A 72,089-nucleotide genomic window follows, 5' to 3' on the forward strand; every position below is an offset into this window, starting at 1 on the left:
GACCCACTGTGTTCCTTCCAACCTGAACAATCCTGTGATTCTGTGACCACATTAGCAATCAGGGTTTTCAGGAAACGAGAAAAAGTACATGCGCATTTCAGGCACAAGCTGGTAAAATACAATGGATTTTTATGGTTCTTTTGCCAGTGGAGCACCGTTCCGTCCAACCGCAGACCCACAAACAGCTCATCTCGGAAGACGCCGACGCCGTCCCCCTTCCCAGCCTCTCTCCTCGGCCCGGCCCCGCCTCCCGGCAGACCCCGCGCGCCGCCCGCCCTCGCGAGATTCCTGGTTCTCGCGACAGCGCGGCGCCGCCATCTTACCCGTTCGCTCGGCGCTCGCTCTGTCGGGCGCTGCGGCTCCGGCAGCGCGGGGGCCGCTCTGTCTCGTCCCGCTCCGTCCCGTCCCGCTCCGCACCCGCACCGCGCTCTCGGCCGCGCCGCCTTCCGGCAGGGGACGCCCACGCAGCGGCCGGGCCGCGCTCCCTGGCCGAGGAGCCGCGAGCGCGGGGCCCGCGGGGAGCAGCCGCTGCTGGGCTGGTTCCGCCCCCTCCCTGTCGCTGGGCCTCCGGCCCCTGCCAGGCGGCTCTGCCGAACCGGGAGGCGACCGCGGCCTCGGCGGGGGGTGCGGGGAGGCGCGGCGGGAGCCAGGGTGCCGGGCGGCGGGGCGGCGCGGACCCCGCCGCCGGTGCTGGTGCTGCTGCTGGCGGGGAGGCGGGGGGCCCGGGCCGCTCTGGATGGTGGTTAAAATGATCATAGAAAACTTCGAGGCGCTGAAATCCTGGCTCAGCAAAACCTTGGAGCCCATGTGAGTAGCCGCGACCCTTCCTCCCCCTCCCGCCCCCTCGAAATAAACCTGCCTCTTGCAAAAGGTGGGAACCCGCAGGGAAGGGGAACGCAGTGCCAGAGAGGCCCGTGGCGACACCCGGGAGGTGCCCTCCCAGCGCCCTTCTCCCCCGGCCGCTTTCCGTGAGGGGCTGCGCCGCTCTCCCGCTCTCCCGTCGCCGTCCTCGGCCGGGAGGTAGGACCGTCTCCCTCCGGAGGATGCAGCTTCCCCCCCTAGCGACCGCGTTCTTGTTTCCCTTTGTAGCCTAGGGGAAGCGGGAGACGCTCGTTGTGCCCCCTCAGCCCCCGCAGAGGCGACGGTAATAACCACGCCCCCCCCCTTGGCCGGGGACCTGCACCGAGACAGCTCAGGTGCCACTGGGACGTCCTCCAAGATCCTAGGATGTTCCCGGTACCATTTGATGTAGACTCCTCGCACATCGTTCTCGGTTGTTTTGAGTATTTGGCGCTCTCGTTTCCATGCCCTCAAATAAAAATTGCATCATAAGAGAGCTTGGGAGTAAGAGCTCAAGAGAATAATTTGCCTGTTTGTGAATATCTCCGTGGCCTCTAAGCATAATATTCATGTGAGTAAGTGGGGCTCCTCTGCAAATAATCTACGTCTTCCTTCTCTGGATGATATTTTAGTGGAACTGAGGTGTGAACTTAGTTTTAAAGGTTTCTTCTTCTGCAAGTATGGTGTCTGTAGACATTTCAGATTAAAGCATACAATTGTTTTGTCATTTTAACTACTACTTTAACATGTCTGAATTAAATTGCTGGAGTTGGTTTAAATCAAATGAATTAGAACTTTTAAATTCATTCTGGTGTTAACTTTTGCTCTGAAATGTTAGCCCACGATCGGTTTTACTCTCTTAAGTTTAAATGGGGGGAGGGGGGAAGTCTGCTTTATGCCACAGGTGTTAGTTAAGTGTATGTATGTACAGGCATAGTTTGTATGGTTTATGCTGAAATAACTTGAAAAAGTTGTAAAATGTAAAATATTTTTAGGAGAGTTGGGCTGGGTTGGTTTTTTTGTCTGTTTGGGTATTTTTTGGGTGCTGGTGTTCTTTTTTCCATAGTACCGCATCCAGACCACACTGAAATGGATGAATCTTAAAACTTAATTTCAGTGGACTTTGAATCTGGCCTGCAACAAATTGCACTGAGTGTCTTTGTAATAAAAGGTTTAACTGTTGAGATATTTATTTTGGGAGAATAAAAGAGCATCATCCTGTAAAGGATGGTGAATTACTCTTCCTCTTGGGTCAATGTAATGTAGTATTCGAATAACACAGCACGTTGTGTTCTGGGATAGTAGATCCATCTAGTTCTTTGCTGCATTATACTGACTATTAGTCTCTGGATACTTTCCTGCATGATTATTCTGTTAATGGCAATCACCAGTTTGATGTCGGTATTTTAGAGTGTACTGGTTAAGAGGCTTGGAACAGACTTGGGCTGTTCCATGATTCTCTGTTTGAATATGGAACCATGAGATTTGCTAGCAATAGTCAGCAGTTAGGGGGTGAGATTGGAATTTTCAGCTTTACTGATCAGTGCAATTTTCTGTTTTGTTTTGTTTTTGTTTTGTTTTTTTTTGTCCTAAAAGGACCAACATGTTTCTGTTAAGTTAAATGTGGTTTATAAGCAGATCAAATGTGGTTCCTGGTCTGGTGGATTTGGAGTTGTCTGAATTTTTAGGTTTTAGGAGGAAACAAACCAGCAGGGACTATTAAATTCAACTGCCATTCAGTTTTCTGCAGTGTCCTGTGTAACTGCATTATTGAATAAATGTTGGAATTGGTGGAGATGTACTGTCGTTTCCTAGCAGTCAACCACTCTTGGAGGTGTTCCTGATCTCGGTTATCTGATGTCTGAAATGTGCCTACAGCCATAGCTTCTGGCTGTATGTAAAGTTACTTCTAAAGAAGCAGCTGCTGTTGGTGCAGTAGTGATACAGTGAGGCCCTAAGTGCTCATCCTCTGGAGGTATTGCCGTAGCCTAAAAATGATTTTTGGCTTGTCTTTTCCTGTTAATGAAACAAAAACAGGTGCCAGCTGTTTTTGTCTAGTGACTCTTTCTGTAACCTTTAGCTGCAAGATATGCTGCCTGATTTCCTAGCTAGACTAAGGAAGACACTACTGTGTTAGATCATTATGGAGGTGCTGTCTGTGTAGTTTTAAGGGGAGAAGTGCAGTTAAGAAGAAACGTAACTAAATTCTCTACACACAGATATAGACCTGTAACTATGTGCCAGTTATGTAGAACTGAGTAGTTAGAACATGATATACTTTCCAAGTTGCCCTTTTCAAGCAGCTATCATTTTTAAATCAGGATATATAGCTTATTCCAAAGACCATAACATATGTACATCTGAAACATAATGGTTCAGATTAGAGTACAGAAGTAGCCATAAAAATTGTTTCATTTTATTATTTAAACTGTCTTAAAAATGCTGGCTTTTTAGTGTAATGAAACAAGTGTGTTACATAATTGTGTGGACTGGACGTCATTTGATTGTTGGATTGCTTGCATGTGGAGCCTCTGGGAAATTGTCCATAGACAAGAAGGGAGGAGAGAAGGGTGATGGAGGGTTTAAGATTTGGAATTTTTTGTTAATGGTGGGTTGTTGGGTTTGTTTGTTTGTTTTGGACTGCTCTAATGCCTGTGGCAAAGCTTGGTGATCATCCATACAAAGAGGCCTTATCTGAGTTTTGTCTTGTTGCAGTGAGGCAGAAACTGCAAAAGCTACCATGCTGGAGCATTTGCAGTCCAGCTCTGCTTGAGGGGTGATGGGTCTCTAGTAACTTGCTACAGCTCTCCAAGGAGAGGCTTCTTTTTTAGTTTTGGAAATAACTCTTTGAGCAGCTCCGTGTAGTGCCCAGAGAATTACTAAATATACATCCAGAACCATTGCAGATACAGCTATGTAAATACAGTACCAGCGTAAACAAAGCAGGAAGAGGCTTTTTTTTTGTGCTGTGGCTACTCTGTGTTTTACTAGAACTATCTTGCATGTTCAACTCCAGTCAGCTCCGTAAAGAAGGCATTTGTCACCAGTTGTCCTCATTGCTTGCAGACAGCAGCACGCTTAGTTTCTAGTGTTACACACCTTCTTGTCCATGGCATGGTTTCTGTCAAGCGTTGGAAAATAATGTTAGACTTGGAATATAACCATATGCCTGTCACCTCTTATTTCTGTACTAACAAGGCACTCACTGAGCCATATCTACTGTGATGGGTTTCTTTTTTCCAAGTCCATTCCAGATACTATATAAACAGTGTACATAGTCCTTGCTGGAATGTCAGGTTCTGGCTTGGCAAAGTTCCAAGGAGAGGTCTCTTCAGGTTTTTTTTTTTCCTGAATTTGTTTGAATCTCTACTTGTGAAAAACCTACTTCTTTTGTACTAATGCTGCACTCACCCATTTTGCTTTTAAGACATTGCAATGTTCTCCCCCTTGCCCTAATTCTCTACAATGGAAAATTCTCTTGGTTTTAATTACTTTGTGTAAAATAAATTTAATAAAAATCTTTCTGTGGCCCACTGAATTTTACTTTCAACTTGATTAAGGCTCCCATATCTAATTTTTTTTCACTTCACTGTATTTACAGGCTTGTTCCTCTGCTAAATCAAACTTGCAAGGAAGATGAAATAATATCTACAACAACTCTTATGCAGTATTTAGGCATACCTCATTGAAATGGAAAGGTTTTGTGCATTAGTTAATTCTGGAGGTGAACATGATGTTGTAACTACTTATGTCAGATGGAATAAAATCAAAATTGTTTAAAGACTATTTTGAATATAGTTATCATTGGAATATTTTATGGCAAACGATCAGTGTTCTCTGATCAGTGTTCAGTTATGGCTTCACTATTCTATTTTTGTTTGTCATGCTTTTCAACCCTTATTTTTTGGCTTCACGCAGGTGCTGAAGAAAGGTAGCAAATAAAAAAGGTTTAATAGTGGTGTAAGGAATATGCTAATAATCCGAGACATGGAAAGAATAGAAAAAAGTTAAAATGAAAACCCTGTCATTCCTTTCTACAAACATGTGGCACACCATCCTCCCAGTAACACTCATTGGCCCATCAGGAAGTTTCTCTCATTTCCTGTGAAACTTCCCAAGAAATTCAAAAGCAGTAGATGTTTCTCTTCATTTCACTTCCTTTGTTAACACTTTGCATGAAGCTATTTATAACTAAGATAAATAAAGCATAAATACCCGTCACTGGTATGTCACTTTTAACACTGGTTATTTTTCTACATGTGTTATGAAACTTGATAGTCTGTTCACCTCATTTATGTAGAGCTACTGTGTTTGAGAAATCGAGATTCCTGGCTTAAAGTGTTGGTACTGCTAAGCTTCTGTGTAAAAATACTGTGTCAGAAGTAAAATACTGGTATTTCAAGGTATAGTTGAAAGCAGAAAATACAATGGAGAAAATTATTCCTGTTACAGGAACTCCTTCTTGTTCTTACAGTGAACATCAGCAGTGGAGTGGAACCCCTTGACTGCATTGCAAGTCATGAGATACTGTGATGAGTTTTGTGTTCTGCATTGAATGTGTGTTGGGCAGCCAGCAAGCTGACAGCTGTTCTGCCTCTCAAGAGCTGTCTTGAATCTGGGGGTGGCATTTTAGGCTGCAGCTGTATGAACGTGTCAGATCTGATTATAATGTAATTTAGAGCTGTTTTAACGACATCTGTAATTTACGTAGCAGCATTGGAGGCTGTTGCATTCCTCGATGTATTTCTATTACATTAAGTACCATTAGAGGGTTAATGAAAGTGAGCATCCTAAGAGTGGTCCTTCTCAGCCGCAGTAGTGCTTCAAGATAAAAGATGGATCTTGCTGAATGAGCCTGTCATTCATTTTACTTACTGAACGCTGTAACTTTTTATAGATTTTTTTTAGTAGCAACACAACAGAATGGTACAGCTGCCTAAATCAGACAAACTGCACTGCCCAATACGCAGTGTACATCTTTCTGCACCCACTCGGTCCTGAAAGTACAAGGCATTTCTCTCAGCCTTTAAACAGAGCCGTGTCCACTTTGACTGATATCAAGAACTGAGCAGTATTTTAGTAATTAATCTTCAGGCAACAAAACCAGACTCTGAAATTTAGATTATTAATTCTCTGGGTCAGAGTATGATAAATAACATGCTTCTACATGTAATTTCTTTTACAGCAAGACCATTCACTGTCTGGAGGACTTCAGACATGGTCTTGGGGTTTCAGTGTATTGTGGTAGTTTAAATTTGTCAGGGAACTAGTTTCAGGACTTGCAACACCTCTTTGTTTTGTACATTAATTTTAAAACTGAAGAAAAAAAATCCCCATAGTTTTTTACTGTCTTAAAGTTGTGTGTGCATACTAGCTGTGTCCAGAATGAAGTCTCACTTGAGAGTCTTTGCATTAGCTTGAAATAAAGAGGATGAAATATACCCGAAATGTACAAGTAGTGTTTTCACTACAAGGAAACTTTTTGAAAGTTTCTTTTCTGTCTTCAGTCTTCTTCTTCCAAGCAGCTTTTATCACCTAAGTGAGTAACTGTGTTCATTTTGTGGAAACTATCAGGTTTACAATTTAACAGCTACAGCATGGGAATTCTTTTTCCTTAGTGCTTCCTTTTCCCTACCCTAGTCCCCCCCCCAAATTGTAAAAAGGTTACATAATGTATAGTTAAATACTGCTTTTGTATATTTCCCTTGGGGAATTTGTATACATTTTCCAGATATTTTCACCAGAGGGTAGACCTTGAAATACTAGATTTTTTTCATAGAAGAGACATGTAGAAAATTGGGAATTAGCTTAAAAATATCAAATTCATTTTCTGTGTAATGGTTGAGTTGTTGTCTAATAACTGTAAAATTTAATCAGCAGTTTGTTTTGTGATGCCACTGAAATTTTTAGCAAAATAAAGGATTATCCTACTGTTCAACTGGCTTCTCTAGTGTTTGCTACAGCTCCATAGTACCAGACCTGTACCAAATACTGTAGATACCACTTTTTAAAAAATGACCAGAAGTAATTACTCTTGTAAGGCTCCAATTCAAAGTGGCCAGTTCACTTATTAAGAGCAGACTTAAAGGTTAAATTGCAGCATGAGAAACTTTATAGCACTGGAAATGTGTTTTTTCTGAGAGGAAAATATTTGGACTTAGATATATCAGATGTTTCCTCAAGCTGATTATTTAATACATTAGAAGACTTCAGCTTTGTATGTACGTAGGAAACCTAGAGACATGCCCAAATGTCTCACTTGATAGTGGAATATTTAATCCACCAGGCTTTCAGATCACTCTTCCCTTTTCGTACCTTTTACATTAAAATTACTTGAACAGCATGCTTTGTCTTTCATTTCAATAAGTTTTTGTACTGATGCTGAAACATTCTTGGGCACTAACCTGACAAGATACGTCCTCAGAATACTGTATTAAAAGTTTGTCTTTATTCTCTCTTAAGGAGTGAGAGATGCTTCTTTTCACTGTCTTTTAAAATTGTTCTTCTGCAATATTTATGTGCAAAGGTATTTTTTTAGTTTAGCTTATCTGCCTTTTAAAATTACTTTTAGGAAAGTCTTTCAGTGTAAGCTCTGTGCTAATAAGGGCTTTTGTATGTACAGCTACACCAGTAACATGTTTTTGCAAACACCTTTAGTTTGTATTCCACGTACACTACATTTCTAAGTTAAGACTGATGTCTGTAATTGTGTGGTGATTATAAAAGTCAAAGTGTGTTGTCAGAAAATATTTTATATTTTAAAATATGTAAATCTGAGTATTGGAAATGGATAGATTGAGAAGTGTTTAATGAATTGTGAAGTATTTAAATGAGAAGAAAAGACTGTACAGAGGTGACTTCTCTTCAGCCAAATTACTTTCCCCTTCTCAAATATTCATTATTAAAATATTTAAGGCTTAAAGTTACTTTGACAGTTACAACTTTTCTTTTCTGGTTTATCTTCTTCATTTGAAATGGTAATTTCATATAATGACTGCAAAACTGGATGAGATCAGAAAAAAAGGATTTTGAACTTTTCTGTGAGCTTTGTTGCAGTTGTGAACTCTTTGTCCTGTGATTGAGCAAGATATTTGATTGGGTATTACTTTCCATTTTGAAGCTTTTATCTACTGCATAGCAGTTTGAGGTATCCATATAATTCTCTGAAGAACATGTAGAGATCTAGCAGGAGAATTCTTCTGTCTTAAATATTGTTTATTAAAGCAGGATTACATGAGCAATCTCCCTTGTTTAATAGACACTATGTATTCTCTGAGAGAGTACAGACTGGGAAAAAGCATTACCAGAGATAAAAACATTTAACTCTAACGTACTAGTTACAATCGTATATATTCAGAAGAAAACGTGTAAGAAAACATGTTATGGTGTTTAATTGTAGCACACACTGGGATGTACTTGCTGCAGTGGAAATTAATTCAGATTACTTGTGCCAGCTGGTGTTTGTTTGTTTGTTTGTTAAAGAAAACATGAAAGTGAAAACAGGAGGAGAAATATGATTACAGGTGCTTATTAGTGCTTGCAGCACATGGCTACAAAATGTTGAGGGAATGGAGAATTGGGAGTCAAGGTTGGGAAGTATTGTCATTTCAGTGCATGTGAATGTTTTCCTAGTAGCCAGATTTTAGCATAAGAATGAAGTTATGTATCAACTTCTGCAACACTTTAAATGCATAGATTGCATTTCTGCTCAGGACTGTGATGTACCACACGATGTTCAAGTTCAGCTATGGATTCAAACCTGTATTTAACAATTGAAATATGTATCATTCAGTGAGCACTAGAATCAAAATATAAATTTACTTTTAGTTTTGAATGCAACTTAAAGTATTTGAAATGCGTTGGTGGTATTCTGATTTTTCTGAGTGGTCAATTAAGGACTTTATTAATCTTATAATATGCAAAAATATAGTAAGATATATACTGTATGATAAATCCTTGTGCTACACAGTATATTTTGCTGCCATCAGCATGGGTGCCTTTCCTGTTTTCTTTAATCTCACATTACTTGTTAGAAAACAATGTCAACTATAGGAGCATAAAATGCAAGACAAAGAGGTTTAGAATAACTGATACAGCTAGCTCAAAAGGAGTGAAAAATCCACATATGCACAACACAGATAAAGCAAGCATATTGCATATTATTCACATACAAAGGCTGCTATTCTGTAAGAAAATACTGTCAACTAGAGAACATAAGAACTTGTTTATCAGAAAAACTCAAAGCCTCTGTAATCCAAACCAGCAGATTTTTCACTAAACCAGTGGATGGAGAATTTATACACCATACTTAAGAATTCAGTTTGAATGAAAAAATAGAAAGGAATTGCGTTTAAAAAAAGCAACTATCCCCCAAACAAAATCATCAAAGATCCAGAACTCTAATAGCTATAAAAACCAGAAATTTTCAGGCAGACCTCCTGTATTCACATTTTAAATTTCTTTTTTACTTCATGAGACCAGTTACTCCTCTCTTCCACCGCTTGAAGTTTCTAGCAATTTAATTTTAGCATCATCTGGAAAAAGGGCATTTTATGAGAGTTTGAAAAGGAGTGAAGGTCAGATTATACCTTTGCTAGATCTATCTAAAATACTATTTCCAGAAACAGGCATGGCCTTCACAGAAGTGTGGAGAAGACAGATCAATTGTGGTTTTTTTCAAGCTTTGAACAACATATATGGAAGAGGAGACTTCTGTTTCAAGTCAGTACTTAAAAAAGAAAGTCAGCCTATGTCTGTGTAAAGATCATTTGCAGTTTAATTTTAAAAAGTAATAAGAAAGCACATTAAATCATACTGTTGATCTAGAAAAGCATCTTCTCCATCTCAGTCTACCACAAAATGCATTGTACTCATTATTGCTTAATTAGTATCAATTTAAGTAATTCATCTGTTAGTATTTAAAAAGAAGGTATTTGTTGAATAGCCAAAATAAATATACAATTTTAACTTGAAAGCATGTAAGTTCTTCCTGTTGTAGAAATTCCCCTGTACACATTGAAGAATAATAGTAGAATTCAGGACAGTTATTTTTAGCTGTTCATATGTGGTTGTCTTGCATACAGAGTGACAAATGCTAAGACACTGCCACGGGAGAAAGTGATCATGTATTTTGGTAATGAAAAGTACATTTTTAGTGAGGATATTTTCTTGAGACTATCTTGGAGTTGGGTGGATGGAATTCAAGTCCTGGGATGGACAGTATTGCTAAGGTTTTCAAAGTCATCATGGCAGGGAGGGTTGAAAGCACTAATTGTTCATTATTTTTAAAGTTTTTGTTTGTTTGTGTTTTGGAGTTTTGTTTGTTGGTTTTGTTTGGGTTTGGGGTTTTTTTTGGGAGACTGGGGGTATTGCAGGTTTTGTTCGTCTGTCCTTGGGGGTGGGGGTGGTGATTTGTGGTTTGGGGATTTTTGTTACCTGTTTTGGGGAGTCTAGGTGGCTTTCCAGAGAAGATTTTCCATTTTCTATCCTGCTCATGAGAGAGGAATTGCTTTAAGCTGAATATGAGGTTGTCATATAGTCAACTGTAGGAGCTGGAGTATTAAAGTACATTGCAGTAACTAAAAGCAGGGTGTTTTTACTTTCTGGACTGACTCTTGGTTTTTTTCTTGTTTGGTTTTTTTTTTTTCAGTCTTTTCCCCCCACTAAATTTTGAGTGTATGTGTCATTTAAATAAGTTTAGCACATTTTTTAGAGTGACAGCTGACTGTTTGTATTATCAGATGAGAACTAAATTTGTGAAAATTGAAATTAAAAAAAAATCAGCTTATAATGTTTTATCTGATTTTTGTGAAGAATAGAAAGGTGAAGAAAAACTGAGCATAATCACATGAAAAAATTGTTTTCCTGTTATGATGAAAACAGCACACTAATTTTCCAAGGCATGATTCAACTTGAAACTGGGAGAGTACTGAAAGTCTCCTGAAGTGCCATTGAAGTTGCATGAAAGAACGGTAAAAAAAGTTAATAATTTTGCAAATTCAAGGATTAAAAAGTTATGAAACGCTGGTCTTAGGGCCTACTGGGGGCTGTACTGAATGAGAACCCTCATTGTGGCCTGTGGTGAAAACTTTTCAGCATTGGGCTTTTGGATAATCTGCTTGTCTGGTGTGCTCAGGTGTTGTAGCATTAAAGAGTCTCTGCAGTCGTTCTGCTCTCACTGTGGAAGGTTATGTGCCTGCTTCCAAAATGACTTGTGAGTGCTTGGACAGCATTTTCTTCTGGATAAAGAATTGTTAAATCTGAGTGGGGCAAACCAGATGTAAAAAATTTCTGAAGAATTTTCAGTCAGTGTGCAGTCTGTTTTTTTATTAACAGTATATATTTTCATTTTGTTCGTTCAGTGTGCGTGGGTTCTTTTGGAATGTAGACTGTGAACTCCCATGTCCTGTATCTATAAATAATGCAGACTAATACAGAATACTGTGGTACATCCCCTAGCATCTCAAGTATCTTTTACAGCATGAAATTCTACTACTGCCTGCTTTCTAGAGGATGCTGAATTACCTTTGAAACTCTGACCTTTAACTTCAGGGCACTGTGCTGGGCCCAGGCTATCCATAAGATCTCCTGAGAATGGATGCTGACAGATCAGCTTCCTTTGCTTAGTGGATATGTTTGCAGGGGGATGTTGCTTGCTGTGCAGGAGATAAGTGTCTTTGGGGAGGGGTGTTAGGTGGTGCAGTATGGTGATGGATCTGATTTCTTCCAATGTCCGAAATACATGTAATTTCAATGATCAACATTTGGATTGATAATTAAGATCCAGCATTTAAATTTTGTTTATTGTGGAAGGGATTTGGAACTTCTGTTCTATACCTTCATTGTGACTGTTGGACTTCTATGCTAGAACAGTATTTGTGTAATATTCATATTCAGTGCAACTCCCTGACCATGGATTAATTTTGCCTCTTTCTCGGTTATTTTTGCTAGAGAGAATGTACAGTTAGGATACATCATTCCATTTTTTTTCCTCTAGTAGTTCTTTAAAATATTAGTACTAATTTTGATTATCACCCAGATAAGCTAGCTGTCTGTCTCACACAACTGATGTGCATCCCTTAAATCCTGCCTGATATTGTGGGGCCCGAAGTCTTCCTTTGGTTTATACTAAATAACGGTATTACAGACCAGTGTCTCACCCTTTCATTAGTTACTGTCTTTGAATTATGAAACATGAAATGGTTTTCTGCAGTAGTCTCACTTGCTTTGGCAGGTTTTACTCTAAAGCACCACTACGAAGTTCATTGTAGATTACTATTTGTGAAACAATATAAAAAATACGCCAGTTATATTAAATAATGTTCTACTGAATGTGAATGTACGGCCTACTCCGTTGTAAGTTCTTTGTTCATGTGCACGAATCCATCAGCTTCAGCACTGAAGTGCTCCGTACTTAATTTTAGATTGAATTCGGATGCCAAATAGATAATGAACCCTTAATTTCCCTTTATTTTCAGAAACCTCTTAGGGAGGTTTCTGTGATAATATATGACTTTGGAATTTTGAAACTGAGTTTTTTCAGTTAATCTGCTCTTTATGGTGTTCACATGTAACTAATAAGATTCTCTAGAAGTATATTTGAGTCTCTCTTGAGAGACTGATTTCCCCCCCCCCATTAATGGTCACTCAGTATTACATTTGGGATTAGTGATTCCATCTTTGGGAAATTATGAAAGTATTTGTTGTCTTTGTAATTGTTTTTAATACTATTAGGCAGTTGATACTGTTTCACTCTAAATAGTTCATTCTAGTTTGCTCTTCTGTTTTCTGTGCAGTATTGTTAGGAAATATTCTAGGCAGTTGTTCTCTTGAAAAGTGATACTTAGCAATCTTACGTATCTGGATTCTGTTTTGAAAAACACCCCTGAGTATTTTTCAGTTACTTTACTAGGAAGTGTTTTTGCCCTGTGTATGTATTGGTCATACCAGTTTCAGATATTATTTTTGTAATTAATTGCCTTTTTTTCTTCTAATTAATCTGTTTGCAGATGTGATGCAGATCCATCTGCCCTGGCCAAATATGTACTGGCTTTGGTAAAGAAGGATAAAAGTGAAAAGGAACTGAAGGCATTATGTGTTGATCAGCTGGATGTATTTCTTCAGAAAGGTATGGGCTTTGTCTTAACAATTAAGTTAAAATTCTGTCTTATTCAGTTCATTCAAACAATCTTTTACGATGGAATTGTGCATTGACCTCTTTATTACCTTTGTTACGTTGAAGAATGTAATTCAGTTTTCATGAAGCAATTACAAAAAAACTCAGGTGTATGGCTCATTATGCATAGATCATGCAATTCCAACCCTCCTGCCATGGGCAGAGGTGGCACCCACTAGACCAGGTTGCTCAGGGCCTTGTCTAACCAGGCTTTGAATGCTTCCAGGAATGGGGCATTCACAACTTCTTTGGGCAAGTGTTGAAATTCTGTATATATATTCCGGAAATATTCTTCCAAATGTTTTATTAAGAAACATTAAATAATTCAAGAATTGAAAACTTTTGTGAAACATTGTCATTGTTGACATGTTTCTTGACTTGGTAAATGTCCTTTTTAAATATAACATTAGGAACAGAGTATTTAAGGAAAATACTCTTCATTGTTTTAACTTTTTGCTGAATGCTGGTTTTGGTTGGTTGGGTTTTTTGTTTTTTTTTTTTTATTTATTTATTAATTGTTAGAGCAAGTGTTATTCATGGTTTTCGATAATGGCTATTTGTTTGCTCCTTACTTGTAGAAACTCAGATATTTGTGGAAAAACTGTTTGATGCTGTGAATACAAAAAGCTACCTACCTCCACCAGAACAGCCATCGTCAGGAAGCCTGAAAGTAGAATTTTTTCAGCACCAAGAAAAAGAGACAAAAAAAGAAGAGGTGGGCATAAATGTACATAATTTTTTCCTCATTCATGTAATTTGCTTATGTGTTTCAGCTTCATAATGTGTACTTAGTTATTACTAATAGTTTCACAAATTACATGACAGCATTAAAATCTGTCAGAAGATTTGTGTTTGGCACATTGAACACTGCTACATAGTTTTTCTCAACAGAAGTGGGTGCTTCAAAGGTAAATCAAAGTGGTTTCAACTAGCAAAGGTGAATGAAGTTACTGAGTAGTGTAGGAGTTGCAGTACAACCTAGATTAGTTCTCTGCTCAAGATTACTGTTGTAGTTATGGTGCCCTTTAATTCACTATAAATCCAGGTTGCCACTCTGAATGGCAATCCTCATTCCTTCAGCTGCTTGATCCTGGTAGCATCCTTCTGTCGCAGGTGTGTATGTTGTTCACTGAGCCAGAAGAGTAGGTTTGTGCTTTTCAGCAGCAGCCTAGGTTTGCCTACATGGAAGTGTGTGGGTATGAACTAAACCAGATAACCTGATGGTGAAGAAAAGACTTTGGTGTCAATTTTTGGATATCCCATCCCAAAACATTAATAACGTTTTTTGTCCACCTGTAGCAAAAGCAGGTGTATTTTCATTGCAACACTATAAGGATGGATTATTCTACCTTATTTTCTCCCAAGCAGTACTTTGAATATTCCTAGAAATTGAAATCTAATACATTATGAAGATTCTTTAATTATATTAAATGGTAAATGTTCCATTTCAGTGTTACTGCTGAATTTGTTCAACATTTTGAGTTTTTGGTTTTAGTAGGCTGTGCAGAACTCTGGGTTTTAGTATACTTGTGTTTTGATCTAATGTATATGCTTTGAATTCAGATAGTTAAAGAGGAAGAGCGAGAGAAAAAGTTCTCTAGAAGATTAAATCACAGCCCTCCTCAGTCAAGTTCTCGTTACAGAGATACCAGGTAATAAATTTTGCTTAATCCTTTGTATGATATTAGTAGTCAGATGGGTTTGGATTTTTATGATGTTACTAAATTAAATGTTTTCTTTCTCTATTGTCACCTAATAAGCCCAAAAAGAAGACTTTTATTGCTCTTATGCATAGGTAGTTAAATGGCGAGTATATAAGTGGCAATGTAACCTGTCTCTCTTGAGTTGTGCACAGCTGTCACGTTTGAGTTTTATAATTCATTTTGATGTTAGATTTGTGGTTTATGTTACAGTACTTACTCTGCTTGGTACTGAGCTTGAATTTTAATTTAGAAGCCTTCCCTTTGATAACTCTTGGTGTTTTCAATTTGGGGAAGATGCAGTATTGGGCAGAAACAGAAATTTATATGTGTTTTAAAAATCTTATGGGTGGTAAAATGAATAAACCAAATTAATTTTAAAATTCTTCTGAGAAGAAGGGAATAACCATAGTTAGATACAATTTATAGCTTTTCTCTAATTTTGCACTGCCATTTCTTGAAACTTTTAATGGTAGTTAAGATGTAAAATTACAGCTTCATAATTCTCATAATTAATTTCATGTTTAGAAGCCGTGATGAAAGGAAAAAAGATGAACGTTCTCGGAAGAGAGATTATGACAGAAATCCTCCCAGAAGAGATTCCTATAGGGATCGATATAACAGACGAAGAGGGAGGAGTCGGAGCTACAGCAGGAGTAGAAGTAGAAGTTGGAGCAAAGAGAGATTGCGGGACCGTGATCGAGACCGGAGCAGAAGCCGGAGCAGAACACGAAGCAGAGGTACCAACAGTTGGTCTCTAAAATACGGTGAATGTTTCCTACAAAATTTAGATACTAAGCTTAAAAACTATGTTGAAGATGTAGTAGAATTTCCTCTATTGTTCTTGTTTCTTTATTCAAATTTAGCTGAAGAAATGAGGCTTATGAGATAAGTGTTCTCAGGGCTTGTTTTCCTCTCTTTCTCTCCATTCTTCCTTAATACCTTTGTATTGAGATGACTATCTGGACATTTTTAAGCATTGTCATAAGAGAGGCAGAAAAATCCAATGTAATTCCATTTCATTTAATTTTAGGGAGGGGCTGAAATCATTACAGTAAATATTTGCATTTACGCATATATCTGTAGGACTTAAGGCTTCAGTACAGTAGTTTTTAGAATTAAACTTAGTTAAAAACAGAGCCATTTTTTCAGCTGAAAAGGATGCTTTTTCCCCTCAATAGTTTTTAATGATAAATTGGAAAAGAGCACCGAGAGTCATTTTTTATCTTTGTCCTGTCTTAGACATAACTGTTCTGTTTTAATCAGGACGATTACTGTTTATTTGGTGGTAATATTAGGAAATTAAGAGAATAGTTTGTATGTATTCAGAATAAAAGGTCATTTTCCTTGCTGTATACCCAGGAGTGTTCCACATCTGTCAAGCACCATTATTTCCCCTATTGTGACAAAACTTTGCATGCAATAAATATATGCATTTGAGTGCAACATAAAATGAAGATAAAATTAAGATACAGCAATAACAGTGACTTGAAACATTAAAGATTTGTAACTTTTATAGTGTTTTCAAGTGATGGTTACCCTTTCCTGGTCATTGCTTTCCTTTATTCAGAAAAACTTTCTGTCTGAAGTTTGTAGAATACGTACATCACTAAAGAAGGTGTACTCTGCCTGAAGTTAAACAGGGTATCTGCTCTACTGTGGATATAACTGTTATTAAAATACCCCCCGTGTCTGACTAGGTACTTCTCAGGTTATTATTTTTCTGATTAAACCTTTGGAATGTAGAATCATGGAATAATTGAGGTTAAAGGAGACCTCTGAAAGTCATGCAGTTCAACACCCTTTCTCAAAGCAAATAAACTGGAGCAGGTTGCTTAGGACCAGTTGGGTTATAAATAACTCCAAGGATGGAGACTCCACAGGCACTTTGGGCAACCTGTAAAACATTTCAAGTATCATGGGTTTTGAGTTGATATGGAGTAAAAATACTTACACAGGTTAGTGGCTACTTCTACTGAAAATGTGCAGAAGGAATCATCCAATATAATTTTTATTTTTATTTTTTTGTTACAGAGAGAGATTTGGGAAAGCCAAAATATGACATGGATAGAACAGATCCATTAGAGAACAATTATACTCCAGTTTCTTCTGTGACAAATATTTCATCTGGCCACTACCCTGTCCCTACACTGAGCAGTACTATTACTGTTATTGCTCCTGCTCATCATGGAAACAACACTACTGAAAGCTGGTCGGAGTTCCATGAAGAGCAGCTGGACCACAACTCCTACGGAAGACCTCCGCTGCCAAAGAAACGCTGCAGAGATTATGACGGTATGTCTGTAGTTTCTTAATTGTTTCCTATAGCTATGATTAGCCCCTTTCTGAAAAGATTGAGGTAATGTGCCTTTCTTTTCCTTATCCTCTCTATTGCACTGGTTTTTTTCTATTATACAATTTTCGAATGCAAATTTTGTCCCACTCCTTATTAAATTTAGACAGCTTGCTTTGTTGGTTGAATATTTTTTTTAGTTGCTAGAATTCTTTGAGATGAAAAATACTATATTTATATTGAAAAGTTATTAAAAAAATCTGGTTTTACATAGGTTTTCTGTTTTATGTCATGTTCCAGCCAAATACTGTATTTGATAGTTTTGACCTTACTGATTTCATTGTTTTTTATTCCATTTTATCTAAGAGACAATTTTCAACCAGGAAGTTCTAGAGCTGAAACTTCCTAGGCTCATGTTAGCCCACTATTTTTTTCTGTGTAGATGTTTCTTAAGACTGGCTTGGGATTTTTTTTTTTTTTTTTTGCTTATCTGTGCCTTACACTTTCATTTTGAATGTCTTGTGCCAAACTCCACACTAAAGGCTGCTGCAGTTGGCAGTGCTTTAGCTAAATTCAACCAGTCAACCTGTTAGCTTAGGAGAGTTTAAATTTCCCCATAGAGATTTTTCTGAAGGTTTTGTTGTTGTTGTTGTTGTTGTACCACAATGAGAAGTTTAAGATCTGGGCCAGTTTACATTCAGAACTCTGATCAGAATTTTTTTTTAAGTAAAGAAAATGGGAGGCTGAAGTCTCAAGTGTTGGCAGAGTTGTACTTGTGAAGAGTAGCTTTGCCAGTGTACAGTACGGCAATGCTGTGGAACGAGTCGAGTTGTAAGAGTGTAGTTTTGTTTTGAAATTTTCTCTCTTCAGTAGCTAACTGGTTCAGTCATACTGCTCTTCCTACCTGCACTTTCACATTTTGAGCTTGACCCTTTGCAGAACTTCTGTTTTTCTTTAACATTTCAATTTATGTGTTCTATAACTCTTACTGAAACTGCTTTTCCACATCATATTTTGAGTAAGTGGACACTCAGCTTTCTTCCTATTTTACCAGAAAGTGTTTTGACCTTTTCCCCTGTATTGCATTGACTTGTATTGTGGTGTTTGTTAGTTTGTTTTTGGGGGGGTTGTTACTAAACAGGTAATCTAGACCAGTTTGGGTTAGAAGGACCCTTTAAAGGTCATCTAGTCTAGCACCCCTGCAGTGAGCATGGTTGTCTTCAGCTAGTTCCTGTTCCTAAGAGTCCTGTCCAACCTGACCTTGAGTGTTTCCAGGTATAGGACATCTACCACTTCTCTGGACAAGCTATTCTGGTGTTTCTCCACCCTCGTCATCATTATTTTTTTCTTATATTGAGTCTGAATCTACCCTCCTTTAATTTAAAATGACTACCCTTGTCCTATCACTACAGGCCCTACTAAAAAATTTCTTGTAGTCCCCTTTTAAGTATTTGAAGGCTGCAATGAGGTCTCTCCTGAACCTTTTCTTTTACAGGCTGAACAACCCCAGCTCTTTCAGCCTTTCTTTGTAGGGAGAGGTGCTTCAGCCCCTCTGATCATTTTTGTGGCCCTTCTCTGGACTTGCTTCAATGTTTTACTTGTGTGTAAAAGAAAAGAAGTCAATGTATATTTATTTTAATCATATATGTGTTTAATATTTACATATATATGCATATATTCACGTAATACATACATATGTTAATAACAAATTTTTTTCCTCTTACATAATTGTATTAAACTATAGCAAAATATTCTAATTCTAATTGCAAAAGAGAAAAAAAATTAATTTTGTTATGTTGGAATTTTATAACATTAACTTTACAGAGGTTTCTCAATCCCAGTGTCTGTGCTTATTACTTAGAAACAATGTGATTTTGTTAATGTGATGACATTTAGATTTCATTCTTTGCTTTTACCATTTGTTAGAATTCAGTGCAAAATTATTTCTTCAAGAAAAATTGAACTGCTGTATTTATTCTGCTGGAATGTCGCTGCAATCTCCCCGAGTGCTGACTCTTAACAATAAAGTTAAATGGTCAATTTCATTTTCTAATCTAAGTTTCTGCTGGTATGGAAAGCTCTTAATTTACAAACTGCCGCATTTTACATGGAATGTCTCGTATCAACTCTGAATCAAGCTACAGCTGTTGAATACTAACAGCAATTCTTTTTGATGTTTCAGAAAAGGGTTTCTGTATGAGAGGAGACATGTGCCCTTTTGATCATGGAAGCGATCCCGTAGTGGTAGAAGATGTGAATCTTCCTGGCATTCTGCCTTTTCCAGCACAACCCCCTGTTGTCGAAGGACCACCTCCTCCTGGACTTCCTCCCCCTCCACCAATTCTGAGTCCTCCTCCTGTTAACCTTAGACCTCCAGTACCACCACCAGGCCCCTTACCACCTAGCCTTCCACCTGTAACAGGTAATTTAAAAAGATTAAACCTCATTTTTTAGTAGAAAAGCCTGGATGTTACTTGAGTTGTATACAGTGCAAAACACTGTTTTCAAGAATACAAACTGTACTTTAGAAGGTTGTACTATGCTCTATTATAGTATAGCTTACCTCTAAGTGATTCTTTTTGATGGTAGTTGTTGCAGAGTTGGTTGTTGTAAAATTTGCATGCTAAATGTGAATCCCGAATATGGAGTAATATTGTAATTGTATTTAAGCAAAACCATGGCATGGCAAAACTCAGTTCCTTGAGTGTTATAGGAGAAGTTGTCTGAAATTGACTGCTGCCACAGAAGGAGGGAAAATCCTGGAAACAACAGATATTGTTTCATTCGTACTAATAAATTTAAAGATAATTCGTGACCACATCAAATTTACACCTGAAAATGTCATTTGAGATTAATTTTGAAACTAAACTTGTAAAGTAACTAAGAAAAATTCTCCAGCTTGTTTACTCTTTCATTGGAAAGTACTTTAGCTGGAGCACTAAAAATTATGTGAAGACTTATGTGCCTGACTTTCATTTATAAAATAGCAGTTTAGTATTCGGTTCCCTTGGGTGGTTTAAAAGCTGCTATGTTACTTTTATGTGATTATTCCTTTCTCTCTTTTTTTATTAGCTCAGATGTCCCACTTGGTAAAATTATTCAAGAATAATTGATATTTGATATTGCTTGGAGGTTTCTTAAACTCTTTTAATTTCCTGCTGATAGTATATTTAAGTAAGCTCTGAATGTATTTATTTCACTTAGTATAGGGTGTAACTTTTTGGGGTGATCAGTTCTACCTTGCATGCTATTTTCAGGTCTACTTGGGAAGTCCAAATATATGACTGTATATCTTTTTCCAAAACCTGATTTTGCCAATGAATAAACTGAAGGTCAGGCTTGACTACTTAGCTTTGAAAGTATTGCATTCCCCGTTGTCAAAAAAGTCAAACCAACCAAACAAAAAATCACCCTCCATTTAAAGAAGAGTTCCACCAGAGTTGAAGGTTTCTTTTTTGGGTGTTTGGAAGAATAATTTCAATCAAGTCAGTTATTGATTATTTTTGTTATATTAAAAATATTGATTTTATATTAAAAATAAGAATTGTTTCTTTGACAAGTTTTATAGAGCTTTAAAATTCTTCTATTGGTAAAGCTAAATACTGGGTTAGCAATTCAATTTTGCTTGTAGAAAGAAGATGTTTGGAGAAATGTTAAACAATTCAAATGCTTTTCTCTGTAATCCAAGTTCCGAGTCATTTGCTGTTGGGAGTGGTTTCATGTGAATTTCTGGTACAGCATCATGTCTGCACTTGTGCCCTTTTTTCTTAAATAGCCTTAAAAACATTTCACTTGAGTGTAGTGAAAGTGTAGTGGATAGTAAATGAATGCAGTGTTTTGCTTTGTTTTTCACAGGACCACCCCCTCCACTTCCACCCTTACAGCCTGCTGGCATGGATGCCCCCCCAAATTCAGCAACTAGCTCAGTTCCTACTGTTGTTACAACGGGTATTCATCACCAGCCGCCTCCTGCTCCACCCTCTCTTTTTACAGCAGGTGTAGTACTGAGGCTTTGCCCACAAGGTTTGCTAAATAGAATAACATTGATTCATATTATACTGTACTTTATAGAGATTATATAGTTTGGGAGAATAAGTTTGTATTGTTTAAACTGTGACAGTAACTTAACGTTCTTTTTTTCAGACTTAGTTAAGGATGAAAGTAAAATTTACATATAAAATGTGAATCTTGACTGTAGAGTAGTATTTTCATTGTGTTTAAGCAGAAAACTTGGCACGACAGTTTTTTATGATAGTAGTTATACAGCTTTTTATTGTAACTGTATCTTGTAATTAAATGAAATATTATATTTGAAACCTTAGGGGTTTTAACTGCAATTTATTTTAATTAGACAATTTCTTTGTTACCAGAAACGTATGACACAGATGGCTATAATCCAGAGGCTCCAAGTATAACAAATACTTCAAGACCTATGTATAGACATAGAGTACATGCCCAAAGACCAAATTTGATAGGACTCACATCAGGTGATATGGATCTACCACCCAGAGGTATGCTCTTAAAGCTATACTTACTTAGTTTAGCTGGTTTCCTTATATTAAAGAAGATCGAGGGAGTTTTCAGAGAATGTAATACTGGAAAACATTGCATTTTTAAAAAAATCTTCTGGAGTTGAGACATTTAATTGAATAGGGAAGTATGTTTATAGTTGCTTTGTGTGTGCATTTTCACAGGTAAAATTAAATCTCTTGCTAGAGTATTGCACAGTTTACACTGAGCTGTAATAACTAGTCACTTTGTATATCTTTTGTACAGAAAATGTTAAGGTTTCTGTAACAGAATCTTAATGTGATTTTTGCTGCAGAGAGGAAGGAGTTTTTTATGTGGTAGCAGACAGTTTTATGCATGAATAATCTTAACCTCACAGTTCCTGTGGCCCTGTGAAGAAGCAGCAGCATGCAGAATGGGAAAGGAAGAGGGATAAAACCATTTTTAATGTGGTTTTTATTTGCATTTGTATGTATTTCTGTTTAATCTTACTATGTTTCTGTTGGTGTATTTTCAGTGAGGAGTCCCCCAGTATGATTCCTGTTCTTCAGCAAAAGTGACTCCTTTCCCACTCCATCCATAAATCTTGCTCCTAGGTCTTATGCCCCAGAGTACTGTGCATTTCCTATCATGACTGTTTTTGTGTGTGCCATCTAACAGTAGAATGGAGGTGTTAGCAGAAGTGGTGTGAGCCTCAGAGTATTGCATGGGACGTTGTGAATCATTGTGAATCAGAGTGCAGTCATCTTGAGGCAGATGCCTTCTGTCACACCTCTTTTGTTTTCCTTATGTGGGATGTTACTGTGACAAAATGAGTGCTATTAGCTCTTTGGATCTGTCACAGGATCTGTTGATAGTTAAGAAAAAAAGTCTGTGACCAAGATTTGATTCAGTTAGAACAAGGATCATAGTAATTTCAAAATGAGCAGTTGTGCTTTTCAGTGCAAATTCAATGTGAGCAGAATACTTTTTTGCAATTAAATACACAGAAAATTCAAAAAAAGAGTAAAATCTTCTCATCTATTTACAGAAAAACCTCCTAATAAAAGTAGTATGAGAATAGTGGTAGATGCTGAATCCAGGAAAAGAACAATTGGTGCAGGGGATGGTGGAATTCCTGCAAAGAAGACTTGGTTTGACAAGTGAGTGATCGTTAACACAAGGTTGGCTTAATAGTAGAAATTTTGTGAACCTCTTTACTGTAATCTGAAACATATGTATATCTCTATAAATGGCAAGCAAGTTAAACTGTGAGTATGCTGATAGTACTAAAATAAATCACACTGTAGTGTGATCTGTATTTGACTGTCTTTTCTCAAAGGCAGTATACAGATAGATGAAGTTGCTTTGGATTATACTAAGATCTCTCCTTGAAAGCTGTAATGATCTAAGAAACAGGAAAGCTGAAGTTAGACATGACTGATTTTAGTTGTGAAATGTGAATTTTATCATTGCTATTTTGGTTTGAATTGCCAGGTATGTTACTGAGAAAAAACACAAGGTGCAGTGCTTAGTGACCAGATGTCACCTGACGTGGCAAAAGTTTGGAAGAATTTTTAAGAGATTGTTGGGACTGAGGAGAACCTTGAAGTAATAGTTATTTGAAATGATTGTGGGGAGATTTCATGGAATAGTTAAGAAATAGTTTTTGGAGAGAAGCAATGTGAAAGTCAGGAATTACTGACATGAGCAAATAAATGTGAATTATCTCTCAGATTTATGTGCTGAGGTATGCTGAGAATATCAGTGGGGAAGACAGCAGGTGTATGGACCTATGTGCTGTACTCTTCTACACTTTTCTAAAATTGCATGTTTTTTAAGTCTGCAGATCTTTGTGGTTCATACACATGTACTCCTGTGTAAGTGTATACAATTTAACATGTGTTTGCTAGCTTGCTATGGATTTCTGGCTTGATTTTTATTTGTTGCAGGCAAAATTTTAACAGAACAAATAGTCCAGGTTTTCAGAAGAAAGTCCAGTTTGGAAATGAAAATACAAAGCTTGAATTGAGAAAAGTTCCCCCAGAACTTAACAATATCAGCAAACTTAACGAGCACTTCAGTAAGTTTGGAAACTTAGTCAACCTGCAGGTAAGAGTCAACAAAGAGAAAGCAGTATGTTTTGATTTAAAGATAGCAGTAGCTGCTAAAAGGAGAATGCCAGTTGTTTTTTTCCAAGTTCCCTAAAAGTTTTCATTATTTTCCTAACTTGTTTCTTAAAGATTATCTCATTGTTTTTAATGGAATTGCCATTGAAGAAGCAGAAATTATTTTGAACAGCTGTGTTTCTCACAGATAAGACTTTTAAGATACATTGTTTAAAACATTGAAAATTGATTGCATTTTTTTTCTTGACCCATTTTCTCAAGTTTGACTCCGATATTGTAAACCCTCTGTAAATATGGAAAACCTTTATTTCTCCTCCAGAAAGCAGTCCCTGTGATACAATTGCTTTCTAGTCCCATAGTAATGATGGTTTTTCCTTTATAAGTACTTTGTGGTTTATTGGAGTCACCCACAGAAATAAGCAAACAATTAAAGAAAGATAGGAAAGAGATGAAAAAACTAGGGCCTGACTTAGGCTGATGTTACATATTGCTGGCTGCATGTGTAATGCCAGTATTTCATACCCAGTCTCTAAGCTACTCAGTCTGATCTTCTGCTGTGCTTCATTATCAACAAGTTTCAGATGGTAGCTTGTGTTTTTCTGTACGCTTTCCTGTTTGCAGTGAGAGCTGGAATGAAGAATGGTTTTGTGTGTACTGATACAGTACAGAGTAAACCTTCTATGCCTGTCCGAACACTGAGGGATATTAAATCTCACTTAATTGCTGCTAAATATTTCTTAAGCCTTTCTGTGGATTTACCTAAATATGTGGGTGTATTAGCAGGAGTATTATTCAGTAAGGCAGGTAAAATAGTGTTGTGCATGTGTATAGAGAGACAAGATATTCATGAAGATATCACAAGCTCTGCTCTTCTGCAAAGGGTATAATCTTGGCCTTAGAAGCTAAAAAATGTGCTAATGGTCAAAGGAGGCAAACCAAAATGAACTTTGCTGTCTAGCTCTGACAGTAGCTAGGACATTTTTACTAACTGACTCCTATATGTTTTTGTAGCAATTTTCTTTACTTCAGGGATGCTTCCTTTTGTCTTTCAAAAAGCTACTTATGTTTGCAATTAGAAATACTGGTTGACTGTTTGGGTTTGCTTTACTTTGTTTGTTTAGTTTTTTAACTGTTCCTGAAGTTTATTAACATAATGTCATAAAGTTTATTAACATAATGACACTAGACTTTTCAAACAGAATCATGAATGGGAAGTATTTATCTAATGACCTGTATTGGGCTTAAATTGTAAGCTTCTAAGCTTAGAAACTAGTGATTTTATGATAATCTAGACACAAATGAAAATCCTACATGTGGTAAGTTTTGTTCTTCTGTTTTAAATCTTAGGTTGCATATCAAGGTGATCCAGAAGGTGCCCTTATTCAGTTTGCCACACATGAGGAAGCAAAGAAAGCTATATCAAGTACAGAAGCAGTATTAAATAATCGTTTTATAAAAGTTTATTGGCATCGAGAAGGCAGTGTACCGCAAATCCAAACTACCACACAGAAGGTGGAGGATCTAAGTCTGTTCTATGTAGAATATTATGTAAAAAAGAATATTCTAAACTTTTTAAAAAGTCCTTTTGAAATAATGACTACTTCATGTAATTCATTTCCAAATGTTATTCTTTAATTGTAGATTCTTTGACCTCAAATGCAAGGTTCAAGAGTTGATTAGCAAGATAAGACCAAAGGCATTTAAAGAAAGCCTTTGGTGACTTATGGAGAATTTCACTTTGTTGTCGTCTGATGTGAAACAAGATTTGATGCATCTTTCTGCTGAATAACATCTATTTTGCTTTAATTAGTATAGACTTTTTTATTTCTTTTGGTGAGCGTAAGAAAGTTACATATCTTCTCTTGGAAGATGATCTCCTTTTTCCTCCAAGGTGCTATTTTTTACTCTTTTTCATAAAGAGACTAATTTTGTGGGAGTGGACCCAGGGATATTTTTAAGTAGGGAGGTAGTTGCTGATCTCCCTGATATACAGTGACAGAATGTGTAGGAATGGATCGGAGATCTATCAGAGGAGGTCCACACTGGACATGAGGAAGCACGTCTTTACCAAGAGAGTGATCAACCAGGGGAACAGGCTTCCTAGAGAGGTGGCTGATAGCCCTAAGCCTGCCAACAGTTTAAGAGGTATTTGGACAGTGCCAGATAGCAACCTGCTTTAACTTTTGGTCAGCCACAAAGTGACCAGACAGTTGGACTAGATGATCATTGCAGGTTCCTTCCAACTGAAATACTCCATTCTACATTTTTTAGTTGAATCACAGTGGAACGCTTATTGGTAGTTGTCATGTTTGTGGTAGCGTTGGGAACACTTTAAAAAATAAAACAGCAGTCACTGTTGTGAAGTGTAGATTTGTAACCTGTAGCAAGCCAAATCAGATTTGTCAGCAGGGATAGTGACTCTACTCAAACAGAAGAGGAACCTCGGGTTCTCCCAGGCTGTGTAGGTTGTTGCATGAGAGTCTTGTCAGCATCTGGTGTAGCAAGTCTTTGGAAATACTTGTGTATCCTGCTTTATTGGATTTGCTGTCAGTGTGGAACAACACATTCTGCATTTTTAAAATATGAGGCAGACTCTGTAGAAGAAATGTTCACTTATTTATGTATGCTGATATAATGTATGAATGAGTTGTTAGAGGATTCTTTCAGTTGCTGCTCTAAGTTGAGAATTCCCTCTTTCTCTTGATGGTGTATGTCATTCAGAATCAGTGACCCAATTTTCCATAGCAGTCCTGCTGTACAGCATTTTAAGTTTCCTTTCTCTCCTTTTGTAATAAGTGCCCTGATGTTTTCCTAAAAAAATGCAGTTTTAATGACACTTGTCTTCTTAGTTATAATTGTTTAGATTTTATAAATATCCTTGATGCTTGGTCAAAAAAACTGCTTGCTACTCAAAATGGTATTTTCTAAGCTTGATTTCCATCTCCTCAACCAGAAGAGGGCAGTGGAGTACATCGTTTGCATTCCTACAGATATTCCCTCTTGCTCGAAGGATAGCTCGGACTATGCTGTCATCTTATTTGCTGATTATGCTATCCAGCTTGGACTATTAACTATGTATTTCCAAACACATATCTGATTTATATATTTGTTATTTTAAATAGTGCCATCACTTTTAGTGGTGTTACTAACTTCCCAGCACACCACCTTTAGCCAGTTAACCTTGATGGTTTGAAAATTAATTTCTCCTTAGTAGCAGGGAAGTGTTCCTGCCTCACAAAGAACAACCATTCAGCATGTGTCAACAGACTACAGTTTGAAGTCTGTTATCGGCAATAGAAGGCACACAGTGACAAGAAAAACTTGTTACAGGAAATTAAAGTTCTAAGTCCAATACTTCTACCCCAAAATGTAACAGCTATCAAATTGTTGAATCAGTAAAGAGGTATTTTTACTTCATAAGCCTTTCAGGAGCATTTCATTGAAATTAATATCTGGTGTCATACCTACAAGTAGTATGAAAACTCTTCTTACAATTCTTCACATACTATAAGTATTTGAATTTTTGTCAAGATTTCTATTTCTTAATTAATTTCACCTATATTTATAATGGTTTCAACCAGATTTTGTCTGTCAGGTACCAAAGACAGGCTTTTGAATTTTCTTCAGTGTAAAGTCAGTTGACTTTTAAGTTGTCCCTTCAGTAGTATATGGTCCAGCACGATTGCTTGAGCACTGCTATTTCATCAGCAGGAGTACTTTGGAAAATATTTATTGTAGAGTTTCTGAAAGAGTGGAAATACTTAGATAAAGATGATGGGAGTCAAACATAATAAATCATCAAATAAAAGGCTTCTGCCAAGAAGCTGAAATAATGTACTCTCCTCATCTGAAGTAGATAAAACAGGAAGTTCTGGGCTTAAAAGGCAGCACAAAGAGATTTAGGTTAGATATTAAAAAAACATTTTCTAATGCCAAAGGATACTGAAACACTTTTGCCTAAAGAGGTGACAGGACCTCTTTCATCAGAAATCTGTAAGAACTAGATAGATAGATACTGTCAGTAGTGGCATAACTGACTTTGCCCTACAGTGGAGAAATGGATTAGGTGACCTCCTGAGGGTCATAAATATGACAATAAGTTTGCTTGGAAGCATATTTTTTCAGTCTTAAGTGTTTAATGTTTTTGTCAAAGAAAAAAAAAAGGAAAAATGTTAGCTGTCAGAGTATATCCATGGAAGGTTCAAAGATTAGCTGCTTTTCTTTTTCCTGTGACTGCATGTTTCTATATCTTTTTTTTTTCCTATTTTGTCCACATTAAACACATGGGAGATGAAAAGTGATATATCACTGTAAAAAGTGGGAGGCTTTGTAATACAAGTTTGTATTCTGCCTTTTCATAACTAAATGGTTGATGATAAAAGAGTTGTAAGAGGAATCAGAAGACTGCTTCTTGCTTTTTATTCAGTTCTAACAGGTAGGATCTAAGTTAGTTTGAGTAGATGAGATAAATCAGAGTTGTTTCATCACCTTTGTGAGCTGCAAGTGCAAAATAGATGTTATGGCTGTTTGCGCTACACAAATATTCAGTATAACATAATAAATCTCATGAAGCTTTTATTTTTCCTATGAGGTGAAAAAACCATTGAATGATAGAAAGGAAGACATGTAAATGTAAATGCCATTGCAGTAATTTCATTGTGTACTTATTGAATGATAAATGTAGCAGTCTTTTGTTGTTAATATGGTGATGTGCTTTCTCGGGGATGGGGGTGGTGTTACAGGTAATACAGCCCTTAGTTCAGCAACCTAGTTTACCAGCAGTGAAGCAATCGGTGAAGGAGCGACTGGGCCCGGTACCTGCAAGTAATATTGAACCTGCAGAAGCACAGAGTGCCAATACAGAAGTCACTCAGGTGTGTATTATAGTAAGAAATTCAGTTGCCTGTTTTTCTTTCTGTGATAGGTTCCATAATGTATGAATGTATCAGTTACAGTTACTCACATAGTGCAAGTACACATTGACTACTTCTAAGTGCATCTAATTGTATTATGAATGGTGTTTTCATATTAAAGTTTTCCTCAGTGCATGATACTTGGCTTTTTTACTTGAGCACGGTACTTAATTTTTAAGTATTCTAGCTTTTTGCTTTGTTGAAAAACTGAAAGGCTCTGAATATATTTCAGTATTGTTGTGTTTAATTGCTCGTTTCAGATTTCAAAATAAAGTGGACTTCTATCCAAAGAACTAAAAGCTGTCTTTTTTTTTTAATATATTTTATCTGTTAAGCAGCTAAAACCATTAGAGACCGATGGTCACCATCTAGAAATGTTTTCAGAATTTGTACATCAACCCTAATACAAGGAAGAATGTAGCTGCAATACCAGCGCGAATAATGACAGACTCTTGACATGTCACTCCCATTAGAAATAGCCTTTAATTTTTTATTCTGTTAGAAATATTTCATTATTAGCATTGTGCCACTGCTGTAGTTTTACTTCTGGAAAGTAAGACCACCACATTTCAGAACACATTTGTAGTTTGAATTCAAACAACAGATTTCTGCAGTTGATGCCTGCAAATAGCAGGTTATAAAATACAAGAACTGTAGTGTATTTAAAAGAGCCCATGCATATAATCCAATTCTAGCTGGCACGTTTTTGACTTCTTGCAAACAATATGTAGTATAATCTTTGATTCCAAATTTGGCTTTATCTTTGTCTTATCCAATCTGTAGACTTCTGTTAACTGCAAAATCAAATATCTAAAATAAATTTTATCAACTGCTTAAATGTTTTCCTTGTATTTTTGCTTAAAAGTCTGTGGTTTTATTAGTTAATTTTTTTTTCTAAATTGCTAATATTTGTAGTTACAAAGGAAACAGTAAAATATTCATAAAGTACATTTGAACTATAATTTTGCTTTGTTTTCTTAGAATGTGACTAAATTATCTGTGAAGGATAGACTGGGTTTTGTGTCAAAGCCAGTTACTCCAGCAACTGAAAAGGTAAGAGAATGTCTCATATTCTCTCATATTTAATTTCAGTAGAATTAATTTTTTTTATTGTGTCAATATTAAGTTTGTTTCATAACTATGAATAAGTTCATTTGTTCAAGATTAGTTTTAGGAAGTATAATATATCAGAGCTCAGTGGATAGCTAAATGATTATAAGAAGAAGAAAACATGCTAGGACAGAAAGCTATTCTGTGGGTTTTGTTTTAATATAGTAGGTTCCTTTTATTCAGTCATGAAAATAACTAGATATGTTCCATAATCCTGAGTTGTTTAGAAGTATACAGAAATAATTTTTAAAAATAAATAAATTTTGACACTATATATGAAGCTATAGAAAGCAGTTCTATAAAAATGTTTCTGGACTTCTGTGCCCCTTAAAAGGTGATGCTGTAAACATTTATCCTCTTATTTGGTTTTACAATTTGCAGTACTTGTGGAAAGATAAAAGTGGAAATTTATCAGTCTAGAAAGGACAAAGAGAGATAAAGTGGGAAAGGTGTACCTGAGTTGTGCTTATGAGTTATTTATTTTGCCCAGTGGTTCCAATTTTCAGAATACAAAGTTGCGGACATGTTTACTTTAGTAGCAAAGTTTGTAATGCTTGTTTCCAGATCTGTTTAGCACTTTAGGGGACAAGCTTCCACAGTGTTTATAACATTCATTTGAGAAGAGTTGTAGTAGAAGGACAGCAAGTCTTACTCTGTAAAAGGATTCCTCTGCCTAGGTACATATCTTTTCTATTGGGAGTTGCCTTGATCTGAAATAAATGAAGCATCTGCTGCATTTACCCCTACACACATCCCCACCCCTTTTCAGAATGGTAGTTGATAAGATTAAGTGTAATCTAACGAGTAAAATTCACTCCAGAGATACTATGCTGTACTTAGCTACTAAGCTAAAAGTTGAGTTGTAATGTTAGAGGAGGTCTCTTTGATTCATTTCAAGCCGAGCAGTCTGCCTAAATACAGTGATCTAGGCTTCTTGCCTGTATTTTGTTGTTGGTTTGATTAGTTCCATTCTTGTCGCCCAAAATTAGTTGCAGATAAATACCTTGCTGTGTATTCCTGAACTACATTTTACATACATACTATATGCTAACTTTAGAAATAGGAGGTCTGCTTCGCTTTGCAGTTTGAGTGGAAATACTTCTATTTTTTTTCGCATTCTGTAAGAGTTGAGTTATCCTGAAAACACTTTTCTACAAAGAGTAAATTCATGCTAGAACGGTTTTATGCTTTGTTGTCTTGCAGTATTTTGTTGTCTTATAATATTTTGATGAGCTCATAGATTTTGATGAACTACTGGGCTGTAACTGGATTGGTTGTAAAACAACAGTTTCCTTTGACATTTTTAGTAGGGTTCTGAAGCTTGAATTGACCTGGGTTTACCTACTACTGTTCCTTTACAAGGAAATAACTTGGTTAGTTTGCAGTGATTACATTCTACAACCATTAGAAATTAAATTATTTACAGCTGTCAGAAAACATAGATGTCATGTCCTAGATCGTTTTTTGTTTCTGATGGAATGCAGGGTTTAACAAGAACTTTCTAGTAAGAAAGGAGGTAGCTATGCTTCCCAAAGAACAGGAGGAAAAGGAGATAATGTGATGCCTTTTAGGATCTGTATAGGGACTTAAAATTTGTGAACTTGTGAAGAGATTCACGCTGTTCTTTCTCTTGAATAGTATTAAGAGATTTAGAAGACGTGAGTCTTGCTTTTTACTTGTCTGTGTTAGTTGATGCAAGTACATCTGCTGTGGCATCTCTCCTTATATTAAAAGAGATGCCGAAATGTGGTTCACTCTGCCATGAAGACAGTTCATGGCAAAAGGAGTGCGTCAGTATTTTTGTCTTTACTTCCTTTTGTTTGTTTGTGATGTAGCCTGTCCTAAAGCTACTTCGTAATAGAAACTGTATGATTGGGACATGCATACTTTACTGTGCTTTAGTAAGTTTAGAAAAAATCCTTCATCTTTGTAATGGCCTTCTTAGAGCATTTTATATCACCTTATATAATACCCCTTAACATGCATTGGTTTTTTGTGGTTTTTTTTGCTTTTGTTTTCTCTGCAATGCCTCCTCTAGAAAACACTTGAATGTGGGAAGAAATAGTATAAATAGCACACTGAAGTGAAAAGGGTTTATATGAAGCATTCTTGTTGTAAATTCTTCTGATCTCTTAGTCTTCTCTGTCTTTCTGTTTCTCAGCTGTCTCTTTTTTTTTCTTCTGTTGGTGGGCATTGTATCTATTTTATGGAGTGCATGGTGACCAGTAGAATCTGCATGCATCTTTTAATTTTCCACATATATAGAAAATATTTTTAAACTTGTGGAAACGATACCAATTGCATAATTTCTGTGTTTTGCTAAAAAGTGGACAAGATCATGCCTATATTATCTCTAGGACTTAGCCATGGATTTTTCAATACTAGCATGGCCAAAATGTTCTTTAAGGAATGTGCTAAGAAAATAAAATAGTCCAAATCTTCAGGTGGTGTTGCGATGTACATAGTATACTTTACAGAGATTGTAAAGCAGGCAACTATTTTCTCAGTAAGTCATGGAGAAATTTCATACCTCACTACAAATGTAGGAAAAAGAACAGAGAGATATAGGAGTCTCTTCCTTTGCTGTATGATGTTGAAGACTTCCCTGTACTTGAGTTACTTCTCAAAAATTGTGCAAACTCTACTTTCCACAAACTGCATATGAAAAGGAAATGTTGTATTTACTTTGGACCTTATTGTCTAAAATTATGTTGACTTCTTGCTTGGAAAATTCATGCAGCCATGAAATACTGTATTTTAGACTTCAAAACAGAAAAGAAAAACAAGTTATTCTTGTGACAATCTCAATCTTCTCTTTCCTATATTATGGTCAAATACGTAAATTTTTATGTATTTGAAGCTTGGAAGTACATATGAAATCTCAATGGAGAGGATTCATAATCTGATGTTTATAACTTACATCTCTGATGTTGTGCTTCCTCTTCAAAAATTGTTTAACTTCAGCAATTCCAAATTGTTACACCAGATTTTTATATTCCATATCATCAAAACAGACAAAAGAAAAGACGCTTACATATTTTTCAGCACTCATGTGGGTTTTTTAAAAGATTGAAATTCACTGGCAAAAAAATAAAATGATTTCCTCCTATAGGTTTTATCCACTTCTACTGGCTTGACAAAAACTGTGTACAACCCTGCTGCTTTGAAGGCAGCACAGAAATCTTTGCCTGTTGTTTCCACTTCCGTGCTAGACTCTAATGAAGCACAGAAGAAAAAACAGGTAAATTAAATATGCTTCTTTATAAAATGGACCTAGGTTGGGAACTTGTGACTTAGAGATAGAGCACTATGTATATTCATCTCAAGAGCATAGATGAAACTAGTTGTAAGTTTAAATTCACTATGTTTTTTTTCCTGCAAAGGACAAGGAAATTCAGCATTGTTTTGTTATTTTTCGGTGTATGTTCAGGCAGCATAAGCAGGTTTAAAACTGTAGAAATTCAAAATGTGAAACACTTTTTCCTGGAATCAGAGTCTCCATGTTGAGGTATGAATTGTCTGCTTTAAGTGAAAGGGAGTGTAGTGTAGTCACTGTTCTTCTCTCTTAAGCCTTTTTGGAACTGGCCTCTCTTCTCAGTGTATTCTGTACTTGTGACCAAAATTGCTTCTTCACTTGAGAGAACTGAGAATTGTATGACTTTGCATTTTGTTGTTTCCAAGCTATAATTCTTCTGCACCCATTTTTATTTTTACATACTAGACTTCCTCTTTTTTATTTGTGTTAGAGAGGAAATGCTACAAAAAAAATAGGCCTTGAATTAGGTCGTCCAGTTGTAGTTTAGCTTGCTTAGAACTTTCAAAAGAGCCCAGCAAATCTCGTTTTTCAGGTTTATTCTGAAAATTTATTCTATCATTTAGAAAAACTAAATATAGGACAATGTTTTATCTTTCTATTTTTAAACCATAAATTGAGAGTTCAATACTAAGTTAGATACAAACATAAGTATTAGAAGCAATACACTTGTTAAAGGTTTTGGTCTGTTGGTAAATTTCTATAATTCATATCTAACATAATTTGAACAAGCAGTTTGTTAGCTGCATGTCAGTTATGGCATTGGTCCAGATTTAAAAGAAAATCAGTTCTAATTTTGGGAATTCATTTCATATTTGTCCCCTAACACATGTTTTTCAGAATTAGAACCTTCATCTTTCAAGTTAAAATGCTAAATGCCTGTTAAATGGGAGAAAAATTTTAATAAATTAACTTGACATAACAGCTGTAGAGGTTTTTTGAGAGAAGACACTGAAGATGTGCTAAGTGATTGGCTCATTTTTCACTTGGTCTTGTGCTCCTACCTGCCTTCAGAAATTTCTGGTACAATATACTAGTACTTGTGGAAAAACATGATTTTGTGGGACTCACTCCCTTCCTTTCCTTCTGTCTCCCTGGTTTTTCTTAGCATTCATCCCCTTGTCATATCTTCCCTTTCCCTTCAGAAAAATTATTTGCACGCTGTATTGCAAAACTAACGTTTCATGCAGCAGAATTTGTCAGTATTTGGGTAGACATACAGAAACTTTACTATTTCTTTTTCTACATCTTTTGTGCGTTTACACTCTTTGTATAAGATATTCCACTTGCAGTGATTCCAGTTCATCATCTTCTGCCTCTCCTCTTTCATTCCATTAAATATGTTGATATCAAAGCTCTTAATGGTTTTCTGCAAGTATGCTGCTGTTTAAGACTTCTTCATTCTGTATTTGAGAGCAAGAAGTAATTGCTTTCTCACAAGCAACGTTAGTAGGTGCTGAGCACAGCAGTGGCATCTCCTCCTGCTTCTCATTCCAACTGCAATGTCACATCCTGATGGGTTTCAGTTCATTGTGAGTTGCCCATTGCAATGCCAAGGTTCTCTTGTTGGCAGATTGAGTATTTGTCACTTCCCAGTTAAAGCAGTCAGATGCAAAAGAGGTGGTTTTCTTTGGGTAACACTTTAGAAGAGTGTTTAGAAAATAGAATGTGTTTTCTTTTTGCTTGTAAGAGTTTTGGAGAATGTGTTTTAATTGATGGACTTGATTTACATTTGCTTTCAAGATAATTGTCCTTGCACTTTAAACTCTTGCATGCTGTATGTCTTGAAGTAGTGTAATACGTTGCCTTTCATCTTTCATTGGAGTTGTGTAAGGTGTTACTTTGTATGTAAGCAATAGTGAAATATCCCCAGCATAGATCTAACTGAGAAGGATAATTAGAACTTTCAGTAAGTTGGTGACATGTTGTTTTCCAAAACATAATTGGAAATACTGCCTATTAGTATCTTGAGTTTCTGTTACTATTTTTTCCCTATAATTGTAAGTTACTACTGTATAGTTGCCAAGTATAATACATTATTCTTCTGACATTATGTTTCAAAGTCTAGAAATGTTCTGTAATCTTTTTATGCTTCTAGGAGGCATTACGACTTCAACAAGAGATGAGAAAAAAGAAGCAAGAAATCTTAGAGAAGCACATTGAAACACAGAAGGTAAAGTGTTAGCATTAAAGACAGTCAGAAATTCAGTTGTATAATCTCAGTTCACTTCAAAATATTTCAGATTTTGTAAACACAAACTAAAAAAAAGACCTATAAAATAAGCATTCTCTTAGAATGGCATTATTTTAATTATTTTTAAACATTATTTTAAGTTTAGAGTTTTAATCTAACTTGTCTTGTTAGTTCATATCAAAAAAACCTTACGAGCTTATGCAATTTAGGTGCAATTTTAGTTAAAATTGCCTAATTTGGGTGCAACGTGCATATATTTGTTGGGAGAAGGGAAAGCCTCAGTTCTGTTTGACAAGAGCAGGAGAGGGTGATGTAGAAATGTATGTATGACTGCACTTAGGCTTAGGAAGAGGAAATAGGCCAAAATGTCAGTTAGTTGAATAAAAATTTTGAAATAATTCAAATGTGTCTCATTGAAATGGAAATATCAGATGTTCATTAGGCAACAAATAAGAAATTCAGACAAAGATTTTAATTTAATGTAAGCTGCTAAAAGCCCTATATGTTGAGTTTGTGGGTCGCAACAAAAGAAATGCAATATTCAGTTTACCTATTAGTTGTAATGAGTACTGGAAAACAGATCTGTAATAGTAGTTGCTGAGTAAAAAGATTTTTTTTTTTAAATTGGACAGATGCTGATTTCAAAGCTGGAGAAGAATAAAACCATGAAGTCAGAAGACAAAGCAGAAATCATGAAAACACTGGAAATTTTGACTAATAGCATTACCAAGTTAAAGGATGAATTAAAAGGTGTATCACCAGGAGGAGGGACTCCTTTAAAGAGCATGAAAACTAAGACTCAGGTACTCAAGTTTTGATCAGCTTTTAATAAGATGAGTTGACTTGTTTGTGTCAGCAGAATAAAAATATGCAATCACATCAGCAGTATTTAGAACCATTACCAGTTTAATTTTCAAGTCCTCTTTGAAGTGAGATTGGTTTTGCCTTCTGTTTAAGGGAACATAGTTAATTTTAAAACCATGCTGTTTCTAAAAGATTTATCTTTTGTTACACAGATACTGCATCATTTGGAAAATCAAAAAACCAAATCAAAAGTCTTATGATATTTTTCTTTTGCCTTATTTAATTCTTTGTGTTTGGTCAATTGCTTTCTTAAATTTTAAATAGAAATTAAATAGTATTTCTAATGTAAAAGGATTATAGTTAGGCCACACAAATATCTTCTCAGGTTTAATACACAAAATGTACTGGACTGATATATCATTTTCTGGGACTTTTTATGTCAGTGAAATTTATCTATATATTAACCTTTTTAGAAGGAGGATTATACTGCTCAGTTTTCTTTTGATAGAGCTGCCCATGTTTGGGTTTTACATGTGAAAAGAGTTTTTCCTCTATTATCATTCTTGTTGCTATATGATTTGTAACCAGTTTCCTGACTGCTTAAAGATGCAATTATATTACCTTTTTAAAATGCAGTATTTTGCTTTTTGTAGAAGTATTTGTTCCTGAAAAAATCATAACATGGTTAAGAATTAAGCAAGTCTTGGAGAAATAACATTTTAAGAAAGTGTTCTTTTAAATATATTACAAGCTTTCTTGCTTTATCAAGTGAAGAAGTGCATACTAATAAAATAGCAAATTTTTGTACAGTGTATTTTCCCATTAAGAAAAAAAGTCTTTTTTAGCCCTTTTCATTCAGTTTTTAAATGTTTAGAATGCTTAGTCTTCTTTTGGGATGTGTGGGATACTGTTTTACAAAACTGGTGTAATGTTACAGCCCAGATATAGTTTAAATGAGTTATTAGTTTTCACTTTGAAACAGTATTTCTACTGCTTTATTTTTTGTAGAAATATAGGCATTAAAAGTAAGTGCAGTATCAATTACAATGATGTACAGTTTTGAAAAGAAATACCAACAAGAAATACTGAAATTACGTGTACATGATCACTGTACCTTCCTATATAATTTGTCAGGAAAAAGTTGAAGTAGCATATATTTGTCCTGAAAATGGGCATGGATTGTAGTTTTTGGAAATCAGTTTATGCCTCTTAAAACAACTTCAACTGCAGTGGAATATTCTACTGTGTTTTAGAGAGGGAACTGAATGTAATAATCTCAGAATTCAGGCAATGCCATAATGAGATAAAACTATTCGATTTTTTGGAGATGAGAGAACTTTTTTATGTCTCTGAGAGTGTGGACATTGTCAGGTGAGAAGATATTTCTAGGAGGCCTGAAGGATGTTACCTGTCTGTAGAGTGAATTTGAACTACAAAAGTCCTAGAAATTGGCAATATTTTTAAAGCTACATTTGATTGTTAAAAGCATCATGTTTTTGACAAATATTCTTCTGCTGGTGGTGAACATTGCTTCATACATTTGATCCGAGAATAAGTTGTTTGTGGATTTTGTTACATGGAAGGAAATGAATCTAGGCCCATAGAAATGAAGAAGCAAGTTGAATCATGAAATCTTGGTAAATTCTTTACTTCAATGCAACATTTTAACCCATCACAATCATTTTACGCTGAGAGTGGTCCAGTAGCTGAAATGTACAAGAAAATAGTTTGGTAATACAAAATTGTTCAAAATGGTTATGATTGAAAGGGATCTCTGGGGGTTGCTTTATTCCATCACCAGGTGTCACTATGAAGAGTCTAGATGGTGTCATTGCTCATCCATACTAAGTATTTATATACATGGGTAAGATTCCCCCCTCCCACCTTCTCTTCCTGAAGTTAAACAATTGCAGCTCTATTAACCTCTGTTAGCTCATACAGGGGATGCTCCAACCCCTTAATCATCTTTGTGGGCTTATTCTGCACTCTCTCCAGTGTGTCTCTTTCATGCTCAGGAGCCTAGAGTTGGGCATCGCGCTCCGTATGTGGCCTTACCACAGCAAAGCAGAGGAGAAGGATCACTTCCCTTAACCTGCTGGTGGTGCTCTTCCTAATGCAGCCCAGGAGGCTGTCAGCCTTCTTTGCCACACGGGCGCATTGCTGGCTCACGTTCAACTTCTTTTCTGCTACCAGGACCCCTCAGATTCTCTTGATCTGGGCAGCCCCCAATCTACTGGTAGCTGGGGTTATTCCTCGGCAGGTGGAGGACTTGACATTTCTCTGTGTTGAAGTGCAAGAGGTTCCCCCTGCCCCATTTCTCCATGAGGTCAAGATCCTTCTGAATGGAAACACAACCAGCTGATGTACCAACTGCTTATTCAGATTTTGTATTTTCCACAAACTTGCCGAGAGCACACTCTGTCTTACCATCCAGGTAACTAATGAAGATGTTAATGTTGGGATACACCACTAACAACTGGTCTTCAGCTGGACTTGGTCACTGGTCGGAACCCTTCAAAGCCAGCAGTTCAGCCGGTTTTCAGTTCATCTCACTGTTTACCTGTCTAGTCAGCACCTCATCCTTTTGACTGTGAGGATGTTGTTTTGAAACTCAACTGAATCTTTACTGAAGTCAGGATAACAACTTGGACTACTCTCTGCTTTTTGTCCACCAAGCCAGTCATCTCACTGTAGATGGTTGTTAAGGTCAAGTATGATTTCTCCTTCCCTTTCCCCAGTCACCTTCTTGTTCTTAATATGCTTGGAAATGGTGTCCAGGATTATTTGCTCCTTCATCTTCCCAGGTATTGTGGTGAGGTTGGCAAGCACATAGTTCCCCAGATCTTCTTGCCTTTCTTGAAGATGTAAATGATATTTACTTTTTCTCAGTACCCAGGAACCTCCGACAAATGTCATCATTTGTCAGAGATAGCTGAGACTGGCTTTACGGGGTTGTCACCAAGCTCCCTCAGTACTTAATATTTGCATCCCACTGGGTCCCAGGTTTTTGTTTACATACAGTTTGCTTCCTAACTTGGTTTTCTTTCAGCAAGTCTTCTTGACTTGACCTTGACAGGTCACTTTGGCCACAACAACCCCATACAGCACTACAGGCTGGGGGGCAGAGTGACTGGAAAGCTGAACAAAGGAGAAGGACTTGGGGATGCTGGTCAACTGTCAGCTGAACATGAGTCAGCAGTGTGCCCAGGTGGCCAAGAAGGCCAATGGCATTGTGGCTTTTATCAAAAATAGTGTGACCAGCAGGACTAGGGCAGTACTGTATTTGGCACTGGTGAGGCCACACCTCGATTGCTGTGTCCAGTTCTGGGCCCCTCACTTTAAAGAGCACATGGAGATGCTGGAGCATGTCCAGCAAAGGGCAACAAGGCTCATGAAAGGTCTAGAAAACATGTCTTATGAGGAATGGCTGAGGGAGCTAGTTTTGTTTATTTTTGAGAAGAGGAGGCTCGGGAAGGACCTCATTGCTCTCTATGACTACCTGAAAGGAGGTCATGGTGAGGTGGGGACCAGTCTCTTCTACTATTCCTGCAATGAGAGGACAAGAGGAATTGGCCTTAAGCTGAGACAAGGGAGATTCAGATTAGATATTAGAAAAAAATTTCTCACTGTTAGGGTGGTCAGGCATTTGGAATAGGTTGCCCAGGGAGGTGGTAGAGTCACCATCCCTGGAAGTGTTTAAGCATTGTCTGGATCTGGTGCTGGGTGACGTGGTTTAGTGGTTTTGGGGTTACAGAGGTAGTGCTGGATTGACAGTTGGACTTGATGATCTTAAAGGTCTTTCCCAACCTTGATGATTCTATGAATCTTGCGCCAGGCTTTTCCAGTCTCAGGATATGGGATTGATGAATCAAATCATTCCAGTAAAGACTGAGGAGTAGGAGGTATCGAGTACCTCCTCTGTTCTAGTGTCCTTTGTTGCCAGGTGCTCTTTCACATTCAGCACTCAGACCACATTTTTCACAGCACAGTGTTTGTCTCGCTGCTGAGAGATGTACTGAAACCCTTCTTCTTGAATCTGGCAAGGGGGGTGAGAAACAGCTCTAGGTGGGCTTTGGCTTTCCAAACCAATGCCTGCACGCTCAGACAATTTCTCTTATGTTCCCTTTGCACTCTCCCTGCTTCCAACTCTTGTACAAGCTTGTTTTTGGATTTAAGTTTTGCTAGGATCTCGCTGTTCATCCAGGCAGGCATCTTGCTGCCTTTATTTCCTACATGCTCTGGAACTTGGAGGATGCAATTCTTGAAAATCATCCTACCTTTTCAGCAGATGCCCAGACCCAGGGTATTCAAACAGGAGGCTTCTTCCAGTTGTCTGAAGAAGGCCTCATCTACATCTTTTACCTGATTAGACAGTGCGCAGTACACAGCCACTGCAGCGTCACTCACGTTGGTCTGCCATCTTAATCCTGACTCATAAACTTCCAGCTGGCTCATTGTCTGTCCCTAGGCAGAGCTCTGGGCACTCATACTGCACTCTCTAATGAAGGGCAACTCCTGCTTCTTGCCATCCTGACTCATCCTTTTTAAGAGACTCTATCTGTCCACGGTACCACTCCAGTTGTGTCAGTTTTTCTACGATGTTTCAGTAGTCCCAAGGAGACTGTAGCTCTGTAACTGCACACAGACCTTCTCTGTGTGCCTTCTCTTTGTTTCACCTATTTTGTGTATTAATGTCTAAGCTCTTCAGAGAGGCACTGATTTACCAGAAAAGAAAGCAGATCTTCCCCCTGTGATACTGTTCTGTAGACCCTCCCTCATTTATATGGATTGGTATGTGTATGTTTGAGGTGGTCCCCCTTCAGCCCAGTTTTGTTGATCTGGAGATCTCTTCTCCCCACATCACCCTTTGCTTGTAACCTGGTCCACCACGTCCTTACATGATTCTTGTTCCTACTAAGCAAAAGTGAGGCAATATGCTAATTTTGAATTGCAGTTTTAATGAAGTTTTTGAGCTGCTTTTCTATTTTCTTTGTAATATGGAAAATGAAGAAACATTTTAAGCAAACCCACTTCATAAAGTAGAAATTGTAGAAAAAGTTGATTTTATTGACACCTTTCATTTTAGGGATATTGTGCATTAACTGTGAGCATCATTTTGTTAACATTTTAAATAGAGAAAACAATGAGTCCTATCTAACTTCTGTGAAAGTGAAGATTTTACAGAGCCTTCAGTTAAAGTTAACAACTTCGACAGTTTTCTAAAGGACTTTGCTCTAGGTTCTCTTTCATTTTCTCTGTGTTTAAAAGCTAGGTAGCTCTGAAGAAGACCCTGCAGGCTTGGAAGATGAGACCCATGTGACCGTGCCATTATGTTTACCTATTTCTGTCTTCTTCCAGTTCATTCAGATTACAAAATGCTCTTCCCCCTTGAGTGAGAAACCTTTGCTGCCTCTTGGTGTATCTTGAAGGAGGTATTTTCTTCTTGAGACCTGGCACAGCTCTATAAAAGAAGTCTTCGTTAAGAGCAATAAAAAAACCCCTCAAAAGTCTTTATTACACCAGTGTCTCTGACTGCTCTGTGAGTGCTAACTGCTGGTCATTGTTAAACTTCAGAAGTGCTTGTTTTGCCATGTCACTGATGTATTGCAACACAGTGGGATTTGAGAGAAGCACTGATTTCAATTTTGAAAACTTGGAAAACTATTATACAGGAGATAAAAGACTTTTTCTGTGGTTGCTGTAGATAATCAGAAAATGGTGCTGAATGGGCTTGAGGTTGAAGTTGCCAGTTGAATAATCCAGCTTTTTTTCTTTTAAAGCTTCCAGGAAAAAACAAAGAAACAAAACCATCCTTCTTTATCAGTGGTGATACTTGTTTTCCAACTGTCACAGCTGCAAAACCTTCATCTCTTGACATCCAGCCTTTGAATATATTACATGCTGTGATTTTGAAACAATGGGTGTAAATGTAAACTGTTTCACAGTCATCTATAATTTTATCCTTTATTTGTGATGTCACTGGAACATTTGGGTGCTGCTTCTTCCATTAAAAAAAAGAAAAAAAAAAAAAAAAGAAAAGTTTCGGTTTGGTACAGAACTTCTAATAAAATTTTCGTGGTTGCCTCAAGTCTTTCCCTGCACCTCAGTGGTTGTAAAGAACATGTCTAAATTGGGGTTCAGAGACACCTTTCAGTTCCATGTATATTTTATGAACTTTCTAATAATTTTTTTAAGATTCTGGAAGGCAACTGCATCAGAGACTATTTTTTTTTGTTAGCAGATGTCTTATTACTTACTGTGTTTTTATTACTGTGGTCTGAACAGCACTACCATTTGTGCTTTTGCTTTATGGAATTGCAGTAAATTTAGATACATTTTCTCAGTACTGATTATAGATTTTGTATTCATTAATACTTGTACTGCCTTTCTTTTTTTTGTAGAATTCCTTTTATCTCATCATCATTACCGTATGATGTCTTGCATTTTCTACTTATTGTATCTTCAGTTTAGAAAAAATTCCGTTGGCTTTGGCTTTGCGTAGTAGTCTAAAAGGTTTGACATCACAAAGCTCAGAGTATGCTATTGCACGTGGAAGTTTTATCTTGCCACAAAGGCTCCTAAGCTTGTGCTTGGTTTCTTTTCGAAGGTGGAAAATCAGCGTACCGGCCAAGAGCTTTTTATTGAAAAATTATTTCCTCAATAGTGAATGTGAACTGTGGAACTAATAATTTACTATAACGGTTTCTTAGATGCAGAAAGAATTACTAGATACTGAACTGGATTTATACAAGAAGATGCAAGCTGGGGAGGAAGTTACTGAATTAAGACGAAAATATACAGAACTACAGCTGGAAGTATGTTTGCCTCTTCTTTTTTAGCAATTAACTTCTAATCAAATATTTTCCCCTATGTTTATTAGCCTGTGTATTGTATCATAAACTTTTTTTCCTAGAGTGCAGTATTAAGTTGCATGTAGATGGAGACATTTAGCAATAATATTTAAGAAAAACCAGTTTCTCTACTTCAGTGGCATCCAGAAATAGTATTGTCTCTAATTTTGATTGCTAATCTATTTAAATTCTATAACTATTTAGATGACATGGTGTTTTACAGATTTGTGGTAATAATACTTCCTTGAGAACATGCAGTGTTTTTTAATTGTTTCCTGTAGGTAATTTTGTGTTTAATACAGAAGAGTTAAAAAACAGTGCCTGATCTTTTATTCTTAAGTGTCAACATCCTCTTAATGAGGTTAATCAAAAAACCGGAAGTGCCAAAAGTAATATTGTTGTAGCATTGGTTTCAAGAAGGACTTAACAAAAGCAAATACAATGTTTCAAGGAGTATTCGATGTATAGAAATACACTTTTTCTTCAAGTACTTGCTTTAAAAAAAAAATTGAGATGGCTGTGCAAGATTCTTCATATCTGTGTCTAATTTTGAGAAATTATGGATGCTGTGGGTGCTATTCTGTGTTATTTTGCACTGTCTTAAATCACATGATAATCTTATCTCTTTTTACTGTTAAGCAGGCTGCTGTGTTGCTTAAATCCCTCTTGTCTTAATGAAGTTTGGTCATGTCTTATGTATAACTACATATGAATACAGTGCAAATACGTGCGGTGAAGTTGCATTAAAATCTTGCTTCAAAACTAAGTTGTTATGCAGCTTTAGTAGTTGTGAACATAGTTTTGTTAATAAACCAAGCCAATTGAATAGAGATGGCACAAAAGCTTATGTTAACAGTATATATTCTGATGGTGAGTAATATTTCATACTCATATGGACTGAAAGCTTATTCATAAATTGTACATTCCAGAAAATATGTGAATTGAATGACTTGTAAAATAGCAGCAGAAAGCAGGTGCTTATTCAAGATAAAGTTACACCACAGTTGAGTGTGCTAATCCTACTCCGTCTCTCATTAAGTCTGTTTGTTTTTTGAGTTGAGGGCAAAAAAGAGTAGCTCTTTCAGGGAAGTAATATTTGCTAGTAAAATGAATTTTCTGAACCCTTTAGCAAATACCAAGCAAAGTAGATGGAGAAAAACCGGGTTATTAGTGATGCACGTTGATATGTTTCAAGGAACAGCATGAAATATATCCCTTGTACAATGTACAAAAGGGTGTTGTTTTTTTTTCCCATTGACATTTGTTTGATTCTTCAGTATTCTTACAAATTCTTAAAAAAAGTTCTAATATTCACACATTGTGTTTGTGACTCTGACTCCCACAATATTTCACGTTTCTTCTTTGACTTATAACCTGCCGTTCCGTTCCAGGTAACCCTGATTTTACTGTAAGAAAACCCACATAGTTTACAGCTTGTTTGTTGAGTCAGCATACCTTGAATTATTCATTTAAATATTTTAAAGTGTTTAAAAAAAAACCTGCCAAAGAACAAAACTAAAAACCCCAAACCCCTTAGGATTCTCTTTATAAAAAATTAAAAGTGAATTAGATACTATTGTAGAATTATCTGAATAATTTCATTAATAAAACTGTAACAGATTGATCTCCTCATGGGTGCTGTCACTGGCATGCATTAAAGTAGTGCCATCAACGCTTGAGTTGTAAACATAGTTATGGTGATTTCATTTAACTTTTGATTCTTATGGCAGATTTACTTGAGTTTAAAAAAAGTGGTTTTTTTCTAGTTAAAAACATGGAAATTAAATACCTGAAAGAACCCTTTTGAAACTTAAAAGTAACTTTTGCAGATTATTTTTTAAATGACTTGTCTGTCACTGTTATTGACCTTTTGACTGTTCTTGGAGAGTGCATGCCAGTTCTTTAGAAGGGTTACACAGGTATTGTGGGAATGGAAATTATTGAGTACATAGAGCCAAGTGTTAGTGAATATTTTGTTCTTGGTAGTGCCCGTTAAAAGCCTTTGTTTCACACCTTGCAGTTCTGTGGCCAAAAGCTCTTATGTGGCATTAATTCTGGTCAGAATAAAAGTCTTGCCTGAACTTTGAGAGACAAAGAAGCAAAAGTAAAGAGACAAATGAAGTAGATAGACACCGTATCAAGAAATTTTGCTAATGAAATTTCAGTTGCACTGCAGTTCCTTTTTTTGAGAAGTTAATGCTCACAGATAAGGGCTCTGTTGATATCTGTATTTAATATCTGGTTCTTTTTTCCTATTTCCATCCTATTTTTTATCTGTTAATAATTAACAGTATTAGCTTTTGAATGGTATTAAAATGTTCACCTTTTGTTATTTTAAGACCTGCAAGCTGCTCTTTCTGAGGCTGTTTTGGGGATGTGTTTTTAGGAAGAATCAGAATATGTCTTTGCTAATTTTGTATAAATATGTAGATTGTGAATTTTAATTTATGAATATGTTATGTATAAACATCTTAGGCTGCCAAACGAGGGATTCTTTCTTCAGTTCGTGGTAGAGGGGTTCATGCAAGAGGTCGGGGCGCATCACGTAGCAGAGGTAGAGGAATACGAGGCCGGGGAAGAGGCAGAGGAGTTCCTGTGCATGCAGTTGTGGATCATCGACCTAGGGCGTTAGAAATCTCTGCCTTTACAGAAAGTGATAGAGAAGATCTTCTTCCTCATTTTGCGGTATGTTGCAGTTTCACCTTTTTTGTTTTTTGGATGACATTCTTCTGTTGAATGACTTGTTTCCTCTTGATTCAGTTCATCTTGATTCAGTTCATCTGGAAATATTATTTAGGAGTAAATCTTTAACAAGATATGCAGAGGATGCATCAGAAAAAGGTGTAACAGGAAAATTACACGATTGATTCGACTAGTTATAAGTGTAATCTCGGCATTTACAAGGCTTCTGGATTTTTTTTTCTTAAAAGGAAAGGAAAATGGCTCATAATATTTATTTTTTCAGGATATATGTAAATTTTTTACAAGTTTTTAGTTACTGAAATAAAATAACTGAAGGGATGGTGAGAATACAGACTGTCAGTGCCAAACTTTCAGTATCTGAAGTGTGTTTATCTTTGTTGAATTATCTTGACAAGTGCTTAACGAAAATTTTCATTAAACATTTTCAGTGCTTTTGCCTGACTTTCTGAATTTAAGAATCAAGATGAAAATTCTGCAAATATATGCAGATCTTGGAAGAGCATCCAGACATTTCTGTCTGTTCATGTATTTAAACTTAAGTCAGAGCTTTTTCTACTTTTTTTCTGTTTTCAGTCTAAGAAATGATAACTTGACATACATCATTTTTAGCACATTTTTCTTTGAAAATATAATAGTGAAAAATGAACATAAATTTATAAAAATCCTTTTCCTCCATTAAATAAAGAGTATGATAAAAGCAAATTTGTTTATTTTGTGGAATGAATGCTAAGAATATCTAGTGGCAAAAATCGTGTGAATTGCTGACTGTGCCCCTTTCCCCCTTGTTTGTTTGGGATTTTTTTCCCCAACATTTAATAGTAGTGGTCCTCTCTGAAGGAAAAAGTCAAGAAGCCAGTAAGTTCAGTAAATTTTACTCCAGTCAATGTACTTAATATTTCCTGTCTGGCAGTCATGCAAGCAACTTTTCAAAAGAACAAGAACCAATAAGGATCTGTCTCTGCTTTTTAAAATAAATAAAAAATTCAAAACAAAACAACAAAAACAACAGCAACAAAAATTACAACCAAAAAACCCTTCCACTGTTATACTGGGTTTTTTAAGGTGTCTTGTTTGCAGGAACTATGTGTGCACACATACATAAAGGTATATATATATTTTGTTCCCCTTAAGTACACTGTATCGATCCTCTATAGGGGAACAAAAAAGGAGCTGTCATACCTGTAAGAACAAAATTACTTCCCATGGAGATAAATAACAGATCCTACATTTATACATATCTATATATATATTTGTGTGTGTAATGAAGGGGAATAAAAGTACTTTCTATAGAGATGTATGAGGGATTGAACATTTGACCATGACTTAACAAATCTTTCTGTAAAAGTAAGAACATGTAACTTTAAAATGAAGTGATACGTTCTACTTGGAGGTTTCTGAATCCAGTTTTGATGATGCATGTTAGAAAAAAAATTATTTGTGATATACAGCATTGAGATGTAGTCTGTCTTGCAAATATTGCTAAATGAAATATTGCTGGTCACCTTTCATAGTTTTCATTTCATTATGTACTTTTCTTACTGCAAACTTCATGTTTTCCTATACATTATTTTTTTTGAGAAAATAGAAAACTTACAATCATTAACAAGCAAAAATATTAATCATTAACTTAGTAACATCAACAAGACCATTCCATTCACCATGTTAGTAGAATAACACTGAGGAAAAAAAAGTGAATTACTTAATTTTGCAGGTTGTGGGTTTACTTCAAGTTTTAAACTTGCTGCAAATTCCATGGAAATATTCTGAGATATATTTCTGTCTCTGTGATATGGTACCGCAACTGTGCACATCAGCAGTGCAGTCTGCTTGCACAGACGTGTTTGATGGGCTTTGCAGCTCACAGTGATGGCAGCATTAAAGGTAGTGATACCATAGCAGCCATTACTGGAATAGATGGGAATATTAAGATGCTGAAGAACAGTTAAGTTTTGAAACATTTTCTACAGTCCCTGCCACTAACAAAGCTTGTGGTGGAAGAGTTTTGCAATAGGCTAATGAAATAATCTCAAGATTCCTTCTTTCTAGTAAAAAAGAGAAATGTTGAAGCAAGGCAACCTCTTTCTGTCATAACTTTACTTCATATCTGTAGGAATTAGGAAATCCAGAGACAAGAGCACTTTGGTGTTTTAGAAATGCAAGTACAAGGAAAAGTATTCTTGACTAAGACAAGTACTCTGGCATTTAGACTGTGAATCCACTATTCTAATTTTCTGTGGTTTTTTGAGGGCATTTGATTTAGGACTGCATTTTTAGAGGTGGATAACTATTTTACTAAGCTTTTTTTTATTATTTACCAAAAGCAATATGGTGAAATTGAAGATTGCCAGATAGATGACTCTTCTCTCCATGCGGTGATTACTTTCAAAACAAGAGCAGAAGCCGAAGCTGTGAGTATAGACTTTCTCAAAAATATTCTTCAGCATTCAAGTACTTTCTGGCTATGTTACACTTCTATATTTGATTAAATATAATACTGCTAGTTATTTTAAAACTATTGACACAAAAGTTGAATTCTAAATAAAACAAAATTGTCAGAACAGCATATTACTGAAATATTTAGGAAATGAGGATGTTTATAGCAAGTGGAGGATGTAAGAGAGAAATTAAGGGAAACACTCAGGAATCAATAGTTTGATGTCTTGGTTCATCTTCATTTAATTGTGATGGTTTTTTACCTGAAGACTTGCTACCCTCACAGTCTTCCTGAAATGTCACTGACATCCTGCAGAGCGAGCCTGTGTATTTTGTTTGTCTTTGATTGGATCTAGCTTTGCCTGAAAACCTGTGGTAGTGTAAATGATATTTGATCTCATGGGATTTTCTTTTTGTTTTCTTTTTTTCCCCCCTTTTATTTAGAAATTTATGAAATTGTAGAAGCACAGAATTGTAGAAGTAACTTCTAGACACTAAAATCTAGAGTTGACTTATGTTGTAATTCAGCATCCTTACATGTGGATTATTAGGACTTTATACATTTAGCTCAGTGGCACTCCTGCCTTAACCGGTCCGTAGCGTAGGTATTATGTGAACCTGCACAAAATAATGAACATAATTGTTCTGCAAATTATTTTGTTTCCTTTAAAATGCATCCATCACTGTTGGGAGGGAGTATCCTGAAAATAACAGGGACTCCAGAAAGAATGGATTCATATTTATGGTATGGTTGTATGGAAAGATTTCATTTTATATTTTGCACAAAGTTTATCTTGTGCAGTTTACCTGAACATGATTTTCATACCTGGCTAGACTATTCTCTTTCTCGTCTTGAGTCACCAGTGACCTGATTGACAGAAATACTGGTATTTACAATGCAGATTAAGCCAATGGGGGCAATAGTTTTGAACACTTAGAATATCATTTATGATTACATATTTTGAGAAATAGTTTGATCCATGTACCAAAGATGTTTTACAGAAACATAAAGTTTTGTTTGTGAAACTCTTAGGTATAGCAGTGATGAGCAATAACTGTATGAAGATTGTAATTATTCTGTAAAAAAGGAAGAGTAATTAATGGTAGGTCATGTATACTGACTCATGGGGAAAAACAGTATTGTACAGCTGTATCGAAGGAACACAGTTCAACAGTTTTGTGGAGAATGAGAGATACTGCAGATAAAAGCAGTTGTAATTAATATATTCACAAGTGAACTGAAGTAAGGTTGGGATTTCAGTTTTAGTGCTTCCTGGCACAGGATACTTCATTTTGCAACTTCATATTCTTTGACATTGTAGTTTACAAGAAATACTCCTAGGTATTGAGAGGAACGTCTGCTTCCCTGAAAAGAAAAATAGGTTACCTAGAGAAATAATCTGTTTTGTGGACTATCCAAATAAAGGCTTTACTTCTTCCAGATAGAGTATGATTCACTACAAGGATCTTCTCAGTATCTTGCTAAAGATATTTGTTTATCAGCAAAATATATTAGAACATGTTTAGAACATGCTTTACCTAAAAATTGGCAGGTAATGTCTTCTCTGCCTTACCTAAATTTCTACATGTAAAAAGCAGGGAATGGTAGTATTTTGGAATCAAACACAGAAGTGTAGAGACAAGAAGCACCTGAAAAGGAAGGTAACACAGAATAAAAAAAGATATGGGCAGGGGGAGAAGGGACGTATATTTGGTGGAAAGGTCAAAGTCAATGTTATGTACTTCTCTCTCTTTTTTTTGTGATGCATTTCAGTGCATTTAAACAGCAGTATAATTTTCCTCAATCACTCTCAAATAGAATAGGTGGAGTTTTCAAGCTGTATTAAAGGTGAAGTTCAGAATGCCCTTCTGAAAATAGGGATATTGCACCTTTATTTTTAAGTGAAAGTGTTATGAAAACTGGGTTCAATCAAATCTAGTAAAATATGTATTTTCCTTAAGATATTCCTATTTATTAAATATATTTCCACTGGAATTTCTGTGTTTATGGCTAAAGCAGAATTAGTTATAGAAGGTAATCATTAAAAACCTCTGTTGACGCCAATTGTGAGGTAAATGCAGCTAGTATTTTACCTTCTTAATTTAAAATAGGCCTAGGCTTTATGTTCATATATGTTGTAGTCTGGAAGAAAGAGGAAGATTCCCTGTTGTAAAATGTTGCATTTTTATGTAGTAGTAATTTCTTCCAAAGATTACAAGTTGTTTCTGGACCTAAATGTCACGTGTAAGTACTTTTACAAATTCTGGTTGTATGACATTGTGATGAGACCATGGACAAAAAGCTCCTGAGCTGCATTTTAATAAGCATAGAATCTTTTAAATTTATCATAAATTTATATGTACAGATTTAAAATTTATACCTGGGGACTTTAATATCACACAATTCATGTTCAGATGTCATTGAACATGTAATTGTTTCTACATTTCACATTATGCTGTGCTTTCAGATTGTACTATAAATCTTTTGTGACCATGACGGTTATTTCGGAATGTTGCTAACACTGATTTATGCTCATTCATGTTACTTTAATTTGAACATACTCTTTCCAAAGCAGCCACTTAATGCAGCTGGTACTTAGAAGGGCATGAATATCCCATAAGTTAAAAATTTTTACATTTCAATTACAACGGCTTTACAGGAAGTGGAACATTTTCCAGTAGATTAAATTGTAATCACAAAGGGGCTTTTTTTTTAGTTGTTTGGTTGTTGGGTTTTTTAAAATATACTAAATCATTTGTGAGATATCTTACTTCTTCCACTAAGTTATATGTTAACAGTTTTGTGTCCATCTTTGAAAGGTGAGGAACCCATCAAGATAATATTAAAAAACAAGGCGTTAGTTCAGTATGTTGCCTACATCACCTAATGATTGATGGTTTTCCAAGCTTATTTTCTTCTGAACATATTTTGATCATTTTCTTCAAAGGATGTATGAATTCCATGTGCAGTGAATGAAGTTGTTTTGTTTAGCCTATTAACAGTATTCAGTGATGAATATATTACAGCTTGGACTTCTTTAGTAAAATCACGTATAACTAAGATGTTTAAACTTGTTTTAGGCTGCAATTCATGGATCTCGTTTTAAAGGACAAGAGCTGAAGTTGGCATGGAACAAGCCTGTTGCTAGTATGTCAGCTGTTGAAACAGAAGAAGCTGAACCCGATGAAGAAGAAGTAAGCTTACTTTTTCTTTAATTTTCATTTTTTCCTCTTTAAAGTAAAATAGCTTTTTCAAGAAAAGTTGATTCATGCTCCTATTTTTTTAATCTAACTCATATTTTGATATCAGAAAGTGTATTTTGGGGGTTTAGGTTTTGAAAGTCTAGATACTTTACTTTTCCTTGGAGAAGTGTTTTACTTCTTACACAACAAAAAACTCTAGAGGATATATCTAGAAAATGGAAGTGGTGGGTTTTAATTTTCATGAGAGAGATTGAGGATTTTGTCCAAAACATGAGTTTGTGCCATTTACATTTGGCACTAATTTCTTAGAGGATCAAATTTCAGACTCTTTTGTTCCTTTATATAGATATTGCTTGAAGGATACAGGTGAAGGAGTAATTCAGACCATTTACTGACTTCATTCAGACATGTAAAGTAGCTCTGCTGAGTGTTAGTCCTCATCATTGTGCATGAAAGATACTAAAGCCATGTCCAAATAACTTAATGTAGAAGTGGTGGGGCAACAAGTCATGATCCAATCTAACTCATTACATTCAAAATACAGATATTTGTGAATTTAGAAAAATAAATGCCACTTGAGGATGAAGTCAAGCAGTCTTTTTCCTAATTTATTTACCGTAAATTAAGTGTACACGCATAATTGCCATAGAATGGCTGAAGTAGAAGTGCACTTTGACTTACTTGATGATAGTATTTGTATGTATCTTTATTCCTGTGGTATTTTGGCACATCAGCCATAGAAGCAGCTTCACAAGTTTACTTTGATATAAATTTGGTTAGTTCTTTTACATTTGGTAATGTTCACTTTCTGTTTTATTTCCTGAAGACACCAGTTTGTCTGTTTGTTTCCTGTCTCCAAAAATGCTAATTTGTTTTTAGCGTGCCAGTCAAAGACAGTGTAGTCTACCTCCACCTCTGTGTATTCATATTAGGTGTTTGTGCATTGTGACTTACTAAATGCTACTTTCCTTGTGTGCACAAACCTCAAGCATTGTTAGGTAGTCATGAGCTGTGAGTGAACAACAGACTACATTATGGAATCTTGAGAGCATCTTAGATATTTTGTCACATCTCCTTCAGGGATGTATTACCTGGGAACATCAGCAACAGTGCCTGTTGCTGCAAGGGGTGCGCGTTATTGAGAGGTCTCACTGAGTAACCACTTCATTGAGATTTGGGTGATGAAGGAAGGGCATTCAGGGATATGCAAAAACTTCAGCAGAGTAGAGGAAGGAAAGTACATATTTGTTGGTAGGTGAACTACAGAGAGATTTGCCTTCTAACTGCCTTCCCCTTCCCGAGACACTTGAGTGTAGGAGGGAACCTCTGGGATATAGTGGGGGAAAAAGGGAAAGAAGATAGTAAAAGTGACATGCCCTGGCAAAGAGAAAGAACAGATTTACAAACTCAGACCTAGATGTGTGATGACAGCTTGTCAGCTGAGAAGTGCTTGTGCTAGTGGGATATATCTATTTTAGGTGATGGTTATTCTCCATAACAGGAGTCATCAGGTATGGAAAGAAAACTCAGGGAAAAGACTGCAGAGGACTGTTTTCTGCAGTTCATAAATTGATGGACTCATCTAAAACTTTCCAGGTTTTCAAAATTTAAGTAAAAAGGGGGAAGTAACTTGTTTTTAAATAAATAATTTAATCATTGGAATGTTTAACTTTATTAGAGATTGTTTTTTCCCTGACCTTTTATTTTTCTGACACTTTTCTTGAGATCTAATTTTGTTCTTTAACTGCTTTTATTTGTTTCGGGACTGTTTTTGCAGTCATTCCTCAGCTAATTATTATTGTGGAAAATATCTAGCAGCTGATCTAGGGTTAAAACAACCCTTAGCTGTTCATTGGTTTTGTCTGCTTGCTGAAATCTTTGCAATAACAAATCTGTAATATAAAAATGTTAGTTTGCCTATATTTTTGTTAGTAACATTGCTGGATACGTATTAGGCCCGGAGTTTACAGATATTTTATGTAACATGATTGATATGCTTACCTCTGACCCTTTCCCTTTTTCAAAACAAGACAAATATATGTATGTAGCTCTCCCATGTTCCTTCTGTAATGAAATTGGAGTTTATTTGGATTTTGTACAACTGAATTAGTCCTCCTAACCCTCACCAAATTTCTTTACATCAGGTATTTCTACTAGATAATCCTTGGGAAATTTTGCTTTTAAATGCCATTCTTTCATTCTGTGAGCTCTGTATTGCTTCTAACATTTGATTAAGTTAGTATTTGAAGTGTAATGTTATGATCCCTATGTCCCAAATGAATGAGGTCAAGAACTTCATTTGCTGAAGTTCAACCAGTTGCAAAAAGAAATTTTACATAGCGTTACTGTTTAAAATTTATACTTAGGCAGGCTTAGTTTGAGATTAGGCTTGTAGTCAGTGACCTGAATTTCAGTCATACATTCTTTATACATGTAAAATATCTTGAGTTTCTGCATGCCTACTTATTTAACTTGATTTTATAGCAGCTATTGTAAACACATGAAAAAGGTTTCCTTCATTTTTCCATGTCTAAACTACCATTTTAGTTCAACTGAGGAGTATTGATGCTAAAGAGGGATAGCAGGCATAGGACTTAGGTGAAACTTGATGTTTCAAAGAAAAAAAAAGAAAAAAAGGAGCTAGATCATTCAGCAGAGTGAGATTCTTAATAACAAAACAGGGTTCCTAGTCTATTTATGAAAGTAAGAGGAAAGCCTTTTGGACTTGAGTGCTTTAGAAAATCCCTGGTGAATAACCAGCTAATTATGAAAGCACTGGGTCTTCCTAGATGCCTTATGTTCTACACCTGGGTGCCTAACAAAAGAACTGACTCTACTGAGTCAACAACTGATGCTTAGGAAGAGTACAAAACACATAAATAGATATAAGCTTTTAATCAGCCGTGATTTGCAGTTCAGGGACCTGTTGAGTCAGAGATGTTGAGTCAGATGTAGTTGAAAGCCCTTGATATGTGTTTATTACGTGAATTTATCTGGTTCTTTGGAATCTGAATAGCATCTGTAATGTCCTGTAAAAGAGAATGCTACTGTTCACCTATGTCTACCCAGAATAAGTATCTTCCTGTTGAATCCACCACTTGCATGTTTAATTTTGATGTTCTCCTGCTCTTTCATCGAAAAGACAACCATCATTCTCTCTTCACTTTCTCTTAGATACTTAATATAGAACGATAACGTCTTACTTTCCCTCAGTTATTTTCTCTCCCTATAGTTGTTCCCTTATATGGAAGTCGTTCCAGTCTTTTTGATCTTTTTAGAGATAGTAGTTTCTCCCTGTTGTAAAAGAACCTACTGGAAAGAGAAGACTTAGTTTGAGGCTTGCTTCAGCCTAGAGCCTCTTATCTCTCCAGAAGAGTTCCTAATTTCACAAATCAGCCTGCACACCACTTGCTGAATTTGGAAGTTCTGTAGCAAAACCCCCGCAATTACTGGGACAAAAAGAGTAAGCAAGGAAGACCATAGCTGTTATTTCACAGCTGAGAGATTTTGCTAGGGAAAGACATCCTTGTGTTTTAGTCCTTGCTTTAGCTAGCACAGAGTTTGCTGGGTTAGGTACCACTGTCAAAAAAGTCCCAAAATATAATAGTAGTTTATATACACCCCTGTGTCTATATGTAGATAAAAATTGAAACACCTTACTGTTTAACTTTGCCTTTCTACAGCCTGCTACTGTTGACCTGAAATATTTAGGGGTTTGAAGTCTGTCAAGTTAGTGTTGTTACTGAAAGGAATAGAAATACAGTAATATATCTTGTCTGTCTCCCTGCCTCAAACTTTTAAATTTTTATATTAATTTTAAGTTTGATTAAGCTGTCAAAATCAAAAAGTCTCAGATTCAACCTTTTTGATACTGTGACACAGGTGGATTAAGCTCTCAGATGAAAACCAGCATAGTTACTGTGAGCATGAAAAAAAACATTAGTTTTCAGTATAGCATCCTAAGTTCTGAAAATGTAGCAGCTTGGGCATGAACTATATGCTGAAGAATCAGAAGAGCTATTTAAGGATGAGGTGCATATGTCTTGGTAATTTTAAAGTCTGTTGAAGAGAAAAAAACTTTCTTTTGCCATTTGCTTTTATATATATATATATATATATGACATATATATACAGTATACTTCTTTGAAAGCACTACTGTTTACCTCTTAAACCCCAAAATATTTTCTTTATCAAATTGCAAATATCAGAGATTTGTATTTTGCCTTCTGATTTTTAGCATTTTCTGGTGTAACACTGTCACCTTTATCTCTTGAAGTTTCAGGAAGAATCTTTGGTGGATGACTCATTGCTTCAAGATGATGATGAAGAGGAAGAGGAGAATGAATCTCGTTCATGGAGAAGATGATTCAACTGATCAATGACAGTGCTAGAACTGCACCTGTGTTGCATTAGTATTACCTAATGTACTTCTGCATCTTTGTATTAAAAGGGGTTTTGTGATGAAGTTGGATTCAGATATAGATTAAAAAGCAGCTGGTCAATTATACGTTTTGAGAGATTGATGTTTGAGTTACATTTCAGTAAATGATTGCTAAAGACATCATACTAGGAACATATGCAATGTTTTTATTACATAGTTCTACAGAAAGTTACAGAATTCTTTGGGTTCTTTGTAATTTACTGAATTGGTCAAACACAAATGACCAAAAGTTGTTATAACATAGATAATTTTTGTTCTATTCCAGATACGGAATGAAAATTTGCATTTAAAATCTTTGTGAATGTTTTCAGAAATGAATAGATAACAGTACTAAACCGAAGTCTCTAAAGTTATGTATTCATAATATTGCATAGTAGTATGCTTAGGCTTTACTATGTACTAGCCTTTTGTTGGATTTGTGTACGTATTTTACCTATGGGTTTTAATGATAAAGTGTATGACTGCTTTGCATATAAGTCCTTATGACTTTAAGATGTTAAAAAATAAAGAAATGGAATGGTCTTCAAAAAAAAAAAGAAAAAAAGAAAAAAAAAAAGCAATAACCAAAAAAAGCTAAGGCAATGGTCCTTCATGATGAAAAAAAAAAAAAAGAAAAAAAAGAGAAAAGACCATTCCAAATGGCAACCCCCACCCCCATGTTCACAAAAGGAGCTTGAATCACTATCACTCATACTAAAATAATACTGAATATATATATATATGTAAAAAATCTAAATCACGTTTCATGTACATTAACACAAGTATACTCTACAAAAATCTTTTGAGTGTTCTGAACTTGAAAGTGATGTAAGTCAAACAGTAAATGGAATAGTATTCCAACAATAAGGATTTTTTTCTATAACTCTGCACTGTGCAACAGTAAAAGAAAATTTGATCCCACAAAAATAATATGCAGTACTGAAATATAATTTAGAAGAATACGTGAGAAGTGGAATATTTGGTAGATAATATTCTAAAAAGTTTTACTGTGCACACTAATGCATCTTTTATATTCGTGTGTTTCTGTGATAACATTTTTCCATTTCAAAAGTAACACTCAGCAGATAGTAAGTTCACACAATCACGTATATTCATCATTCAAAAATATACGTATGCAAAATTTTAGTGTACTCCACAGAACTACTTCATTGGCTCTTTCTAACAGGTCATTCTGTTATGTGAGGTCTGAAGTTTCTCTGCTTCTTAGGAAGGGGAAACTGCCTAGTCCTTTGCAGTAAAGGACATCTCAGAAAGACTTGTTTTTATTCCCATTAAGTGGCATTTTGCTGCACTGTTTTCAAAAGAAAATCCATTTATTAACTATTAGAGTAATGGGTTTTATTTTTGTTTTGGAGAGGACGAGGAGGTTGTTTTGTTTTTAATATTTTCTTCCCCCCCCATCAATTCATTAGTGAGTGTATCATAAAACCATCAAATAGATGGACATGGACCTGTATGACCATTAACTTAAGAGTTGGACCCGATGTTCCTTGTGGGTCCATTCCAATGCAGAATATTCTCTGATTCTGTGATAGTACTTCAGTTAACAGGGTATTTTCTTTAGTCCATGATTTTGTCTTTTGCTGGGGAGACAGGAGAACTAGTCTGCCCTTTTTTTTAATTCCAAAGTAGGAAAGCAGAAGTAGTAGCATTTCAGAAAGATCTCCAGCTGTAGAATTTCTGTTTGTGCCATTGAATTACTTGAAGGGATTTTGAGACCTGGATCTTGGTTTGGGTTTTTTTGTTGAGGGGGTTTTTGTTTGATTTGGTTTGGTTTTTTTCCTCTGTCCCTGTGTGTATGCATATCTTGTGGCAAAAAATATGCACTTAAAGTTTTTGTATAGTCTTAGTTTCACATTGAAATGTCACAATTGACAGCCATGCTTGTTACAGTAAGTTCTAAATTTGCCAGAAGGAATTGAATTTGGGAAATTGATTTCCTTTTACACTGAATTTCAGGCAAAATAAAATATTTTAAGAACCTTTTTATCCAATGCTCTCAATGAGCTGTTCTAGTTCACTGAATTAAATACAAGCTTTTCTACTTTGTTTTTTTAATGATTTAGTACATTTGAAAAGTGCCAAATCAACGGTCCAGGAAGTGGAAGTTTTTTGTGTGTTGTCTTAGAGAACAGGTACAGCACAGGAAAAGACTGTCCATGCTGCCTTAAGCATGGCATGCTTTATCTACTCCTCAAACTTACCTTTTCACTGCAGTCAGTCAAAACACAAGCTAATGACAACTATCAGTGTGTTTTTTGCATGGGTGCTTCTTACAAATCATCTGAAATTGCTGTGTCACATAATTTTAAAACCAGTATTCCAAGTTTGCCTGCCTGTTTTGAATTCAGCCTGGTAATGCATCCATGCAAGATTCATATCATAACTTTGCACCTTGATCTACTTGTAAGGGGATGAAACCTTTAAAAATTCTTTTTGCCATCTTCCTCCCACAAACTTCCTACTGGTGTGTATTTTGTCCCCTGCTGTTACCTTGTGACACTGAATGGTTGAAGAACACCTGGATCAGAATGGCTTTGTTTATTCTCACCTTAAAAACAAGCCCAAGTGTTTCTTTCAGTCAAAACCCATCTGTGGTTGTATGTCATTCAGCATAAGGAAACAGTGTCCCTGTTGCAATCTGTACATATTTCTGTCATTATCAAATTACTTTCTTTGTTTGATTTCCTTTTGGCTTTCTCTGTCTTCATATTCCTTGTCTAGCTTCCTCTCCCCTCCATTTTTTTCCCAACTATTGTAATTTCAGTTCAGTCAGATCCTTATTAACATAGCCTTCAGTGAAATCCGTTGACAACTGGAGCAGCATCCTTCCTTGTTTGAATCAACAAACCAAACATCCTGCTGGCTTGGTTTTCCTCAGACAGCTTTTCAAAATTTCCATGGGAAAAAAAGGTAAACATTTTAGAAGGTATTTTCTTTTCCACTTGGATACTAAAGGGCTTGAATAAGATACAAGCTGACATGCAGTTCAACAGCAATATGATTTTAAACCACATTTGGTTGAACTACAAAAATTTTGAAGTAACGGGAGTCATTAATTCAGAATATATTTTAATCTCTACAAAACAGTAAAGTAACAAGAATACTTTTGTGAAGCATCACTTAGGGCCAGTACTATTTATGTTTTTTCTTCTGTTAAAACTCATTTATTTCCAGTCAGAATATTCGTAAAAGAAATCAAATATATTTATTAGTGAAACACAAAGGTGTTGGACTTATTTTACAAGCAAACTGGACAGGTCTATTTCTTAAATAGAAAAAGCACATGTTGAAAAGTAATCTTGTAACTTCAGACACTTAATTTGTTTTCTAAACTACACTGAAAACAGTCTATTCCTTAACTAGAAAAGAAGTAAAAAAATACTATCCAGATAACTTAAGTATCTGAGAACAGCGTAACATAATTGTACTTAATTAAAACGTCTCACTTCATTGTTGACCTAACTCTGAAGAGGACCCCAAACTGCCTAAGCTTTACTGTTCTTGTCAGCCCTTGGGTAACTTTAAAAAGCTGTACATTTATTTGAGGGTTTTGTATGCAGAACAGATAATTTTTGTCAGTTTTTGCATGACCATAAAAGAAAACAAAAAGATGTGTAAAATTTGGGTTTGACTCAAAGAAGTGACTTTGGATGTTCCCTGTATTTTTTAACTAAACTGTGAACTAGTAGGTCTCACCAAAAATAGATGGGGAGGGAGGAAGGAATATTTTTTTTTTCCAGCAGTCACAGACTACGGTTGTACAAACACACAAAGTAACATGAAGGGGCAGAGACCTTCAATGAAGCACCCCATTTACTCTAATTATTGTTTTATGTTGCAACTAAAGAAGACATAGTCAAATATAATCCTGTATTACTTATCTTTTATTGCCATTAGAAAAGTAAGTTACAATTAACAAATCAAGATTAGAACAGCTGGAACAAATAGCAGAAATTTGAGGGATTTCTGGAAAAATAAGTGTGAGAATTTAAACAATTTTATTGTTCTTCATCATACTTTTCTGAGTGAAACTGTTTCCTACTGTGTTGATATCATAGCACTCGATTACTTTCAAATGAACCTGTTAAGACAAAGTAAAAGTTCTTGATCAAGATTAAAGACAAAGGTTATCTTTTTCAACTGAGTAAACAGAGCTGTAAACTGATCCATAGGGAAAATGAACCCTTAGTTTTTGTGGACTCGTAAAATGTAGACCTTTCTAAACACATGAGTATTCTTGTCACACAGTTGCCTAAATACTGTAGTTTTATAAAATAATTATTTTTTTATTTAAATATGCCTTTGCATGTTTTATCTTGCACCATGTTTTAAATCTGTAGACATCAAAAATACTTGCAACAAAACCAGACTTTGGTGATTTCAGTCTTTTATTTTAATCCTTTGGGGATCTAATTGTAAAGCTAATGAGAGGGATTTCAAGAACGTACTGCACAAGAAATTTCTTTTTTTCCTAAAAGATTGTTATTTGTAAAATCCTTCTATATGTATTAATGCTAAAACTTATCTGAATGACGGTACTTTGTTCTTGGTCCGTGTGAGTGAAGATTAACTTTTTTTCTTCTTCTTGCAGTAAGCTCATAATCCTGAGACCCGTTGATGTCTTCGAAAATCATCTCATCTGACCCTGTGGTATTTTGTAGTAATTTTCATGTTACAATTTGAATTCTTAAATTCCAAGATCTTTCCTGCTTTGTTAGCAGAACAGACTAATTCAGTTTCTCACCTTTCTCTTCCAAAGACTGGGACACCACATTCAGCAGATGTGTCTGCACTAGTTGATGAACTGGATTTTAATATTTCTCTATCAGCAAATGCGAGAAAATATTTTGAGGCATGTACTCTTCAAAATTCATTTTTCTGAAAAATATCTGTAGTATAGACTTTTTTTATTTTGACCTTTTTGTCAAAATACAGAGAGGGTAAAATCATGTTTTTACTCTTTTACACTATTTTACTCTTCTGTGTTGCAGATTCACATAAATTTTTTTATAGTAATTTGGTAGGTAAAAATTTTCTTTAAAAACCAGATCTTTTTGTATCATCTAGCACATACTTTTATTTTAAAAGAAAGAGGAAGAAAAAAAAGCAAAGGTATTTACAGTTCCTCCTGACAAGCTCTGGAGATTATTTGAAATCAAAAATGTTGTTTACAGGCCTCAAAACTTCAGCAGTGCAGATGTTCATTTCCTGGTTGCTGAAGAATGACTTCTGTTTCTTAAGCTTAGTGTTCTTTTAAATGTGAAGGGAAAAGAAACACTAACTTCTCAAAAATGTTTTTGTAATGATCTGCAGCTAGACAGAGTATTTCCAAGCTCTAAGGCATATGAACTCTTCTCTCTAACCAATGATTTGCTCTCTAGGGAAATGAGAAAAGTTTTCTTAGGTTTTAAAGGTCATAATATATTCTTCTCACCCAAAATTTGGTGCAATAAAGATGCTTGAACCAAAGAGAAAACAAAGACTTCACAAAAATGTGTGTTGATCTATGCATGTAAAAATCTATATCCTTTTGCCAAAATCGTGTGCGTGTTGCTAATGCATGTATGGTGTAGTTGAGATCTACAGAAATGCCTTTAGGGTACAAAACCTCTCATTTTTATACAGCTTCCCAGTTCTGCAAGGCTGTGCTGCATAAAAGCTGAAAGAAGCGTCCTTTCCATTAAAGTACCTTGTTTTAACATGAAGGAATGTTCTTCCTCACATTTGCAAACTGTCCTTTTTCTGCTTAAAAAAACCTGAACAACCTAGTTCTGATTTTGTGTAATTTCTTTTTCCACGAGATAAAGCCTTGTATTTTCTCTTTTGGCTGCTGGAGGGCACTATGGCTACACAAGTGAAACAAAAACTGGAAAGAATTTGTTCCCATTTCAACACTTCTGTGATATTTTTCCTGTTTCAGTTCTCATGTTAATATTTGCATTTCTTGCAAAAACCTGTATGCATCTCTACTATGTCAGCAGAAATTCTGTTTCTGTGAACTGAAAGTATCTCTCTTTGGATTTAGGTACCAATAATAAAACATGACTCCAGGTGTTTAAATCTGAATAAAAACCAGAAGAATGTTTCTGCGTTGCAAGAGGCATGTATCCATCTCCTTTTCTGCTCTGGGAGTTGAATTAGTGTTTGATAGGTTACAGTTGAATTTATAGAAAACTTTGGGCAGCTACATTTTGTTTGTCAAAGCTTTTTTAAAAGAATTCATCTTTTAAAAATGTTTGTGCTCTGGCATATGCAGTGAATGGAAAGCTAAAATTTATGGCTGGGAAGTGGAGGGGGGCAGAAGTGGCCCACAACATTGTGTTTTTATACAAACTACAAAAGAAATCACTGGCCTAACATGGGGTAAACAAATTTCACCACTGTAGCCAGTTATCTTCGCTTTATGGTAGGCTCATCCTAAATACCTCAACTAATTACTACTGTAGCTCCACTAATCAGTACAGTGTAATTATACAAAATAATTTTTCATCTATGCTGTGAAATAATTGCACATCCTTGTACACATCCTGTCTGTTACTGTCTTGCCTGAGTGCATCAGGAAGCTCCTAGTAGCCCCTGCATCTCTACACTTAGAACTCTGAGTGTGCAACGCCCATGTACACAAGTCACATTTAGGCCAAGAACATGCAGGATGTGTATGTGACTCATTCTGTTGTTTTTGTTGTAATACTTTACCTTAGAAAACAGAGAAGAGCGTTAGGATACTATTTATTTATTTGCACAATCTTAACCTTTCTCGTTGCTGCTGTCTTCAAAATGCCTCTATAATTTGTACCATCCTTTTTGTATTAGGCAGAAAAAAGTTGTGTAAGGTTAAGTAGAATTAAAAGTTTTATCAAGAACACAAAAATAGAAATATCCAGTAACCAGCAAGTGAGCAGGTTTAGAAAACTTTGCTGCAGCGTAGAATTTTGCAGTATAGATGTTCAGAAAGGTGGACTTTGTATACCTGACTAATTGAAATCTTGACCATTTTTCAAACAAGTTCTTACACGAAAGGGAAATATTACCTGCCCACACTTGAAAACTTCTATGCATTGTTCTAGTAATTGAATGGGCCTGGATGTGGAAGCATAACTGCTTATCTACTGGAACATATTTTAAATGTGTTAATCCTTCTACAAAGCGAATAGAAATCTGCTTCTGCTGCTATACCCAAGAGTACTTATTCAGTATCTTTGGGGGAGAGGAATCTGTCTACTTTTAAAGTACGAAGTCAATAATTGGTGAATATTTATTTGTTTCTAGTATTTCTATTCAGAAGTTTGCAAAACTACCTTTTGAAATATGAAAAAGGCATTTTGTGATTTTATAATTCAGAATTCTTTGTTCCCAGAAGCAACATTCTGTGTATTGTGTAATTAGATTTGTTAATGCGATGTGGTCAAATTTATCTGTGAGAGTATTCTGTTACTGAAAAATGGAAGATTAAAGAGCAAAGAGCAATAGTGCTAGCCCTTTTGGTGGAAGAAGCAAAGTGCTGGTCAGCAGATGTACTGCATGACCTGAATTATAAAGTAAGTTTTCTATTAGAAGTTATGTAAGGATATTGACAGTATAGCAGAATGAAATGGAGCAGTTTTTACTGTTGATATATAGTGAAAAATTAAGGAATGTAAACCATCATTAGACCTTGTTAACTTTTAACAGGTTACTTCTGTATTTGCAATTTTGTATTGGTGAACTTCCTGATATTATTTACATGTCTTCACTAAATTTATGTACCAATAACTTTAAAATTAAAATAATTTAAAATATATTTGTTTCTTCAGTTTCTATGTTGAACTATCTCTAAATATCCTTGCAAGTGAGTTTAAAGTAAGTACCTTTTTTTTTCCATCCTCATTTGCACTAATCCTTCCTCTACTAAAAATACTGATGTCTTTGCTCTTGTTCTCTGCAAATCTACTATGTATTGAATTTTTTGAAGACAGCTTGCTAGAAAAACACAGAAGAAACAGAGAATAAATTAGAGAAATTGGAATCTGAAATAATAAAAAGATTACCCAGCAGCATTCACTGCTCATTTTTAAGATGGCAGTATATCATGCTATAATACTATCTGTAGATAAGCTTTTTTAAACTTTTAAAGTAATTTGAATAGGTAATTACTAGTGTGTTAGTAGTCTAACTAGACTGTAGATTGATGACAGCTTGATTGGCTGTAGCAGTTACTAAAGTTCACATTTTATGACCTCCTTAAAAATATTAATTTAGAAGCTTATGAATTACTCTCTGGAGTTATACTGAATTAACAAATACTGAGCCATCTTTTAGCTTTTGAATCTTTCTGTGAAATAATTTCTGGCCACTATTGAAATTTGGAGTGTGTTTCAAGAACTCATTTTCTAGATAAGGCAGTATTAACTCTTTGATGTCTAGGACTAAGTTGTGAAAAATGTTCTCATAGTCTTGTTCCATGCCAGCATCAGAAGAGACCCTGGCTGGTCACTCCTGCCCATTCTCTCTGCTTGGCACAGCAGGTATTTGTGTGATAATGTAGTGATTGAGGAGCTGGCTATGCTTTTAAAAATGAGATAGTGCAACTGAATAACCTTCCTAATCTACTTCACCGGATGGCTGGAAAGACATTACTGGTGGGGAATACTGGGGCAGGAATGAGCAGTTGGGAATCAGTAGATCTCTTCATCCCATAATTCTGGTTCAACCCATGCTACTTTCATTGGAAAAACTAGCACACTATGTTGTTCTTGTATGTTTGGCTTCAACTCTTGGTTTTTCTCTTCCCCCCGATTTACAGGAGGCAGGACAAAACATTTAACAACACGTGTAGTGAGCATAATGTGGAAGCTGAAATGCTTCTGCAGAATGTCAGGTGAGCAGTTGAGAACAGAAGCATTGCACTTGCTACTCAGAAACACAAGGTATGCTGCAGTTCAGCAGTGACCCACTAAACTGAAAGCTGCATGGCCCTGCATTTTTGAGCTGACTCTCTGTACCTATTTGTATTCTTAACAGCCTTACAAACAGAGACTTTGCTGTGAGAACTCTTTTGGCAAATCCCTTTTGGCAAATCCCTCAGTAGTTCTGATGGGGGGAAAGCAGTCTCAGATCAGTAAAGGATCACCTCCAAAGGAGGTGTGAGAAACCTTGAAAGAATTTTGTCAGACCTTTCGGATCTTTGTTTAGCTTATTATGAGTATAGTAGCTTTGTGTCAAAGGCTGTGACTCGTGTTAGTACAGTGCTAATGCACTAGCAGCAGGTTACTGAGGAGATGCTTCCTCCTCTACTCACCATTGTGTAGCAGAGCCACTGCTTGCACTTTCACTTCCTAGGAGAACTCAGGTTTGCCAGTTGGGTAAAGCAGCCCTGAGGCTAGGCTGGAACAGGAAGAGATAATTTTCTCTAATGGATCTGTGCAGACAAGCTAAACCACTGTCAGGGAACACAGACAATTCTGACAGCATTCAGGGACCTTAGCCAGTCACGGAACCAAGCAGGTGGGAAGAAAGCAGAGTAAGTGTAGGGATGTACCATGCCCTATAGGACTTGTGATTAGGTTAGAGGGCAGAAAGGCTGGTTTCGTTTAATTTTGTTAGGTGTTGGTGAAATAAACCGATATTAAAATTCTAGAAGGAGGTGCTGAGGCAGATGGAAGCTGAGATTTCAAGTTCTTGGCCAAACAATTGGTGATGTGCATGTTTCATTTCCTGCAATCTACCCACTCTCTACCACACCTGTGGGTAGCTTAATTTGTTGCAGGCAAGACGTGCTAAAAAAATTTGCTAAATCCACAGAATAGGGCCAGAATAGAGAACTGGTTCTCTGCCTAATGCTTTCACAGAGGCTTCCATCTACAACTTTAAAGTAGCATCAAAGATACCCAAAAGTTTAGAGAAACCTCACTTTAAGTGATTGCTTCTAGATGCCTTAGTGATCACAGAATTCAGTGTTCCTTCCTATGAATCCCTATGGAGTATGTTGTGTCAACAGTCAGTTGCTGTTTTGAAAGACTCTTTCTATGCAAGCAGTGTTTGTGTGTTCAAACCAGTTTGTCCAAGTTAGGTAGATTAGCTTCAATAACTCAAGTAATGGATCTTTCCTGTTTTTAAGCTATTTAACCTGTTTCCTGAGTGAACAAGTTAGGAAGCAGTTATGTGAGCCACTTAATGGGCAGATCATAATTTCAGGTGGGAAATTGCATGATGATGAGTTGTGATACAGGAGTAGGGGATCCTCTTTGGCATTGTGGCTGCAGAATAAGATGAAAGGTACTGCTCTAAACTCTTAATGGTTACATTAACTGGAGCTTGTGTCAACTGAACCTTTAGAAATGGACTCTTTTGCAGTGCAAAGCATTTCAGTGCCTAACTCCTTTCAGACATCTCTCTAGCTGTACGAAGAATCAATGGTCCTGTCTTGTCTTTCCTTCTCTGACTGATTTGAAACTGTTCTGAACATTTAAAGTGTTAGGAGCCATCCCTAGTATTGTCTTGTCCGAGAGAGCTTGTGTATGCTTTGATGACTGCTTCCTAAAGTCAGGTAAGCAAAATCATTCACCAATAAAATATTTATGTGAAGGGAAAGGTAAACTGTAACCTTAAGTCTTTGTTGGAGTCCAAAAATCACAATGAGAAGTAATTTTCTACATTTATCTCCATGGATCCACTGCTCAATTTAAAGAGTTCTCAAAGCTGTTAGTAGCACATATGCAAAACTCTAAAATATCCCCAAATACCATACATACTGTTATTTGCAAAAATACACATTGGCTTTTGAAGAACTCAACAGTTTGTTTTCTTCCAAACATCTGATGAGTAATCTTATCTAACCACTCTGTTTTTAGTATTGTTTAGTGGTCATGGGGACAATGTGTTAGGAACCCTTAGCATGAATTCCATAATCCTGTTTACAAAGACATTGAATGAAATTTTGAGTTGATGTGGACATCTCAGGCCCTTTTGAATTTTTCTTCTACCCCAACAACCAAATGAATGGTGAGAAAAGCCCATGAGTGTTCTTGCAACACCAGCTGCTCCTGCCTGTAGCAACTTGCCTAAAGATTTTGCAAAGTGGTAGGCTGTGGTGGCTTCCAAATGCCTTCATGTCATGCTTTCATGCTGTAGTTTAGTCTGCTGCCTATCCAGCACTATCACATTTCAGCATGTCTTTGTAGTTTTTGCTTTTAGCAGAACTCACTGGAGACACAAGTTATTTCAGTGTCTTGTTCCCTGTCGGAATGTTGGTACTCAGCCTCCTTGTCTACATAAATACTGGTAAATTGAACATGGCTGGGACCGTTCTCTGACGCTGAGGCCAACTGGCATGGAATAACTCTCATACACACTATTACACTTCAAAACAGGACAACCACATCCACATTCTCCGCTGGAAATGGTCTGTCTTGGGATAGCTGATCTGAGTGTCTGTGGTGCTAAGGCCTAACAATGTAAGAGGGCCCACAATAGAGTTCCAGTGCCTATGATATATGCTGGACCTGTTCATTTCACTAATTCACATGTGTCTGAGTTGCCAAGTTTTGTCCAACAGCAGCAGGTTATATGGTCTGTTTCTGCTGGTAGACGGAGGGGTTTTGAGGAAAATCTGTTCTTTGGAAAAGCAATGACAATTGACAACAGTGGTCTGCAAGGAATCCATTCCTCTCTAGCGATAAAAATCACTAGATAAAAGCATGAACAAGTACATAAAAAAAAATCCTAGTGCTTTTGCTAATGGACAAATAAATTACAATTAGCAATCAAAAATTTATAGACCATAGTAACTATTGGATGCAATGAGAAGTGTAAAATACATGATGATCTTGAGAGATACAGTTAGAAAAACCTTATTAAAGAAAATAAATAACTATCTTCAATTTGAAATGCATGTAGGCAATTTTATTCAAACTTTTCTATCATCAGTAAGATTTGGAGGTCTCTTGAACTATTCCTAATTGTTACCAACCATCTTAAAAGTTAACCCAGCAGTGATGCAATGGTTTAGTTGAAGTAACAAGCTGCAATACTCTTCTGGCTCGCCTACCTATAGAATTTCAGTTTCCTATAAACTAACAAAGTGGGAGCTCTACACAGATAATTCATCCTTCAGCCCTTCATGTGTAAGTATGTTTTTAGCACAATGCATCACCTTAATTATTATACCTTCTGCAGCAAGATAGAATTCTCTGACCTAATCATTTTTGTTGCCAAATTACTTGTAAGTACATTGTGAAAATATTTTCTGTGTCTGTACTTGTATTTCATCAGCCATGCTCCCATCTGTCAAAGTAGAGTGAATGCTTTAATTGCCTAAGCAGCTTTCTGGGTCTCCCATGCAGGCACAAGAACACCACAGTGAGTTGTATAGTTACATGGTGGTGCATAAGCAATTATCAGAGGGAGTTTTTTCAAGTTTTGTATTCTAGGCAAGAAGCGTGTTGGATTTAGTTAGATTATAAGCATGATTATTTACTAGCAGAAGCTGATGTTTTTGTCCCCTCTATTTTTATATTTCAGGATAAAGTACAATTTATGTTCTGGGCATCATCTTGTGGAAGTTCTAAATCACTTCATGAGGCTTTCAGCCTGGGTTATGTCATTTATCCATCAGCACTCAGTCCATTTAATCCAGACCTCTCAGCTGTACAGACCTAGCTCCTGTTGTGAGTGATCGGCCTGCTTGAGTGCTCCCAGCTTCTCCTGTCACATCACATTTGCATAAAAGAGGACAGATAACCAAATTTGAGCACACAAATGAAAATGCTAAGCGTTGAACCTGTCACAGTTGTTGTTCAACTAATTGTGAAAAATTTGATTTGCTGGCTTTTCACTGTTTATCATGTGGACCCCCTTCTCAAATTTGCCTTGGCTTCTGCCTCTGTACATGTAGCTTTTAAACTCTCTACACAAGCAGCCCACCCTGGGGATTACTTACCTCTCCTACCAGCTTTTAATGTTGGCTCATCTACTTGACTAAATTAGGCCACCATGGCAAACAAACACATAATTAAAAACCTGGGAAAGACAACTGCAGTTGCACTTCTTAAATTGATTTTGCAGTCTATTACTGGTATATGCCTTTGCATTTTGCCATTTTTATCTTGTCCTCCTGTAAACCCTGAAAATGCCTTTGCTTTTGATTGTATATAGGAGGGATATATATTATTTCAGAATGAAGACTAATATTTTCTTCTGAAATGGAAACAGTAAATAAAAAACACATTCTTAATTCTGAGTATTTTGTGGCAGCTTATTACAGAGGTACTGTATTCTTTTGAAATTAAGACCCGCTTTTGAACTGGCATTGGAAGGTCATGGATGAAGTATTGTTCAAATGATTATGATTTTCTAAATTCTGCAGTTTGACTTTGCTTTCCAAATGTGCTTACGACTGCTGTCCTATTTCTATTTCAGGACACCTTCTCTTAACTTAGCTGTATAATTTACACATAACCTCTTATGATTTATACCAAAAAATCACCAATTAAAACAGTTGGATGCCACATTGCTTTTTTGTGATGGTAAAGGAGGTTCAGACAAATAATTATCTATAAAAAAATAAGATCATCTACATATCCAAATCATCCATCCCTTTGGTATTGGCATTATTTGGTTATACTCTGAATACCCATAACTGTCATCATTTAAGAAGATGCATGATAACATGGGCATAGTGGATATAAATCTATACAGACCATTGAAGGCTTCTAAAAACAACCTGATAAGAAAAGATGGTATTTAGATGTATACCAACAATTTAGATTTTTCTAGCAGTTCTAAAATATCAAAATAATTGTTATCAAATAAAAAAGTAATTTCTCAGCAGCTATGGATATGAAATATTGTTGAAAAAAATAAAATCTTCACTTAAAATCCTTTTAAATTTTATTTTATTATGTTTGTGAAGGGGGAAAAGTCCCTAAAGTGACTTTTATGTCAAGCAGAGTTTACTGAAAACAGCTGTAGTAGTAGGGCATAATCTCTTTCATAAACTGATCATAATGTATCTTAAAACTGTTTCTCTAGTAAAGTTGTACCAGAAAAAAAAAAAAAGACATATTTTCTTCTGATTATTAAGAATTATATGATTTGTAGCCTAAACTGACTTACATCCAAGTTATTGTGGTTAGCTGTCCTTTGTTGTAAATGTCTTTTCTCCCTTCATGACATTTTACTTCCTTGAGATATTCATTAACAGCTGTCATGTTGTTGCAGCCTCCATTTCACTAGGCTAAATGGGTTAAACTCTTAAAGGCCTTTGACAAAGCCTGATGTATTTAATTGCAGCAATATCAGATCATAACATTCACAGATTAGTATGCTGGAGACCACTGTCCTTCTCCATTAAATTTTGCTCTTTTCCTAATTTTAAAGACTGAATTCTACTGTCATTAAAATGCACGTGGAGAAGTAACTTGTGCCATACTCTATTCTGCATTTGCCTTGTGATCACTAGAATACTATCGGTTTCCTTTTCCACGTCCTTCACACTACTTCATCTCCTTCCTCATTAACAGCTTTCCAAAGTTGACCCCCTCTCCTGCCCTCTTTCTCAATGAGTTACACTAAATACACAGATCATATTTTCAAAATAAAATATTTGGAAAAGCAGGATACAGACATGTTTCGAAGAGAGTATTCATTAGTATATCAGGCCCACAGCATCAAATTAAGGATCAGTAAAAATTCAAGAAATTAGTTATTTAACGAAAAACTTCATTTTGTACCTGACAAACTGCAACTATACTGCCAACAGGTTTGGTTCTGAAAATCAATGAAATAGCAGCTCTTGGTCCAGATCAAAAAGATCACTTGCAGATGTCTGGAAGGTTGTTGCATCTTTTAGGTAACTCTGAGTAACCTTCAACAAGATGCTACAGAGTGACTCTAGTATTTCCTCCCAGCTTCTTCCATTTGCAAAATACATCCCAATAGCTGAAACGTCCAGAGATATCTTTGTGACCAAAGAGGCAGAAGAAGATTTATCTACTCAAGAAAATCACCCTGTTTTCAAAATCCATTTTCTTCATATGAAGAGAAGAATAAAAATTTTTAGTTACCCTGTTCTTCAACAGTAGGGCTAATGTTTATTGATAAACTGTTACCTCAGCTTACCATGCAATGATTTGATCTGGAAATCTCACAGATATGTTAAAGCTGATAGAACTGAATTAAGTATTTGGGTTTGTATGCTGTATTGGTCTTAGAAAAAAACTATGCTTACAGATAAGATTATTTCCTCAGATTTTAACAATAAAACAATACAAAATAATGTCTTGCTTTGTAATTTAACTTACTGAAACATGGATATTTTATTGTTAAATCCTGGAATTTTTGCATTCATTAAAAAAAAAAATAATCTCTTGTTTTTTCTCCCTTGCCTCTCTCTGAACTTAGCTATGTGTATTATTAGATTTATTCTGAAGTAGTGCGAGAAAAGGAGAATGGAAGGGAGCAAATACAACAGCCACAAAACAAAATATCAGCTCTCAAGGTAAGTTTTGGAGTCAAAATACCTGTGACAGTAGAACTTAAAAGGAGTTTCTGAAAAGAGACTTTGTCCTAAACTTTCTTCATTAAGTTAATCTGTCTCCTAAGTAAACATGAACATGCAGATCTCCAAACTGAGATCATTTACTTGACGTAAATGTCTGATTTATAATTTCAGAAACTACTTTGCAGAATTTCTTTAAGTTCTATATCATTCAATATCCTTTTCCATAAAATGTTTTGCTAGGCAAGTCAGATAAAAATGATGGAGCAAGGGCAAGAAATGTGTTTAAAATTTTGATCAAGTACTAGTGAAAAATGTTTTGCCATATTCCCTCAGCTCTAATAAAATGTACCCTTTCCATTTATTCTTCAACTGGATATCTATTGATGTTTGATTAAAAACAATCTCCCCTGCTTCTGTAAGTACCTTCATGTAATTAATGGGATTTTCTCATTTTCCCAGGTCTACTTGGGTAAATAAAGGTTTCTTCTCAGCTCAGTTTCTTAGGTTGGATGTTGAAATAAACAAACTTCCATTAACTTGCTTTTTGTTCTGCTTTAGATTGCAAGTAATTCATCAGCTTTTAAGAGAGACAACTGCTCCATCTTTCCCTATATATTTTTTTATTCAAAGATGACCCCTTCCCATGAGCTTAGCTCCTGACTGTAGATAAATGCAAAAGAATAAACACACAGAGAAATGATTAGCAGCTTGCACATACACATCTCCATGGTCTGCAGGTATATACAAAAAAAGACATGTTAAATTGCCTGTTCTTTTTATATAAAAAAGAAAACTTATTTACCCTATGGGTAAAATGTGAGTTGACCTACTGCATTACAGTATAAGCATGAACAAGGTTACTCTTCCCCCCTTTCTGCTAAATAATAAGGCAACTCATGCTGAGGGTGCACTTAAACTATATCTATAACTCTTGGAAATTCATAGATCGTAAGGCCAAATGGGACCATTATGATCATCTTGCCTGACCTCCTCTATAGCACAAGCCATAGGGTTTCG

The 72,089-nt window shown here is 36.0% G+C and overlaps 1 protein-coding gene across 3 annotated transcripts; it reads left to right on the plus strand.

Annotated features, from left to right (window-relative positions):
* The first annotated feature begins 314 nt into the window (after nt 1–314).
* RBM26 (RNA binding motif protein 26) lies at nt 315–57,577 on the plus strand. 3 transcript variants are annotated; one of them, XM_051779719.1, is made up of 22 exons: nt 315–807; nt 12,849–12,967; nt 13,594–13,730; nt 14,579–14,667; nt 15,244–15,455; nt 16,750–17,010; nt 19,191–19,430; nt 20,864–21,031; nt 21,379–21,519; nt 22,548–22,659; nt 23,449–23,608; nt 24,973–25,137; nt 28,368–28,499; nt 29,520–29,591; nt 32,761–32,889; nt 35,060–35,134; nt 35,788–35,958; nt 42,670–42,774; nt 45,286–45,495; nt 47,835–47,921; nt 51,028–51,141; nt 55,427–57,577. In XM_051779719.1, exons 1-22 carry the CDS (start codon nt 737–739, stop codon nt 55,514–55,516), a joined length of 3,060 nt encoding a protein of 1,019 aa, XP_051635679.1. In that variant the 5' UTR covers nt 315–736; the 3' UTR covers nt 55,517–57,577. The 3 variants fall into 3 exon arrangements, with proteins under 3 accessions (XP_051635679.1, XP_051635680.1, XP_051635681.1); XM_051779720.1 differs by having other exon boundaries at nt 20,864–21,004; XM_051779721.1 differs by lacking the exon at nt 32,761–32,889 and having other exon boundaries at nt 316–807.
* The last annotated feature ends 14,512 nt before the right edge of the window (nt 57,578–72,089 follow it).

This window comes from Manacus candei, unplaced genomic scaffold, assembly GCF_025592945.1.
Source record: "Manacus candei isolate 608988 ecotype Guabito, Panama unplaced genomic scaffold, ASM2559294v1 h1tg000014l, whole genome shotgun sequence".
Classification (NCBI taxonomy): Eukaryota; Metazoa; Chordata; class Aves; order Passeriformes; family Pipridae; genus Manacus; species Manacus candei.

Coding starts and splice junctions, on each gene's coding strand:
- RBM26 (XM_051779719.1), top strand. CDS start 737: ATGGTGGTTAAAATGATCATAGAAAACTTCGAGGCGCTGAAATCCTGG. Junction 22,660..23,448: donor AAGAAGACTTGGTTTGACAA/GTGAGTGATCGT, acceptor TATTTGTTGCAG/GCAAAATTTTAACAGAACAA. Junction 23,609..24,972: donor GAAACTTAGTCAACCTGCAG/GTAAGAGTCAAC, acceptor TTTAAATCTTAG/GTTGCATATCAAGGTGATCC.